Source organism: Zea mays, chromosome 1 (genome assembly GCF_902167145.1).
Source record: "Zea mays cultivar B73 chromosome 1, Zm-B73-REFERENCE-NAM-5.0, whole genome shotgun sequence".
In the NCBI taxonomy this organism is placed as follows: Eukaryota; Viridiplantae; Streptophyta; class Magnoliopsida; order Poales; family Poaceae; genus Zea; species Zea mays.
Genome location: NC_050096.1, coordinates 66,726,328 through 66,798,416, shown reverse-complemented (window position 1 = coordinate 66,798,416; position 72,089 = coordinate 66,726,328). Strand labels below are relative to the sequence as shown.

At 50.3% G+C, this 72,089-nt stretch overlaps 1 pseudogene; it reads left to right on the top strand.

The window, feature by feature from the left end:
* Positions 1–46,393: 46,393 nt before the first annotated feature.
* On the top strand, positions 46,394–46,993 carry LOC103644686 (zinc-finger homeodomain protein 6-like; annotated as a pseudogene).
* The last annotated feature ends 25,096 nt before the right edge of the window (positions 46,994–72,089 follow it).

Below are 72,089 nucleotides of genomic sequence, written 5' to 3'. Positions count from 1 at the left end.
ACCGCCCCCCTTCCCCCGCGCGCCTATAAAAAGCTCGCCCCGAGCCCCTCCTTCCTCACACCAGCCCCGTCCATCCCTCTCCTCCCCTCCCCCGAGCTCAATTCGCAAAGCGTCGGCTTCGTCCTCCTCTCTGGTGAGTCTTTTCCTCCTCCTCCCTCTCCTTCTCTGTTGATCCGGCAAGGAATTGGATGAGCTGAGCAGCTCCCTCGCGTAGCCACGAACCCGGAGCCCCGCCTTCCAGCCCCCGTCCCCCACCCAGCGCCACCGGCGGCGATCTCCGCCGCGGAACTCCACCCCCTCCCCGTGGACAGCCCCCTCCCAACCTCCTCTGGCCAAATTGAGTCTGCCGATAGAGTCGCCAACTGCCGCCCGTGCTAAACCACCCCCCTCGGACCAGGAACCGGGCCACCGGCGGCAAGCCGCCGTCAAGCCTCCCCGGCGACCGGTTTTTCCCCTCCGCGCTCGGCCGGTTCGCCCGCCGTCTGACCACAACGCCGTTTCTCCCCCCCCTCTCGCTGGCAAGTGGGCCCTCAAGCGACGCCGTCACCCCCGCGGCCGCGCCGTTTTCCCCCTCGCTCGTGGGCCGCCGCTGGGCCAAAAGCGCCTCAGCGCGCGCTCGCGCCCGGGGTGGGCCAAAAACCGTGCCCCGGCCCAGCAGAGAGGAATCCCCTTTTTCTTTTTCTTTTTCCACCCTTTTTCCCATTTAAATAGTTTTCTCAATATTTTATGCACCAAAAATTATCAAAAAGGATTTCCAAGGCCACATAAAATAATGTTGTTAGAAAATGGCACACTATGATTGATGAACCACTATTGATGTATTGTTTTACTGTGTGTTTCCTAGAAGAAGCGGGAACCGCAGATCCGGATCCCGTAGCTCCGGAAGAAGGGTCGGAGCCCGAACTTCCGGAAGTAGATCTTCTGTGCCAAGAGAGCTTCAATGAAGGCAAGTCCATCCTTCCCTTGATGCATAAATCACCTATTCTCTCTACCACTGCCTAGGCCGGGAATCATGGGGGAATATTGCATTGTGAGTGAGAGATGGCCCGCATTATCATATTATTTCCGGTTACGAAATGTGGATACTGGAAGTTGGGCAAGGTGTTTCTCCAAATAAAACCTCCTTCTTGAAAAGTTATGCGATGAAGGGTACTCACCCTCATCACCTTGAGAGTGGGATGATCAGGGACTCCCTGGTTTAGGGGAGGGCCTAAGGTGTTGGCTCAGCTGGTTTAGGCGTGAGCAGAAGGATTGTCCCCTCATATAAGGACCGGCTTGTCATTTTCACTACCTGTACTCCTTTATCGTACAACCACTCGAGACTGTGTGGGCAGTCACTCGATCCGAACTCGTGCGGTCCAACCCCAGGGTTAAGAAGGCTGGGGAGCACCAGGAGGATAAGGAGGGGGAAAGTTTTGTCCGGTTTGGGCATGGTGGTGGCCTGACTCCTTCCGGATAACCGTTAAGGTTAGGACGTACGGGTAAGGAAAGAGATCCGGCATTCGGGTCTCACGACGGTGAGATCGCAGAAACCGGACTAGTGGGTAAAGTGTACCCCTCTGCGCAGAGTTGAAACCTATTCGAATAGTCCGTGTCCACTGGTATGGACGAGTCTGGTATGGTATGGCAATTAGAGCTTTTTCACTAAGCTTCTTGACAGGGAAAGGTGTGATTAAATGGGTGTTGAAAAAGAAAATAAGGCCACGGGAGCGGGAAGCTCAGTGGTGGTTGAGTTTTTGGTTACTTTTAAAGACCATGGGAAAACCCTCAAGCAATTGCCTTTCTCTAAGAAAATGATGAGTGACATCAACTCCACCAAATTGAGCATGTACATCATAGGTCTCTTTCTCTCTACGGGAGCGGGGTGGGCTTGCAGAATACCTAGTGTATTCACCCAGATTTATTTATGTTTTTCAGCAGCCGAGGACTTCTTTTCTGCTATGCTTGATTAAGAGGGCTGTGTCTGCACCCAGTTCTGCCTGTGGCTTGGGCTAGTGTATTTTCCTCCTGCGCTTCTCCATTTGGCTCTCTCGAGCTTGTACCCCGGTATTGTAATAAATTTATCTAAACTCTGTACTATTTGAAGTAAGGAATGTGTTTACTAGCCTCCTGGGACTAGTAATTGTTTCACATTTGAGTCCCAAAGGATCGGGACGCTTCAGGTGGTATCGGAGCCCATAGGACTGGCCGTAGGTCGCAGCCCTGACCCTAAAACTTACCTTAAAAAGGAAATACCTCTTACCTCAAGAAAAGTTTTCTCTTCCCTTCCCCGGTTTTAACAAGACCCTTCTTTTCCTATTCCAGATGGAAGACTCTCTAGCCATTAAGTCATCCTACTGCTCAGAAGTGGAAGGGTTCCCACGCCTCTTGCGAAGCTGTGCGCTCCGCATGGGAATCCGCAAGAAGCCGGAATACGTCTGGACGGAGCATATCGAGGGCGGAATGATGAGATGCTCTATGGCGGTCTACCTGGGGAAAGCCAAAGCTATCCAAACCAACGTTCCTTCCAAGTCACTTTTACCGGAGACCATTTCTTAGATGCTTGCCAAAATGTCGCCCGAAAAGCCCTCCGACAACTGTGTCAGAACTACAACAAAGTAATCATTGAAACCCCCCTTCGCTATTTTCCACCCAGCAACAAGAATACCCCCACCTGGAGGAAAAGACTTCAGGCCCTATCAGGAGGAGATCCTATTGAGAATGATCCCACCATTGTCTACATGGCTGGATACCTTCATACCCTTGATAACCAATATGATGACCTCGCCCTCCACTGCACCTCCCTAACCTCCCGGGTGGAAAGCCTGGAGCAAAAAGTCAGGGAACTTTCAGAAGAAAAAGCGTCCCTTCAAGAGAGCCTCTCGATAGCTGAAGGCGAAGAGACCAATACCCGTGAAGCTTACCGCACCCTCAAAATGGACTACGACAAGAAACTGAAGAAGCTCGCCCCCGCAAGAAAAATCCGCAAGAAGACCAAAAGCCAAGGATGTCAGACTGAGCAGAAGGAAGAGAACCCTCCTAGGAACCAGTCCGACACCGAGGACATGTCCCTGGCCAGCCTTGATGACCTCCTCAAGGAATTTGGGGACACTTTAGAGAAAGAGTTCGGGAGTACCCTAGGTAGCACTCGTGTGTGATGAGCTTGTGGTAGCAGTATGCTATGTAATGTAATGGCTTGATGTAATGAATAAAATAACTAGTTAAAAAATGGCATGTGCATAATAGTGACTCTCTTCCCATGGCAGATGGCTTCGGATAGAACCACGCCTACCGCCTCCGGGATTGGAGCAAGACTTCCTCTAGGAGCTGAAGGAGAGGCTGGCGGAGAAGGGGGTGAGACCCACCTCCCCGCACCTCCAGAACTACCACTAGACCTAGCCCAAGTGCTGGCCAATCAAACCAGACTCATTGAAGTCCTCACTCGAAGTCTAGAAAACCAGCGCCCAGGCGGTGGAAGACCGCAGGACAGAATGGGAGAATTTCTGAGACTCAAGCCTCCCACGTTCGCGGGGTCCAGCAATCCCCTCGATGCAGATGACTGGCTTCGCACGATCAAGAGGAAGTTGGAAGCCATCGCTTGTCCTGAGAATCAGCGTGTTCAGCTGGCAGCTCATCAACTTTCAGGAATGGCTTTAGCATGGTGGGACACTTTCAGTGAAGCTGTCAGAGATGCTACATGGGCAGAATTCGAAGCAGCCTTCCGTGAGCACCACGTACCCCAGGGGATAGTTCAACTCAAGGAGGATGAGTTCCAGGAGCTGACTCAAGGCGGGAGAACAGTCAGTGAGTATGTGCACAAGTTCACAGAGCTGGCCCGCTACGCGCCTGAGGATGTCAGCACCGAGTCCAGAAAGATGGCCCGTTTCCTGAGAGGATTAAGACCGAAGCTTAAGACCATCCTCGCCAGCCAAGACTTCCACAGCTTCTCTCACCTCTCCAACAAGGCTATCCAGGTGGAAAGGGCAAAAGAGGAAGAGAAAGGGCACCTCAAGAGGAAATTCCAAGTTCTCCGGGCTCAACAGCAAGAACGTCACCAGAGAGCTCGACCCTTTGGGCTTCCGCCCAGGGGTCCAAGCTTCAATAAACAATCTGGACCCTCTCCATCACGCTACAGTCAGCAGAGTCAGAGCTCCCATCAGGCACCCTCCGTTGCAAGCAACCAACCGCCAGCAAACGCCTGTTGGCACTGTGGGGACCCCAGCCATTTCAAGAACAACTGCCCTCAGTTGAAGGCACCGAGACCAACCTACTCCAACTCGGTGAATGGCCCCAAGATTCCATCGGCACCTACCTCCAAGGCGCTTCCTTCCAACAGTCAGCAGAGCAGGACTCAGTACCAGGGCAGGGCCCGGGTCAACCACGTCGACGCTCAAGAAGCTCAGCAAGCCCCGGGAGTAGTGCTCGGTGAGTTCCTTATTGAATTTACTCCCGCTACTGTGCTTTTTGATTCAGCAGCATCCCATTCTTTCATAGCTGCTAAGTTTGTGGAAAAGCATGGCATCCCCTCTACACCCCTAGCTATCCCTTTGGTCACCCGAACCCCGGGATCAGACCTCCTGTGCAAACTCAGGTGCTCCCAAGTCAGAATTCTTTTAAGTGGGGTAGTGTTCCTGGCAGACTTAACCATCTTGCCATCCCAAGGGATTGATGTAATCCTAGGAATGGATTGGCTAACTAAACACAAGGGTGTCATCAGCTGCGCAAGCAAAACCATTCTTCTCACAGATCACCAAGGAAAGGCAGTTTCCTGTCAAGCCCAACCGCCCGCAAACGACCCAATGATGTTTAATATGGCAGCAGAAAACATGTCTGTAATCGAAGAGTTTGAAGATGTATTTCCAGAAGAATTGCTCGAGATGCCACCAGAAAGAGGAATAGAGTTCTATATAGATCTCATTCCTGGCACTGCACCCATCGCAAAGAGACCATACCGCATGGCCCCCACTGAGTTGGCAGAATTGAAACTCCAGATTTCAGAACTGCAACAAAAAGGATACATCCGTCCCAGTTCGTCTCTCTGGGGAGCACCCGTTCTTTTCGTTACTAAAAAGGATGGGAGTATGAGGATGTGTATTGATTATCGATCCTTGAACGAAGTTACAATCAAGAATAAGTACCCTCTCCCTCGGATCGATGACCTCTTCGACCAACTGCAAGGAGCCAAATACTTCTCCAAGATAGACCTCAGGTCAGGGTATCACCAACTGAGAATCAAAGAAGCAGACATTCAGAAAACTGCATTTGTCACCAGATATGGGCAATATGAGTTCACAGTAATGCCATTTGGACTAACCAACGCACCCGCCTTTTTCATGAACCTCATGAATAAGGTATTTATGGAAGAATTGGATAAGTTTGTCGTGGTCTTCATCGACGACATCCTTATTTATTCCAAGAATCGCAAGGACCATGAGCATCACCTTCGAATCGTCCTCAGAAGACTCAGAGCACATCAACTTTATGCTAAGCTCAGCAAGTGTGAGTTCTGGTTAGAGAAGATAGCTTTCCTAGGGCATATCTTGACTGCAGAAGGGATAGAAGTAGACCCATCCAAGGTAGAAGCTGTTTCAAATTGGAAGCAACCATCCAATGTCAGTGAAGTACGAAGCTTTCTGGGAATGGCAGGGTATTATCGCCGCTTTATCAAGGGATTCTCCAGCATAGCAAAGCCCATGACCGAACTTCTCAAAAAGGACAATAAGTTTGTATGGACTCCCAAACGTGAAGAAAGTTTCCAAATCATCAAGGAGAAACTTACAACCGCACCAGTCTTAACTCTACCAGACATACACCAGGATTTTGTCATCTTTTGTGATGCTTCCAAGCAAGGCTTAGGGTGTGTCTTAATGCAAAATGAGAAAGTCATTGCTTATGCATCCCGATTACTAAAGCCGCACGAACAGAACTACCCTACCCACGATCTGGAATTGGCAGCCATAGTGCACGCCCTAAAAATTTGGAGGCATTATCTGATTGGGAACAAATGCCACATCTTCACTGATCACAAGAGTCTAAAGTACATCTTCACGCAACCAGACCTCAACCTCCGTCAAAGAAGGTGGCTCGAATTGATCAAAGATTACGACCTCGAAATCCACTACCACCCCGGGAAGGCCAACGTAGTAGCAGACGCCCTCAGCCGGAAACCTTTCGGGGTTAAGGGAACGAACTTTCTGGAAGATTGGAAGGAAGAATCAGCTCAGCTAAATGCATGTCTGGGAGACAACGATGACCTGGAAGTCAAGCCAAATCTAGAAGATCTCATATGCAAGGCTCAACGCCTGGACGCAGAAACCACCAAGCTTATGGAAAGAGCACGAAAGGAGCAACTTCCGGACCTCAGGACAGATAAGCAAGGAGCCCTCTGGTTCAAGGACCGCCTATGCGTGCCAGTGGGAGAAGCACGAGAAACCCTGCTCGATGAAGCCCACAACTCAGCTTACTCTATCCACCCAGGGACCACCAAGATGTACCTAGACCTTAAGGCCAGATATTGGTGGAAAGGGATGAAGAGGGAAATAGCACAGTATGTGGCCCGATGTGACACCTGTCAGCGAACAAAGGCCGAACATCAGAAGCCTGCAGGCCTACTTCAACCCCTCCCAATACCCGAATGGAAGTGGGAAGAAATAGGCATGGATTTCGTAACAGGACTGCCCAGATCACCAAGAGGAAATGATTCCATTTGGGTGATAATTGATCGTCTCACCAAGGTAGCCCACTTCGTTCCAGTAAAGACCACTTTTGGAGGAGCAGCCCTTGCCCGATTATACCTTAAAGAGATAGTCAGGCTACATGGCATTCCACGGAAGATAGTATCAGATAGAGGAACGCAGTTCACTTCAAAATTTTGGAAGGGCCTTCAGCAAGCATTGGGCACCAAGCTAGATTTCAGCACTGCTTATCATCCCTAGTCAGATGGCCAAACTGAAAGAGTCAACAAAGTCCTTGAAGATTTACTCAGAGCCTGCGTGTTAGCCTTCGACAGAGATTGGGAGTCTAGTTTGCCGTACGCCGAATTCTCGTACAACAACAGCTATCAGGCCAGCATCAAAATGTCACCATTCGAAGCACTGCATGGAAGAAAATGCCAGACTCCCCTAATGTGGTCCAATGTGGGGGAAAGGACACTAGAAGGACCCGACTTTGTTAAAGAAGCCGAAGAAAAAGTTGCTTTGATCCGCAAGAGGTTACTCGAAGCTCAGAGTCGACAGAAGAGTTACGCAGACAATAGGCGAAGGGAACTTAGATTTGAAGAAGGAGATTTTGTTTATCTCAAGGTTTCCCCAATGCGTGGTGTCAAAAGGTTCTAGATGAGAGGAAAGCTAGCACCCCGATTCGTCGGTCCTTACCCTGTCATTTCCCGAATAGGACCCGTGGCATACCGTCTTGAGCTACCAGAATCCATGTCAGATATCCACAATGTGTTCCATGTGTCTCAACTCCGCAAATGCCTAAAAGTACCAGAAACCCGCATCGAGGCAGAGGAAATTCAGATTCAAAAGGATCTCCAGTACCGGGAAAAGCCAGTGAAGATTCTCGACTCAACAGTCAGAAGAACCCGCAATTCAGAAGTGAAACTCTGTAAGGTTCAGTGGAGCAGAGATGGAGAAGAGGAAGCCACCTGGGAAAGTGAGGACTCTCTGAGGAAGGAATACCCTTACCTTTTCTCGAGCTCTGTCTGAATCTCGAGGGCGAGATTCCTTTATGTGGGGTAGGTTTGTAGCATCCCAAAAATCCTAATCCAGGTTTGAAGCCCTAATCTACCCCTTTCCCCTCCCTTCATCCTTTAATTCCAATACCTCCACTAGTTTTCTTTCATCATATGCATACATTTGTTTGATCACAAAGCACCTCACTTAGATTCTATTTTCTAAACACTTAGAGTATCCACAAAATATTTTGTTCAAAAGAAAAAGGAGCAAAATGGGAAATAGAAATTTAGAAAGTAAAAAGAAAAAGGGAAAAGCTCTCTCTTCCCCTGCTGGACCGAATTCCGGCCCAAGCCCGCGACCTCCCCCTTTCCCACGCGCCCGCACCCCTCCGCTTTCGGCCCAATTCCGGCCTGCTTCCGCGCGCGCGCCAGCCGCTCCACACCCCGCCCTCCCTCTCGCTGACAAAACGTCCCCACCCGTCAGCCACCCGCTCTCTCGCGCGCCCGCTACCACTGACCAAGCGGCCCCGCGAGTCAGCTGCTTCGTCGTCCGTCCGCCGTCCCCTCGTCGAAGTCACCTCCGGCCGTCGCCTCCGTCCTCCCCTCTGCCATCCTGCCGCACAGGGAAGTTTGGCACCGCTCCGTCCTCCTCCCCTTGACCAGCGTCCTCGCCGGTACCGCCCCGCCGTAGCGTCCCCTCGGCGGCGCTGTGCGCCATTTATGGCGGCACTGGGAAGCTCGCCGGAGTCAGGGAGCTCCACCGCCCCCCTTCCCCCACGCGCCTATAAAAAGCTCGCCCCGAGCCCCTCCTTCCTCACACCAGCCCCGGCCATCCCTCTCCTCCCCTCCCCCGAGCTCAATTCGCAAAGCGCCGGCTTCGTCCTCCTCTCCGGTGAGTCTTTTCCTCCTCCTCCCTCTCCTTCTCTGTTGATCCGGCAAGGAATTGGATGAGCTGAGCAGCTCCCTCGCGTAGCCACGAACCCGGAGCCCCGCCTTCCAGCCCCCGTCCCCCACCCAGCGCCACCGGCAGCGATCTCCGTCGCGGAACTCCACCCCCTCCCCGTGGACAGCCCCCTCCCAACCTCCTCTGGCCAAATTGAGCCTGCCGATAGAGTCGCCAACTGCCGCCCGTGCTAAACCACCCCCCTCGGACCAGGAACCGGGCCACCGGCGGCAAGCCGCCGTCAAGCCTCCCCGGCGACCGGTTTTTCCCCTCCGCGCTCGGCCGGTTCGCCCACCGTCTGACCACAACGCCGTTTCTCCCCCCCCTCTCGCTGGCAAGTGGGCCCTCAAGCGACGCTGTCACCCCCGCGGCCGCGCCGTTTTCCCCCTCGCTCGTGGGCCGCCGCTGGGCCAAAAGCGCCTCAGCGCGCGCTCGCGCCCGGGGTGGGCCAAAAACCGTGCCCCGGCCCAGCAGAGAGGAATCCCCTTTTTCTTTTTCTTTTTCCACCCTTTTTCCCATTTAAATAGTTTTCTCAATATTTTATGCACCAAAAATTATCAAAAAGGATTTCCAAGGCCACATAAAATAATGTTGTTAGAAAATGGCACACTATGATTGATGAACCACTATTGATGTATTGTTTTACTGTGTGTTTCCTAGAAGAAGCGGGAACCGCAGATCTGGATCCCGTAGCTCCGGAAGAAGGGTCGGAGCCCAAACTTCCGGAAGTAGATCTTCTGTGCCAAGAGAGCTTCAACGAAGGCAAGTCCATCCTTCCCTTGATGCATAAATCACCTATTCTCTCTACCACTGCCTAGGCCGGGAATCATGGGGGAATATTGCATTGTGAGTGAGAGATGGCCCGCATTATCATATTATTTCCGGTTACGAAATGTGGATACTGGAAGTTGGGCAAGGTGTTTCTCCAAATAAAACCTCCTTCTTGAAAAGTTATGCGATGAAGGGTACTCACCCTCATCACCTTGAGAGTGGGATGATCAGGGACTCCCTGGTTTAGGGGAGGGCCTAAGGTGTTGGCTCAGCTGGTTTAGGCGTGAGCAGAAGGATTGTCCCCTCATATAAGGACCGGCTTGTCATTTTCACTACCTGTACTCCTTTATCGTACAACCACTCGAGACTTTGTGGGCAGTCACTCGATCCGAACTCGTGCGGTCCAACCCCAGGGTTAAGAAGGCTGGGGAGCACCGGGAGGATAACGAGGGGGAAAGTTTTGTCCGGTTTGGGCATGGTGGTGGCCTGACTCCTTCCGGATAACCGTTAAGGTTAGGACGTACGGGTAAGGAAAGAGATCCGGCATTCGGGTCTCACGACGGTGAGATCGCAGAAACCGGACTAGTGGGTAAAGTGTACCCCTCTGCGCAGAGTTGAAACCTATTCGAATAGTCCGTGTCCACTGGTATGGACGAGTCTGGTATGGTATGGCAATTAGAGATTTTTCACTAAGCTTCTTGACAGGGAAAGGTGTGATTAAATGGATGTTGAAAAAGAAAATAAGGCCACGGGAGCGGGAAGCTCAGTGGTGGTTGAGTTTTTGGTTACTTTTAAAGACCATGGGAAAACCCTCAAGCAATTGCCTTTCTCTAAGAAAATGATGAGTGACATCAACTCCACCAAATTGAGCATGTACATCATAGGTCTCTTTCTCTCTACGGGAGCGGGGTGGGCTTGCGGAATACCTAGTGTATTCACCCAGATTTATTTATGTTTTTCAGCAGCCGAGGACTTCTTTTCTGCTATGCTTGATTAAGAGGGCTGTGTCTGCACCCAGTTCTGCCTGTGGCTTGGGCTAGTGTATTTTCCTCCTGCGCTTCTCCATTTGGCTCTCTCGAGCTTGTACCCCGGTATTGTAATAAATTTATCTAAACTCTGTACTATTTGAAGTAAGGAATGTGTTTACTAGCCTCCTGGGACTAGTAATTGTTTCACATTTGAGTCCTAAAGGATCGGGACGCTTCACAAACGGTCTTGGGTCCTTTGACATTAGAAACAAGCACCTTGGGTACCCAAACACAAGTCTTTAGACTCTTGTGTCTGCCCCCAACATATTTGTCAACTACCTTGCCTGATTTGTTAGTTAGCATATAAGAAGCATCAAAAGTCTTAAATGAAACATTATGCTCATTTGATGCAGTAGGAATTTTCTTCTTAGGCATTTTAATATGAGTGGTATACCTAGAACTAGAAGCCTCACTTTTATACATAAATGCATGATGAGAAACAATGTGAGATTTTCTAGTATGAATTTTCCTAATTTTATGCTCAGGATAGTTTGCAGGATATAAAATGTAACCCTCTCTATCCTGAACCATGGGAGCCTTGCCCTTTACAAAATTAGACAATTTCTTAGGGGCATTAAGCTTGACATTGCTTTGGCTCCCTTGTTGGAAGCCAATACCATCTTTAATGCCACGACGTCTCCCATTATAGAGCATGCTTCTAGCAAATTTAAATTTTTCATTTTCAAGTTCATGCTCGGCAATTTTAGCATTTAATGTAGCTATGTGATCATTTTGTTGTTTAATCATAGCAATGTGATCATCAATAGCTTCAACATTAATATCTCTACATCTAGTGCAAATAGTAACATTCTCAACAAAAGATGTAGAGGGTTTGTAAATATTCAATTCATCAACCTTAGCATTTAAACTAGCATTATCATCTCTAAGACATGAAATTGAGTCATTGAAAATGCTAAGCTCCTTAGACAAATTTTCACATTTTTCTACTTCTAAAGCATAAGCATTTTTAACTTATCAAATTATTTATTTTCTTTAACGAGCAAGTCCTCTTGGCATTCCAAGAGATCATCCTTCTCGTTAATGGTTTCAATTAATTCATTCAATTTTTTCTTTTGGTCCATGGTAAGGTTGGCAAAGAGAGAAACTAAATCATCTTCATTATCACTAGAACTACCCTCATCACTAGATGCAGTATATTAGGGGGTACTTCTAGAATGTACCTTCTTCTTTTTGCCATCCTTTGCCATGAGACACTTGTGACCGACGTTGGTGAAGAGGAGGCCCTTGTTGACGGCAATGTTGGTGGTGTCCTCGTCGGAGGAGGAATCAGTGGAGCTTTCGTCGGAGTCCCACTCGCGCCCCATGTGCGCCTTGCCGCCCTTCTTCTTATAGTATCTCTTCTTCTCCTTCTTCTTCCCTGTTGGGACCATGCTTCGTCGCCGAAGGTCCTGCAGAAAGAAACAGCTTCAGCTGAAGCTGTTTGTGCGTGATGCCGAAGGGTGCAGTTCATGAAGCTTCGGAATTACAAACCGACTTAAAGATAGAATGACCTTTTAGTCCATAAGAGTTTGAGTCATTGTTGTAAACTTTTATGAGGGGTATGATTGTAATCGCTCACAGGCTGTGTCTTGTGCCTATAAATAGTGAACAGTATCCCTTTACTGTTCATGCATTCTTGTAATTGCAATCGCATCACTCGAAAATTATTCTTTGCCAAGGCAGAGGTATAAATGTGTCTAAACATTATATTTGAATATCTTAAATTTATATAATATGTAAATGATGTTGTTTATTTCTAATTTACTTGACTTTAATGCTTTATGTCTTGTGTTATTTTATATTATCTTTGAGAGTTCAATTACGAAGGTATAACCTTCGTAATTGTGTCATTATAACCTTCGTCCGAAGTTCATTAAATCCTTGGGGAAATAATGTTTCAGCGGACGAAGGACACTAATATTTAACATTTTATGGTGCCTTGTTCTTAAGGCAGAGAGCATTTGAGAACAAGTCCCCAACATTGGCGCCCACCTCCGGTGAACTCACCTTCACTTTTTTGAGCTGATGGCTTCGTTCAACGATCAAGCTGGAGCTGCTTCGGCTCCGAAGCTGGTACTCCCGATAACAGGCGGTTCAAGCTCAGAACCAGCCAATAAGAGGCAGAAGAAGGAAGCACAGAGAAGGGTACAACATGTCGGGGTGCAAGGACCCTTCATCAAGTCAAGATGGTCTCACATTCCAATCACCTTCTCTCAAGAGGATCTCCAACTCAAGGATTACCCACACAATGATGCTATGGTTATCTCTTGTGTGATCAAAGGATTTCTGGTCCACAATGTTTTGGTTGATACAGGCAGCGCAGCTGACATCATATTTGCTAAGGCCTTCAGGCAGATGCAAGAGCCCGAAGACAAAATTCATGATGCCACACATCCCCTTTGTGGCTTCGGTGGAAGGCAGATCGTAGCGCTTGGAAAAATCACAATGCCAATAACCTTCGGATTCATTAACAACACAAGGACTGAACAAGTTGTATTTGATATTGTTGATATGGAATACCCTTACAATGCAATCATTGGTCGTGGTACTCTCAATGCCTTCGAAGCAATTCTTCACCCAGCTTATCTTTGCATGAAGATACCTTCGGATCAAGGGCCCATTGCTATTCATGGAAGTCAGGAAGCTGCCAGAAGGGCCGAAGGAAATTGGACAGACTCGAAAGCAATCCATAACATAGATGGAGCTGAAGCTTGTGAGCAATACAAGTTCAGAAGGGAAAAAGCTGCTTCGGCTGATCAGCCGAAGCCCATGCTCTTATGTGAGGATATAGCAGAACAGAAGGTGCTACTGGGATCTCAACTGTCCGAAGAGCAGGAGAAAACCTTGATAAGGTTTTTGTTCAACAACAAAGATGTTTTTGCTTGGTCAGCTAATAATCTTTGCGGAGTAAACAGGGATGTCATTGAGCACTCGCTCAATGTTGATCCATCCTTCAGACCAAGAAAGCAAAGGCTTCGGAAGATGTCTGATGACAAGGCCGAAGGGGCTCGCAACGAAGTGAAAAGACTTCTCAGTGCTGGAGTTATCAGAGAGGTAAAATATCCAGAATGGCTGGCTAACACTGTTATGGTAAAGAAGGCCAATGGTAAATGGAGAATGTGTATCGATTTTACTGATCTCAACAAGGCCTGTCCGAAGGACGAGTTTCCATTGCCAAGGATAGATTCCTTAGTCGATGCAGCAGCTTCATCAGAGCTAATGAGTCTGCTGGATTGCTATTCAGGCTATCATCAAATCTGGATGAAGAAGGAGGATGAACCAAAAACCAGCTTCATAACCCCAGTGGAACATATTGTTACCTTCGGATGCCTGAGGGGCTTAAGAATGCCAGAGGAAGTTTCAGCAGAATGACAGCGAAGGTCCTCCATTCTCAGATAGGCAGGAATGTGCTAACTTATGTTGATGATATCATTGTCAAAAGCACGAAGCAAGATAATCACATTGCTGATTTGCAGGAGACCTTCGCTAATTTTAGACAGGCTGGTTTAAAGCTAAATCCAGAAAAATGTGTCTTCGGAGTAAAGAAGGGGAAATTTCTTGGTTGCCTAGTTTTGACAAAGGGAATTGAGGCTAATCCAAGCAAAATCGAAGCTATACTTCGAATGGAACCACCAAGTACAAAAAAGGGGGCTCAAAGATTGACAGGAAGGCTGGCATCTCTCAACAGATTCATATCCAGATCAGCAGAGAGAAACTTACCATTCTTCGAAGTGCTGAAGTCAGCCAAAGTCTTTCAATGGGGACCAGTCCAGCAGAAAGCCTTCGAAGAGCTAAAGCAATATTTGATAGATCTAACAACATTAACTCCACCAACGCTAGGGGCTCCTTTGTTATTATATGTGGCAGCTTCGCACTCAGCGGTAAGTGCAGCACTTGTCCAGGAGAAGCTTGAAGGCCAAGTCAAGAAACAGGCCCCAATATATTTCGTATCTGAAGTTCTTAGTTTATCAAAGAAAAATTATACAGAATTGGAGAAAGTACTGTATGCTGTTTTGATGGCCTCCAGGAAGCTTCGGCATTATTTTCAAGCTTATAACATAATTGTTCCTTCTTCACAACTTTTGAAGGATATTATGAGAAATCGAGAAGCTACTGGAAGGATTGGAAAATGGGCTGCAGAGCTCAATGAATTTTGTATTGATTATGTTCATAGATCTTCGATTCAGTCTCAAGCGTTGGCAGACTTCATTGCTGACTGGACGCTAGGGGCTCAGGAGGAAGAAACGAATAAAGATACCGAAGCATGGACGGTGTTTTGCGATGGGTCATGGGGAACCTTCGGAGCAGGAGCAACTACTGTGTTGGTTTCACCTTCCAAAGTTAAAACCTGTTATGCGGCAAGACTCGACTTCAGTTGCACAAATAATATTGCTGAGTACGAAGCTCTGCTCTTGGGTCTTCGGAAGTTAAAGGCAATGGGAATCAGAAGGGCCATTCTTAAAACTGATTCCCAAGTTATTTCTGGTCATATTGACAAGAGCTATAAAGCAAGAGACCCGAAGCTTGAAAAATATCTAGATACAGTCCGAAGGATTGAGGCTTCCTTCGAAGGATTCTCTGTCAAAAATATTCCTCGTGGAGAAAATGAATATGCTGCTCTATTGGCCAAGTCAGCAGCTCAGGGGCTGCCTATACCTTCGGAAGTATTTTTCGAAACAATAAAAGCACCTTCGGTCGAGCTTCTTGAAAGAGCAATCCTCAATATATCCCCTGTTTATAGCGAAGATTGGAGAACTGAGATCATCTCTTTCCTTCAGGGTAATTTTCTTTCAGACGACGAAGCTTATAACAGGAGAATAGAAGCAAGAGCTCGACCATATGTCATAATAGAAGGGGAGTTATACAAGCGTGGGGTCTGTTCCCCGTTGCTCAAGTGTTTATCAAGATCCGAAGGTATAGAATTAATGAAGGAAATACATGCAGGCCTGTGTGGATCTCACATTGGATCTAGGCCCTTGCTTGGGAAAGTTTTTCGCCAAGGATTTTATTGGCCAAAGGCAGCTTCGGATGCAGCGGATCTGGTCCAAAAGTGCGAAGGTTGTCAGAAATGTGCAAAAGATCAAAAACAACCTTCGTCTTTAACCCAATTAATACAACCCACTTGGCCGTTGCAAAGGTGGGGCCTCGATTTACTAGGCCCATTACCACCAGCACAGGGGAACCTAAGATATGTAGTAGTGGCAGTGGAATATTTTTCCAAGTGGATTGAGGCAAAGCCCTTAGCCACAATAACTTCATTTACTATTCAAAAGTTTTTCTGGCAAAACATTGTTTGTCGCTTCGGAGTGCCGAAGGCTATTACTGTGGACAATGGGACACAGTTTGATTCTGAAGCCTTCAGAGAATTTTGTGATCAAATTGGCACGAAGATCCATTTTGCATCAGTCCGACACCCAGAGTCAAATGGACTTGTCGAAAGAGCTAATGGGATCATAGTGACAGGAATAATGAAGTCAATCTTCAATCAACCCAGGGGAAAGTGGCCAGACGAGTTAATCAAAGTGGTGTGGAGCCATAACACAACCATGTCAAGGTCAACAGGCTTTACGCCCTTTAAACTATTGTTTGGTGACGAAGCAATAACCCCGGAAGAGGCCAAAGCAGGATCAATAAGGACAGTAGCTTCGGCAGAAGGCGAAGACGAAGCTGATTGCTCTGTAGAAAAAGATGCTATTGAAGGGTTCAGACTTCAAGCCATGGAAAACATTAATAAGTGTCAAGCCGAAACAATAAAATGGCGTGACAGAAAAGTTAAGCTGAAAAACATTGAACCAGGACATTTGGTGCTTCGAAGAGTAGTCAACCCTGAGACAGTAGGCAAATTACAGCTGAAGTGGGAAGGCCCCTTTTTGGTAGTATCTTCGTCAAGACCCGGTTCCTACAGATTGAAGGATATGGACGGCAACGACATTCCTAGATCATGGAATGCGGATGAGCTTCGGCGATATTATGTTTAGCTTGATGTAATTTTTTCTATTCTTTTTTGTGGCACCCTTTTCCTTTCCAAAGGGGGAGAAAGGTTTTTAATGGGGCCATAACATGTAATTTTCTTTATTTCAATCCTATGAGAGTGATACCCCCCAAAAATGTAAATGTAAATGCTAAGGGAAAAAAGAAAAGAAAACAGGAAGAAGCTCAAAAGTCGTTCCTAAGGGAATGCAGAGCTTATAGCGAAAAATAAACGCTGATTCCGCCGAAAGTAAAAGGCGAAGAAGCTCCTAAGGGAGGCTTACAGCGAAAAATAAGCGCCGATTCCGCCGAAAGTAAAAGGCGAAGAAGCTCCTAAGGGAGGCTTACAACGAAAAATAAGCGCTGATTCCGCTGAAAGTAAAAGGCGAAGAAGCTCCTAAGGGAGGCTTACAGCGAAAAGTCAACGCTGAAGGGCTATGATTATGGTTTTTTTTGAATATGTGTTTTGATATTCATTTGCACAATACATTTCATCATGTCATTTGCATTCATAAACATGCATTTAGACATATATAGAATCATCATTATACCGCACAAAAAACACAGGTGCTTCGGCATTGAGGAAAAACTTCGAAGGAAAATTTTTTTATGCTTCGTTATGAACGAAAAGAAGGGAAGGTGTTTTTCCGCCTCCGGCTCAAAAGAGAAGTTTTGTCCACAACAAAGCAGATTGTGCACGTATAGCAGAAACAAAATATATTACAAGGTATGTACAAATTTACATGAGTTGTTCCATAGCTATACTACAAAAGTTTCTTCAGAATTTTTGCAGGAAATTATATTACAGCAACTGTCAAGCTTCAGGCTAGGCTTTGTCAAACTTCAGCTTCGTCATTCTTCAGCTTCGTCATCCTACGAATATCAAAGAGCAGAATAAGAAAAATACAAATTTCAAGGGGAAGGTGAAAGTAACAAATATAAGCTTCTTACCGGTTTAAGATGACTTCGAGCTTCGTCACCCGCCATTTTTTGCCCACCATTTACCCAGATTTGAGTCATGAACCTATTTCCAATGCTTCGGGCCAGGCTTGGGATATCTATCAGATCTGATGCTGACAAGCTGAAGTTTGGTCTATTCACAATATTTCCGTGCGTGCAGCCAGCCTTCAGAAAAGCAATAGCTGTGCCCCGAGAAGCTACCAGGGCGCAGAAGTCGGCGTGCCCACCAATAACTTCGTCAAGAGAATCAACTTCGCCTTCAATATGTTCTAATGTACTGGGCAAGTTGTCAGCTGAAGGTGTAAACTTTTCAGAGCTAGCTCCGATAGAATGAAACACATCCTTCAGCCGCTGCACGCATCGGCTACCGAAGCTTAGGCATTTCTCTTGAAGTTCTTTAAAGGATTTCTGCAAATATGAATTTTTATCCACCTCACTTTTCAGGCTTGCTTCAAGATATTTCTTTTCTTGCTCAAATTTTTCTGACTGTGGGAGCAATTCATTCTTTAAGCTGTTATTCTCAGTTTGGACTTCAGCCAAAGAACCCTCCATAGTCTGAATAACAAAATCTTTCTTTTCTAATGCACCCTCGTGCTCTTTAACCATGATTTCAAGGTCCTGGATGGTGAAGTCTTTCTTTTTCAGATTAGCTTCGTAATTTTCAACTTTTTCAGCCAAATCTTGGATGACGGCTTTGTTCTTCTCTTCTTCGAGATCTTGTTGCATTTTTAGAACCTTACTTAATAATATGCTCTGTCAAAACGATCTTCGTTAGAAAACGACCTAAAAGATAATAATAATAATAATAATAATAAAATAAAAAATATTTGTTACCTAAAATAACAAAAATATTTGTTACCTTAAAGTTAGCATAAAGCAAGCTTCCGGCGATATGGTGTCGTTGGTAGCGGCAGAGGTCCGCTTCTAGCTTCGGCAAGCCAATGTTTTTGCAGAGAGTTCTAACAATTTTAGCTTCGCTGCGGTTTCGAAGGCACCTCAGCTTTCCTTCGTTAACCCCACCGAACAGTGTAGCCCCTGGCTTATATCCACAGGCTATGGCACATTTTTTAAGCTTTGCTTTTTCAGCGTCTGTCAATTCTTGCCCAAGTAAATCTTGAAATTCAAAATCTTCTTCTTCCAAAATGTCTTCAGCTTGCTTTTTCCCCTTTTCAGTAGCTGTGCTCGCCGCGGCCACAACAGATTCTTCCTCAGTCATTTTTAGGAGTATGTTATCAATAACTTCAAGTGTGTCTTCTAGGTTCGGATCTTCTGTGGCCCCGGTTTCAGCCCCGGCAGCTTCAACTGCGCCAGTTTCAGCTTCGAAGGTTTCCGCTCTGGTGGCTTCGGCTGCGGCGCCTTTAGTTTCGGCAGTCTGGTCAATAGCAATTCTTGATGCCGGTGTCGGTGACGGTGTCCCATGAATTACATCTGCTATTTGAATAATCCTTCGTTTTTTCGGCAGTGCAGGACCTTCTTCTGCCGAAGCTGCCTTGTCCTTCTGAAAAAACTTCGTCAGTTCTAGCGCCAGCGGACTTAGCTTGACAGGCAAGGGTTCAGTCATTACCTTCATAATCTCTTCTACTTCAACAGTAGAAGGCGTTGCAGGAGTACCTTCTTCTCGAACCAACGTTTTTGGTTCTGGAGATGCAGTTTTCCTCTTTCTTGCAGTGGCCACCTTCGGCTCAGGGTTCAACTTTTCAGGGCTAGGTTTTTCAGAATCTTCCCTTTTCTTTTTCGCAACCTTGGCGACCTCTTCGTCAGCAGCGCTGGCAATTCTTTTTCGCTTCGGGCCTCCAGCATCTCCGCCCAGTCGACCATAATCAGCATATTCAAATCCTATAGCATCAAGCACCCTGTTCAGCCTTCGCTTCGGCCGAGTGCCGAAGGCTGCTGTCATCAGCTGGTCCTCTTTTTTGGAGTAATTTCCAAGAATTTCATTACTCATTACTTCAATTGTATTGAGCCATTCTTGGCAGGGTGCTTTAAAATATTTCTTAAACTTATAATAATAAGGTAGTCGGACAAGCTCCCCCTCTTTCTTTTCTCCTTTAAGCTTCGGCATGGTCCACTCCTTCATAGTTGGAAATACTCTGAAGGCCAGAAATTCCTGCACTAAATCTCTAGTGCCAATGTGCTCTGCAATAATTTTGAATTCAGCTAGTGCGGTCCAAGTTGGACCTTCTGCTGTCATATTGCATCGGGGTCTGGTTTCTCCGAAGATCAGTTCAAGAGGGCTCTGTACCAGCTTCTCTTTATCATCGTCAACTCTGACATAAAACCATTCTGACTTCCAGCCTGCCGGCCATTTGCTTCGGTAGCTAATCACAGGAAATTTTGTGGTCTTCCGATAGGCAAAATTATAACAACCAAAAATTTCATGCAACCCATCCTTTCTGGCCTTAGTCTGGTAATGCAGCTCATGTACTCGGCAGAAGCTGTCGGCAAACGGCTCCACCGCCTGGCTTCGGAGAGCCCAGATATAAACGCTAAGCCTGACAATGGCGTTAGGAGTCAGTTGGTGAAAATAGATCCCAAACTTTTGCAGCACATCAGCAATCATTCTATTCAAAGGAAATCTCAACCCAGCTTTTAGAAAACTCTTGAAAATAACTATTTTATCCTTTTCTGGCTTCGGGGTAGTTTCTTCTCCCCCGAAGCGAATCAACTTCTTCTCATCTTCACTGAAATAGCCCGACTTCACCATTTTGGAAAAATCAGCCTTGGAGATAGTCGACTTTCCGAAGTCCAAATGGCTAGGCTTGCTCGGTACTGCGATATGGTAATCACCGTCAGAATCAGCTTCCTCAATATCTCCTTGTTCCGCTTCGGCAGTAGCTTGTTTTGTTTCTGCAGTGGGGATTCTTTCCGAGGTCACCAATCTGGATCGCTGCATTGCTTCGGAGATAGGAACAGTCTCCGCACCTTCGGCTTTGTCTCCCTCACGCTCAACTCTAGCAGTAGAGCGCACTCTGGCCATTTAATTTTGAGTTTCTTGAAAGATTTCTTGGGAATTAAATAACCTTTTCTTCCGAAGCTTTTCTTCTGACGAAGTAGGCACCAAACTGGAGCTTCGTCTGAATGCGAGAGTCAAGCTTCGGCTATGGTTAAAATTTTTTGCAGCAAAACAGTGCAATAGCAATGAATGCTGTGGTAACTTCACACCTACATGTCTGTTTATATAGTGCTCCAGGTAAGAAGGTGAATCGTCAGGATTTTTACACCAGGTAAACAGCTGCTCGCACTGCTTGCACCCGCTGCGCGGTGGGCCGCAAAGACCAAAATAGTGAACCTGCATGGTGGGACCGCTACGCGCTCGGAAACTGTATCGTTTCTCAACAACGAGCTTAGGGAAGGTGTTTTTCGGACCTTCGGCTTCCCGAAACCTAAGAGATTTTTTTCACGGATCAAGCTCGTTACGAAGAAACGATCTAGCACCGCGAAGGGGCTACTGTTGGGACCATGCTTCGTCGCCGAAGGTCCTGCAGAAAGAAACAGCTTCGGCTGAAGCTGTTTGTGCGTGATGCCGAAGGGTGCAGTTCATGAAGCTTCGGAATTACAAACCGACTTAAAGATACAATGACATTTTAGTCCATAAGAGTTTGAGTCATTGTTGTAAACTTTTATGAGGGGTATGATTGTAATCGCTCACAGGCTGTGTCTTGTGCCTATAAATAGTGAACAATATCCCTTTACTGTTCACGCATTCTTGTAATTGCAATCGCATCACTCGGAAATTATTCTTTGTCAAGGCAGAGGTATAAATGTGTCTAAACATTATATTTGAATATCTTAAATTTATATAATATGTAAATGATGTTGTTTATTTCTAATTTACTTGACTTTAATGCTTTATGTCTCATGTTATTTTATATTATCTTTGAGAGTTCAATTACGAAGGTATAACCTTCGTAATTGTGTCATTATAACCTTCGTCCGAAGTTCATTAAATCCTTGGGGAAATAATGTTTCAGCGGACGAAGGACACTAATATTTAACGTTTTATGTTGCATTGTTCTTAAGGCAGAGAGCATTTGAGAACAAGTCCCCAACATTCCCCTTCTTGTCTTCGTCCCTATCACTTTCACTAGAATGTGGACATTTAGCGATCAAGTGACCAGACTTACCACACCGGTAGCACACCTTTTTGGAGCAGGGTTTGTAGTCCTTCCCCTCCTTTGCTTGAGGATTTAGCGAAAGCTCTTGATGATGAGCGCCATCTCCTCGTTGTCGAGCTTGGAGGCGTCAATTGGAAGCCTACTTGGTGTAGACTCCTCCTTCTTTTCTTCCGTTGCTTTGAATGCAACGGTTTGTACCTCGGGTGTAGAAGTTGTGCCTTGCTCCAAGTTGACAATGTGTTTGGAGTCTGTGATCATTAGTTCAAATCTCACAAACTTGCCAATAACCTCCTCGGGAGACATCTGTTTATATCTAGGTCTCCACGGATTAGTTGCACTTGAGTGGGATTACGAAAAACAAGTGATCTAAGAATAACCTTGACCATCTCATGGTCATCCCACTTGGTGCTCCCGAGGTTGCACACTTGGTTCACCATTGCCTTGAGCCGGTTGTACAAGCTTGCGGCTCTTCCCCTTTGTTGAGGACGAATCGACCGAGTTCTCCCTCGATCGTCTCGTGCTTGGTGATCTTGGTCACCTCGTCCCCTTCGTGCGCGGTTTTGAGGAGATCCCAAATTTATTTGGCGTTCTTCAATCTTTGCACCTTATTATACTCCTCTCGACACAAGGAGGCGAGGAGTACAGAAGTTGCTTGGGAGTTGAAGTGCCTAATTTGGGCGGCCTTGTCCGAGTCGTAGTCCTCGTCCCCCACTTGAGGTGCCTGCACTCCAAACTCAACAATATCCCAAATACTTTCGTGGAGTGAGGTTAGATGGTGCCTCATTTTATCACTCCACATACAATAATCTTCACCATCAAAATATGGTGGTTTGCCTAGGGGTACGGAAAGTAATGGAGCGCGTTTTGAAATACGGGGATAGCGTAGGGGCATCTTACTATACTTCTTGCGCTCATGGCGCTTAGAAGTAGTGGACGACTCGGTGCCAGACATGGAGGGTGATGAAGAGTCGGTCTCGTAGTAGACCACCTTTTTCATCATCATCTTATTCTTCTTGTCACCCCTCCTATGTGACTTGATGGAGGAAGATGATTCCTCCTTGTATTTGTTGCCGGACTCCCTTGAGAGAGTCTTCCCCGAGCCCGCGGTCTTGTCGCCAGTCATGATCTCCCTCTTGGCGTGATCTCCAGACATCACTTCGAGTTGGTTATACTCTCAATGAAACATTGGCTCGGATACCAATTGAAAGTCGCCTAGAGGGGGTGAATAGGCGAAACCTGAAATTTATAATCTTAAACACACACTAAGGTCGGGGGTTAGCGTTAGAATTAAATCCAAGTCCGAAAGATTGTTTCTCTTGCTAAGAGTTGCTCAAAGAATGCAGATGATGTATGGGAGCAAACTCAAATCAATACTAGCAAGGAAACGTTAGAGAGAGGAAAGGGGGCAAACAAATCAAGAGAGAAACAAAGAGAGTAGACACGGCGATTTGTTTTACCGAGGTTCGGTTCCAAAGAAAATAATCCCCGTTGAGGAGGCCACAAAGGCCGGGTCTATTTCAAACCTTTCCCTCTCTCTCAAACGGTCACTAAGACCGAGTGGGCCTTCTCCTTAATCAAACGGGTCAGTAAGACCCCACAAGGACCACCACACTCTTGGTGTCTCTTGCTTAGCTTTACAAGCACTTAGAAAAAGAGTGAGGAAGGAAGAAAGGCAATCCAAGCAACAAGAGCACAAATAAACACAAAACTCTCTCTCTCTCTCTCAAGTCACTAAGTGGTTGAGTTGAATTTGGGACTTGGAGAGGATTTAATCTTTGGAATTGTGTCTTGGAGTGAATGGTATAGCTCTTGTATTGAATGTGAACTTCAAAAAGCTTGGATCGCTTTGAATGAGGTGGTTGGGGGGTATTTATAGCCCCCAACCACTTCCTAGCAATTGCTAGCGATGGGCGCACCGAACAGTCACTATTCACTGTCCGGTGTGCGCCACGTCAGCACGTTTGTTAGGGTTTGGACAGTTGACCGTTGGAGAGCCTTGTCTTTTTGCTGCACTGGACAGTCTGGTGCCACACCGGACAGTCCGGTGACTTCTGACTTCTGCAGTCTGACTTCTGTCGTGGCACTGTTCATCACCGACATCTCCGTAGTCGACCGTTGGCGTGCAGGGAGCCGTTGCTCCGCTAGCTCACCGGACAGTCTGGTGGCACACCGGACAGTCCGGTGAATTATAGCGGAGCGCACCTTTGAATTCTCGAGTGGCCTGTTCGAAGGGCGCCTGGCCTGGTGCACCGGACACTGTCTGGTGCGCCAAAAATCAGCACACCCAAAGTCTTGCTCTAATTTTTGATTGAGTCCCTAACTGAATTTCTTTCTTGGTTTGTATTGAACCTTATGGACCTGAGATAAATGATATCTAGACAAACTAGTTAGTCCATGTGGTTTGTGTTGTACGTCAACCACCAAAATCGATTATTGGAAATGGTTAACCCTATTTCCCTTCCAGGTTCTATTTGTGCAACCACGGGGTTCCATTAATCACCGGTCATGGCCTTCTGGCCTTCCTTCCTGAGGTGCCCCTGGAGGCCCCTAAAAGCTGGGTATGGGCATCCCAAAGGATGGGGAGAAACTGAGGATCGGGGCCATTGTTGCGATGCCATTTCTTTGTGATCGTGGGGTCATGTTGACGGGTGTCATTGGGAATTACAATCGTCGGGTGGTGGATCCTCTCATGGCCAGGCGGCTACCACTGTTCAAGGCGACCATCGAGGCTCTGCCAGAGGGCACTCGGCTGAGCGCTCTGCCCCCCAGTGACGCGGAGATCGCTCGCTGGCTCACAAAGGCCATGGAAATTCGCAAAGGCGTGGATGGGGCTATCATCCCATATGTTTCCCAATTCTAGGTTGCCCTCTGATGCGTCCTGAGCCAGGCTTCGCAGCGTTTATGAGTTTGCCTAGTTCCACTTCCCATTCTTCTTGTTCCTTGTTGGTTCTGCACCCTTCGATCCCCTCCTTCTTCCAGCCCTCCTCTCCTGTGTTGTGGGACGACCCCGCTCCCTTGATGAAAAGCGTGGTAGAGAAGGAGGCGGCTTGCACACAGGCGAAGTAGCAGCAGAGGGACAAAAAGATAGGGTGGAGAAGAAACAACAGAGGGTCGAGCGCCAGATGTGTAGAGACCGCGGCGCCGAGACTGATTCGACCGACGAGGGTGAAGACGACGATGATGATGCAAGCGCGGGTCCAAGCTTTGGGCCATTCCTAATGCCCCTTGGATGTGTCAATGACTAATTTTGTTTCAACTTTTCCTGGCATGGTGGGGGGTGTCTTTCCTGTCGTGGAGGAGGCTGACTTCCCGGAACTCTTCGCCTTGTTCCTCGGGGTGATGGCTTTGGTGGCACTCACCCTCCATCCACCAAGCCCCCAGCCAGATGGCCGCTGGGGGCTACTTGTGTGGGAAGCTCTTCTACCTCGGGCTCATTAGGGATCCCGGATAGCATACCTTCGGGGTTGCCCGTGCTCACCTCTAAAGTGGGTGGTGGGGCTAGCGCTCCACCCCGGTGCCACAGAGGCGAGGTGCCTCTCGAAGGGCAAAGGTCTGTTAGGGCGCGACTAGTCGGGCAGGGGCCTTGTCGGTCCCCACCATGTGATTCCCCCCTTTGTTTTTAGTGTGCCACAACTCCTGATCCCTTCTGTCTTTTCCCCAGCAGCTCCTCTCAACTTGTTGCTTTCATGTCGCGCGTTTGGAAAGTGGTTTCGAAGAAGAGGAGGAGGATGCCTACCATCAGCGAGGTGGAGGAGCGGTTGCACTGTCAAGTTCTTCCTTAACGATGCTTTCATAGGGTGACACCGGGGGCCGATGTCCTAGGTTTGTTTCTCTTGACGTTTTCGAGTAACCCTTTCACAGATCTAGTGAGGGCGGATGATGCTCTCCCTTTTTCTTTTTTGTAGTGAGCTCGGGGGCTACCTTCATCGAGACAGTGGAGGTCACGGCTCCAAGGGGATAGCGTTCCTCCTTGTTCGTGGGGAGCCCCAAACCATGCTACCGGCCCTCGGTGGGCGGGTGGGTGTCCAGCTCACTCCATACTGCTCTGTAGACGGTGATGACCCCCTAACCCTATGCAGGGAGCTAAACAAAGAGAATGATGCGACTGAGAAGGCGTTGCAGGGCGACCTTGATCGGCTTTCAACCACGTGCCAAAAGCTAACGGTGAGCCCCACTCGGATGGCTTGGTGAGGGAAATGCTCCTCTTTCTAATTGACTCGCTGTCTAACTTTTGTGTTTTAAGTCCCTCGTAGGGACGCTGACGGGAAGGTCTCGCCTTCTTATTGACCAAAGGGAAGCATGGGAGTGTTCTGCTAGTGATCTTCTAACGACGAAAAGCGAGGTCGTTGAAGCCCGCGGACGCGTCGTGTTGATTCAAAACACCTATGATGCCTTGGTCGGGGTAGCAAGGAGGGATGCAGAATCGACGACTGTTGCACGACTCAAGAATGTGAAAAGGGACTCCTTCCTCCACATCATAGAGCGAGGGAAGGAGGTAGCTGAGGCCCATGTCATGACCTTAGAGGAGGAGCTAGGCGGTCGGACCAAGAAGGAGGAGAAACCCATGGCCTCTCTGCAAGGTAACACCTTTCGATAATTTTCCCTAGAGCTTGGCGTCCGCCGCGCGCTCCCCCTCCTCTCATGGCTATGTTTCGTCCGGTCAGCCATTTAGGGTAAATTCAACATTGTCGAGGGGAAATTCATCAAGGTGCAAAGCCGTCTGGAGGAGTTGAAGAAGTAGAAACATCTCCTATCGGAGGTGGTGAGCGCCATGCGTGGGCGCTTCGGAGCACCTCCTTCGCCCGAGTCTGAGTCACTCGTCTCCCGCCTTCAGGGCCTCGTTGACCGGTTCCAAGAGCTTGAGAAGGAGTCCTTCTACCAAGGGATCTGAAAGTCGCCAAGAGGGGGGGTGAATAGGGCGAATCTGAAATTTATAAACTTAAGCACAACTACAAGCCGGGTTAGCGTTAGAAATATAAATGAGTCCGAGAGAGAGGGCAAAAAACAAATCGTGAGCGAATAAAGAGTGAGACACGATGATTTGTTTTACCGAGGTTCGGTTCTTGCAAACCTACTCCCCGTTGAGGTGGTCACGAAGACCGGGTCTCTTTCAAACCTTTCCCTCTCTCAAACGGTCACTTAGACCGAGTGAGCTTCTCTTCTCAATCAAACGGAACACAATGTTCCCGCAAGGACCACCACACAATTGGTGTCTCTTGCCTTGGTTACAATTGAGTTTGATTACAAGAAGAATGTAAAATAAAAGAAGCAATCCAAGCGCAAGAGCTCAAATGAACACAACAAATCTCTCTCTCTAATCACTAAAGCTTTGTGTGGTGTTGGGAGAGGATTTGATCTCTTTGGTGTGTCTTGTATTGAATGATATAGCTCTTGTAAGGTGTAGAAGTGTACAAACTTGGATGCCATTGAAAGTGGGGTGGTTGGGGTATTTATAGCCCCAACCACCAAAAATGGTCGTTGGAAGGCTGCTGTCGCATGGCGCACCGGACAGTCCGGTGCGCCACCGGACACTGTCCGGTGCGCCAGCCACGTCAGCAAGCCATTGTGGGGCCTCTGACTTGTGGGGCCTCTGGGCTGTCCGGTGGTGCACCGGACAGGTCCTGTAGACTATCCGGTGCGCCTCCCGCGCGTGCTCTAACTCTGCCGCGCACTGTAGCGCATTTAATGCGGTTGTAGTCGATCGTTGCGCGCGAAGTAGCCGTTGCTCCGCTGGCACACCGGACAGTCCGGTGAATTATAGCGGAGCGCCCTCTGAGTTTCCCGAAGGTAGCGAGTTCAGCGTCGAGTGCCCTGGTGCACCGGACACTGTCCGGTGGCACACCGGACAGTCCGGTGCGCCAGACCAGGGTGCCTATGGGTTGTCTTTTGCTCTCTTTGTTTGAACCCTTTCTTGGTATTTATATTGGCTTATTGTGAACCTTTGGCACCTGTAAAACTAATAGACTAGAGCAAACTAGTTAGTCCAATTATTTGTGTTAGGCAATTCAACCACCAAAATTAATTAGGGAAAAAGGTGTAAGCCTAATTCCCTTTCAATCTCCCCCTTTTTGGTGATTGATGCCAACACAAACCAAAGCAAGTATAGAAATGTATAATTGAACTAGTTTGCATGATTGTAAGTGCAAAGGTTACTAAGAATTGAACCAATAAATATTTTCATAGGATATGCATGGATTGTTTCTTAATATTCTCAACATTTTGGACCACGCTTGCACCACATGTTTTGTTTTTGCAAATACTTTTGCAAATTCTTTTCAAAGTTCTTTTGCAAATAGTCAAAGGTAAATGAGTAAGATTTTGAGAAGCATTTTCAAGATTTGAAATTTTCTCCCCCCTGTTTCAAATGCTTTTCCTTTGACTAAATAAAACTCCCCCTATATAAGATCCTCCTCTTAGTGTTCAAGAGGGTTTTAAGACACTATTTTTTGAAAATACTACTTTCTCCCCCTTTTAATAAGATACCAATTTGAAAATCGTTATTTTAAATTAGGTGGTGGTGCGGTGATAGGTGGTGCGGTCCTTTTGCTTTGGGCTAATACTTTCTCCCCCTTTGGCATGAATCGCCAAAAACGGATACTTGAGTGAAATATAAGCCCTCTCAAACTACTTTCTCCCCCTTTGGCAAACAAAATATGAGTGAAGATTATACCATAGTTGGAGAGTTGCTCGGAGCGACGGCGAAGGATGAGTGATTTGATGGAGTGGAGTGGATGCCTTTGTCTTCGCCGAAGACTCCAATTCCCTTTCAATCTATGACTTGGTTTGAAATATACTTGAAAATACATTAGTCATAGCATATAAAAGAGACATGATCAAAGGTATAATAATGAGCTATGTGTGCAAAACATCAAAAGAAATTCCTAGAATCAAGAATATTTAGCTCATGCCTAAGTTTGTTAAAAGTTTGTTCATCTAGTGGCTTGGTGAAGATATCGGCTAATTGTTCCTTGGTGTTAATATATGCAATCTCGATATCTCCCTTTTGTTGGTGATCCCTTAGAAAATGATACTGAATGGCTATGTGTTTAGTGCGGCTATGTTCAACGGGATTATCCGCCATGCGGATTGCACTCTCATTATCACATAGAAGAGGAACTTTGGTTAATTTGTAACCATAGTCCCTAAGGGTTTGCCTCATCCAAAGCAATTGCGCGCAACAATGGCCTGCGGCAATGTACTCGGCTTCGGCGGTAGAAAGAGCTACGGAATTTTGCTTCTTTGAAGCCCAAGACACCAAGGATCTTCCCAAGAACTGGCAAGTCCCCAATGTGCTCTTTCTATTGATTTTACACCCCGCCCAATCGGCATCCGAATAACCAATTAAATCGAATGTGGATCCCCGAGGGTACCAAAGCCCAAACTTAGGAGTATAAACTAAATATCTCAAGATTCGTTTTACGACCGTAAGGTGAGCCTCCTTAGGGTCGGCTTGGAATCTTGCACACATGCATACGGAAAGCATAATATCCGGTCGAGATGCACATAAATAGAGTAAAGAGCCTATCATCGACCGGTATACCTTTTGATCTACGAATTTACCTCCCGTGTCGAGGTCGAGATGCCCATTAGTTCCCATGGGTGTCTTGATGGGCTTGGCGTCCTTCATCCCAAACTTGTTTAGAATGTCTTGAATATACTTCGTTTGGCTAATGAAGGTGCCCTCTTGGAGTTGCTTTACTTGAAATCCCAAGAAGTACTTCAACTCCCCCATCATCGACATCTCAAATTTTTGTGTCATGATCCTACTAAATTCCTCACATGTAGATTCGTTAGTAGACCCAAATATAATATCATCAACATAAATTTGGCATACAAACAAATCATTGTCAATAGTTTTAGTAAATAAAGTAGGATCGGCCTTTCCGACTTTGAAGCCATTAGTGATAAGAAAATCTCTTAGGCATTCATACCATGCTCTTAGGGCTTACTTTAGCCCATAAAGCGCCTTAGAGAGTTTATACACATGGTTAGGATACTCACTATCTTCAAAGCCGGGAGGTTGCTCAACATAGACCTCCTCTTTGATTGGTCCATTGAGGAAGGCACTTTTCACGTCCATTTGATAAAGCTTAAAGCCATGGTAAGTAGCATAGGCAAGAAAAATGTGAATTGATTCTAGCCTAGCTACGGGTGCATAGGTTTCACCGAATTCCAAACCTTCGACTTGTGAATACCCCTTGGCCACAAGTCAAGCTTTGCTCCTTGTCACCACACCATGCTCGTCTTGCTTGTTGCGGAAGACCCACTTGGTTCCTACAACATTTTGATTAGGACGTGGAACTAAATGCCATACCTCATTCCTTATGAAATTGTTGAGCTCCTCTTGCATCGCCACCACCCAATCCAAATCTTGTAGTGCTTCCTCTACCCTGTGTGGCTCAATAGAGGAAACAAAAGAGTAATGTTCACAAAAATGAGCAACCCGAGATCTAGTAGTTACCCCCTTTTGAATGTCGCCGAGGATGGTGTTCACGCGGTGATCTCGTTGGATTGCTTGGTGGACTCTTGGGTGTGGCGGTCTTGGAACTTGTTCATCTTCCTTATCTTGATCATGGGCATCTCCCCCTTGATCATTGCTCTTTTCTTGAGGTGGCTCAACTTCTTGATCTTCTACTTCATCATTTTGAGCCTTATCCTCATCTTGAGTTGGTGGAAATGCTTGCATGGAGGAAGATGGTTGATCTTGTGTTTGTGGTGGCTCTTCGGATTCCTTAGGACACACATCCCCAATGGACATGTTCCTTAGCTCGACGCACGGAGCCTCTTCATCACCTAGCTCATCAAGATCAATTTGCTCTACTTGAGAGCCGTTAGTCTCATCAAACACAATGTCACAAGAGACTTCAACTAATCCAGAGGACTTGTTAAAGACTCTATATGCCCTTGTGTTTGAATCATAACCTAATAAAAAGCCTTCTACAGCCTTAGGAGTAAATTTGGATTTTCTACCTCTTTTAACAAGAATAAAACATTTGCTACCAAAGACTCTAAAATATGAGACATTGGGCTTTTTACCGGTGAGGAGTTCGTATGATGTCTTCTTGAGGATTCGGTGTAGATATAACCAGTTGATGGCGTAGCAGGCGGTGTTGACCGCCTCGGCCCAAAACCGATCCGAAGTCTTGTACTCATCAAGCATGGTCCTTGCCATGTCCGATAGAGTTCTATTCTTTCTCTCCACTACACCATTTTGTTGTGACGTGTAGGGAGAGGAGAACTCATGCTTGATGCCCTCCTCCTCAAGAAAGCCTTCAATTTGAGAGTCCTTGAACTCCGTCCCGTTGTCGCTTCGAATTTTCTTGATCCTTAAGCCGAACTCGTTTTGAGCCTGTCTCAAGAATCCCTTTAAGGTCTCTTGGGTATGAGATTTTTCCTGCAAAAGGAACACCCAAGTGAAGCGAGAATAGTCATCCACAATAACTAGACAGTACTTACTCCCGCCGATGCTTATGTAAGCTATCGGGCCGAATAGGTCCATGTGTAGGAGCTCGAGTGACCTGTCTGTCGTCATGATGTTCTTGTGTGGATGATGAACACCAACTTGCTTCCCTGCCTAACATGCGCTACAAATCCTGTCTTTCTCAAAATGAATATTTGTTAGTCCCAAAATGTGTTCTCCCTTTAGAAGTTTGTGAAGATTCTTCATCCCAACATGTGCTAGTCGGCGATGCCAGAGCCAGCCCATGTTAGTCTTAGCAATTAAGCAAGTGTCGAGTTCAGCTCTATCAAAATCTACTAAGTATAGCTAACCCTCTAACACTCCCTTAAATGCTATTGAATCATCACTTCTTCTAAAGACAGTGACACCTACATCCGTAAAAAGACAGTTGTAACCCATTGAAAGTGGGGTGGTTGGGGTATTTAAAGCCCCAACCACCAAAAATGGTTGTTGGAAGGCTGCTGTCGCATGGCGCACCGGACAGTCTGGTGCGCCACCGGACACTGTCCGGTGCGCCAGCCACGTCAGCAAGCCGTTGGGGTTCGACCGTTGGAGCTCTGACTTGTGGGGCCTCTGGGCTGTCCGGTGGTGCACCGGACAGGTCCTGTAGACTGTCCGGTGCGCCTCCCGCGCGTGCTCTGACTCTGCCGCGCATTGTAGCGCATTTAATGCGGTTGCAGTCGACCGTTTCGCGCGAAGTAGTCGTTGCTCCGCTGGCACACCGGACTGTCCGGTGCTTCACCGGACAGTCCGGTGAATTATAGCGGAGCGCCCTCTGAGTTTTCCGAAGGTAGCGAGTTCAGCGTCGAGTGCCCTGGTGCACCGGACAGTCCGGTGCGCCAGACCAGGGTGCCTATGGGTTGTCTTTTGCTCTCTTTGTTTGAACCCTTTCTTGGTCTTTATATTGGCTTATTGTGAACTTTTGGCACCTGTAGAACTAATAGACTAGAGCAAACTAGTTAGTCCAATTATTTGTGTTAGGCAATTCAACCACCAAAATTAATTAGGGAAAAAGGTGTTAGCCTAATTCCCTTTCAGGATCTGTCAAGTCTTTGACATCATAATGTCTCAGTATGAAGGGGGGTCGAGCTGGAATACCTAAGCGAAGGCTAATGCGACGCTTGGAGCGATTCAAACTTAGCTGGCATGGTGAAGGCCACGAAGCCCTTCGCCCGGAAGCTAGGCGCCGCTCTGCTCGGTAACACCCCGCCTGAGGGGGTCAAGGTGGGCCCGCACCTTTGTGACGACTATGGGGAATGAGAGGGCCTTCCTTTCTGCTAGCACCCCATCCAGCTTCTTGTGAACACCTGTGCTCACCGGTGCCTCGAGGGAGATTTTCGTTTCAAACAAACTTGTGGTTAAAATATGATTCGCTATTCGAACAACGTTTGCTGATGACGAGGTGCACGAGGCAATCATCGTCATTTGGCTTCGATGAGCTTTTCTAGCTGTTATCCTGCACTCGTCTCTTAAGAAGGATTTTGCAAATACATTTTATTCGTTGTTTGCTTGAAGGGTTCATAGACGGGGCACAAATCCGCTCTGGCCGGGCATCTACCGTGGACTCTCGTCAGAATCATTACATTCGACGATCCCCCCATGTCCTACCACGCGTAGTGCCCTACTTTGCTCGTCTTGTGGATCGGGGCGCAGTAGCCAAGCGGTCTTTGTTCTCTTTGTCGCCGGAGGGTTCTTCCTTGCTGCTCTCAGGGGGACTCAGATCTGAGTCTGAGTCCATGCACAGTGCGTCGAAGATGAGGTCCCCACCATCGGCGACCATCCCTACGAACTCCAAGTCATCAGAGGTGGGGGATGGTCGTGAGCCACTAGGGCAGCGATCACCGTCGGGGCATGGCACATTAGAGGTGGGAAGGCGCTGGGGCTGTTGCTAGAACCACCGTAGTAGGACACCGCTTCCTCGTCGTACAACGTGGAAAGCTCCGCGTTCTTATTTTGTTAGCCTCAGAATGCGGGGCCGGCCTACGCCTCTCACGTCGCCCGTGTAGGGCGAGGCCACCAAGGGCCCCCGAGACGCGCGTCGGGGTTCTCTAGTAGAGGAGGCCAGGCGGGCAACACTCCGACCGTATCTGCGTCCTGGTTATTGATGAAATCGAGGTTCTCAGAGCAGATGGCCGCTTCGGGGGTGTAGTCGATGCGGGGGCCGCAGCTGGCCCAGCAGCCCTCGCACTCACGCCGAGGTTGCTCAGCAAGTTAGTTTCAGTTATCTGATGCCTCTTTCTAGAGATGTCAATGGGGACCCAATACCCGCCAACCCGTGGGAATTCCCCTATTAGGGTACGAGTATGGGACGAAAATTGTCCCCATGGGTATAGATATAGGACAAAATCTCCACCCATTAGGTAAACGGGTATGGGTTTGGGAAGCAATAATCCGAACCCGATTACCCATGGGTCTTTCATACGTGTACACCTGTCGTGTTTGTATGAATGAGTTGAGGCCGAGCCGACCACCAAGCCCAGCACGGCAGCGCACCAGGTCCTAGCCCAACAAGGCAACATGACAAGACAACTAGCAGACTAGCAAAAAACAAAACCCTAAAATAAACCAGCCATATGCTACGCCCTGCCAGACGACGGTGACGACCATGATTCTCAAGCACCAACGAACTCAGATGGTGACCAAGAAATGTGAGCAAACTCCATTTCTTCTATTGGTCCTGAAGTACTTATTTATTTTTTGATGGATGGATGAATGGATCATGGTTCATGGATGAGTGCTTGCCGATGCAGTGATGTCTGAAATCTAGATTGTTTGTGCTACATGTTAGTACCTAGTTATCCCTTAATTGGGGATGAGGACTCATTGGGGACCCGAAACCTGAATGAGAATGGGTATGAGATGAGTTTTGTACCCATGATGGGTATAGAGATGGGTATGGGGATGAATCAAACATGATAGGGATGGGTATGAGATGTTATAACCCGGTGGAGAATTCTCCATTGACATCTCTACCTCTTTCCCACGTCACACGCCTGATGGTACAAATATGGTTCCCCTTCCCACTCAGGGCTTGTTCGGTTATTTTCAATCCATATGGATTGGAGGGGATTGATACGGATTGGAGGGGATTTTGACTTACTGGGGATTGAAACCCCCTCAATCCCCCTCAATCCATATGGATTGGGGTAGAACCGAACAAGCCCTCAGAGAATGCCATGGCACACCTCAAACACACCCAGTCCACGCCACGGACACGCACATTGGCTCGACGGATACGACGGGAGCGGGTCGGTGCCTCACACTATGGCTGATCCGGCACTTGTGGCAGTTCTTCAAGTTCGTCTCTCTCTGCAGGGCTAACATCCCCCTGAAGATCGACTTGTCCTCAAGCCGGAGCACTGGGAAAGCACTGTTGCAGGTCACTAGGACTTGCTGGACGAGATGATTTCCCTTGGACAATCCACTAGTTTGTAGAATTCGAGAAGGCACACCGTGTTCAGGCAGATCTGTTGGAAGTGAGGGGCCGGGGACGCCACACCTTTGAAACCAGTGGCTAACTTCATTTGCGACACATGGCTAACGGGGTGAATGCGACTTAAGGCCAGAAGGTCCAAGTGATAAGCAAGGACACCCACATATGTTCAAGCACACGATATGGTCCAAAATACTTAAAACTGAGCTTCTGGTGAGCACGCGGCATCACGGAATCACTGCCAACAAAGCCATATTTCTTCACCATAAATGCAGAATGAGCTAATTAATTAGTAGGTAATTTTAAGATATATAAGAAACACATATTACAAGACTTTCATAAGAAAAGGACTATGGCAAGTGCAACAGGTTATTCAACTACTTCAAACCAGCAACAATATGGGACCATTGAGACGGACCGAGGTCATGACTGCATCTATAAGAAAATAACTTCCACTCTCCCCTTGAGTAGGCATACTCCACAGAATCATCAGAATCAGATTTATCCTCATCCACATATTGTTGCCTACTCAAGTTTAAATAATTTTATACTCATCCACCTGATTCTGATGAAATATGGCAAGTTATTCCCTTCAGCAAGTTTAAATCTTAACTTCAAGTTATCCACATACTGTTAATTTTATCCTCATCCACATTAAGTTTCTACAACAAGTTATTCCCTTCAGCAAGTTTAAGGGCTAGTTTGGAAACCCTATTTTCCCAAGAGTTTTTCGTTTTCCCAAGGGAAATTAGTTTATTTTCCCTTGGGAAATTGGAAATCCCATGGGAAAATAGTGTTGCCAAACTAGCTCTAAATCTTAACTTTTTCCCTGTAGTTCAATTCAATAAAATAATTTTAAACTTGTTGATGGGAAAAAGTTAAGATGAGTATGTCGCATACAATGGAAAACCTTTTCCAATACCTTGCTTTTATATCCAAGGGTTACGAATAAAACTCATGTCTAGTTTCTATACCAGCCATTCAAAACTCATTATGACACTGAATATTTAGGGTTATTGTAGGAACTTAATGTTACCGTGACACTAAAAAATATGTCTCACAGCAGCAAGTATGCATCAATGGATTGTCATATCCATGCATAAACAATATTATAAGTAACACTAACAATTGGACCAAGAACAAAGATTACGGAGGCCTGTAATTTAAAAGGACATCCGATTGATTTGTATCTTACCTTGTTACTCTCTGTTTTTATTTAAATGGCATTAAGACAACACATTTTAATCTTTCTCCAGTTCAAACAGCTTGTTGGAAGTGTCAAATATTAAGGAATAGAGGTAGTAGTTATGAATGAGTTAATTATTTCGACCATCTAACTACAATTCTTTACATAGTAATTATATAGGACAGTGCCCCAAGCTTAATATATAGCAACACGCATCAGGATACCAACCTGTTTAACCTACATGCGTCATTCCAATTCATTTTCCAGAAAGGCCTAGCAGACGGGTGGCTGCAAGCATGCCATTAAATAGCTAATGCTTCACTCAACCTGGTTCGGCAAGCTTCTTAAAATGTTTAGACAAATAGCTTGTGATATGCACTTGAATACATCTTAGACGATTTTAAAATCAAGAAAATGTCCGGCATTGACAGGAAAGGGGTTCCTATTTTCTTATCATAGAAGTTCATGTCGAGAACATTCCCATCTAGCTAGAGTAACACTGATCCCAGCCTAGCAAGGCGACATGGAGCAAATGTGATTTCTATTCCAAATAAGTATTTCTAGCCAACTCACAATGAAAAAACAGGCAATAAAAATAGTTAGGGCTAGTTTGGGAGCCATAAAACCGGAGAGAATTGAAGGGACTAAAATCCTCATTTTTATTTAATTTTGAATAAGCAGGGAATTTTAGCCCCTTCCATCTACTCCGGTTTTTGGACTCCCAAACTAGTATCTATCTTAATGATTTTACACGAGGAACGTATGAGGCAGTCACAATCAAGTGTGACTGAATAGGGAACCAGCTCACCACTCGTAGCCATTTATTTGGTTTGAGGTTAAAGTAGTATGAGGTGGGACGACACTGTTCTTTCGATTTTTTGGGACTACACCGTCTCAAAAAATTGCTCCGGTGTTCATCTTGTCTCCATGTGACTTTCATCCAAACACTATAAAAAATATGATCACTCACTTACATCACTCCTTGTACGTCCAACCAAACATATTCTAACGCGCCTGATTCGAAGCAGTGTCCTATAGCTGTTACTTGAGATTGAGAACTGACAAGAGCAACATTATAATCTTTACTACTCTATAAGAGTCCAGTGTAGGCGTCCACAATTTCACATGGTGCACGCTCTGCCCTCCTCCGCGACCCCCTTCCCCTGCTCCGCCTAACCGTGATTCTCGCCGGCGAAGTCATCCTCCTCCCCCCGCCTCCCTTCCATCTTCGGCCGCCCTTCCATACTCCTCCCCGCGCTCCTTCCATGCCTCCGCCTCCCGCCCCCGTCCTCCCTGTCCGAGATCCCCGCCCCAACAGAGCAGGCGGGGTCAATCTCGAATCCGTCAATCCGTCAATCCAGCGCACAACAGAGAGGGAGGAGAGAGCGCGGCACGGGGCACCCACCTCCGATCGCAGACGTGCGGGGGAGCGGGCAGAGAGCCTCGGAGAACCCACCCACCCTCCTCGACGCTGTGCAGCAGTCAACATAGAGGGAGCAGAGAGCGCGGCACGGGGCACCCACCTCCGATCGCAGACGACGAGGTTGCCCCCGTCGAAACAGATGAAGCAAACGACCTCCTCCTCGTCCTCCCTCCGCCTGGCGGGCCGGGCCGGTACCACCACGCCCGCGCCGTCTTTCCTCTTGGGCGGCATCTGAGAGCACCTAGAGGGGGAGGGTGAATAGGTGATCCTGTAAAAACATAAAACTTAACACCACAAACTTGATTAGTAGTTAGAGCAATGGAATCAAGTGAGTAGAGAGGAGAGCTCTTGTGAAACACAATAGACACAGTGAGACAAGCACAAGAGACACGAGGATTTATCCCGTGGTTCGGCCAAGTACAAGACTTGCCTACTCCACGTTGTGGCGTCCCAACGGACGACAGTTGCACTCAACTCCTCTCAAGTGATCCAATGATCAACTTGAATACCACGGTGTTCTTCTTTTCTTTACTCTTTTCCCGTTTGCGAGGAATCTCCACAAATTGGAGTCTCTCGCCCTTACAACAAGAATCAATATGAAGCACAAGAGTAAGGGAGGGAAGCAACACACTCAAAACCACAGCAAATACGCACACACAAGATCAAGACTTGAGCTCAAGATAGTTTCTCGAGGTTCTCACTAGAACGGAGCTCAAATCACTAAGAATGTCGAACAAGTGCGCAAGAATGAAGTGTGAGTGATCAACAATGCTCAAGGAATGTTTGGTGTACTCCTCCATGCGCCTAGGGGTCCCTTTTATAGCCCCAAGGCAGCTAGGAGCTGTTGAGAACATTTCAAGAAGGCAATTCTTGCCTTCTGTCGCCTGGCGCACCGGACACTGTCCGGTGCGGATTTCTTTCCTTCTTTGGCGAAGCCGACCGTTGGCGCTTTGGAGCCGTTGGCGCACCGGACAGTCCGGTGCCCCTTCTGACCGTTGGCTCTTGCCACGCGTCGCGCACGGATTATGCGGCCGACCGTTGGCCCGGCCGACTGTTGGCTCACCGGACAGTCCGGTGATTTATAGCCGTACGCCGTTAATTACTTCCCAAGAGCAGCCAGTTGACAGACTCCGGCCTGGCGCACCGGACACTGTCCGGTGCACCACCGGACAGTCCGGTGCACCCAGACCGAGTTGTCTTTGGCTGAACAAAGCCATCTCTTTCCAACTTGATTTCTCCTGTTTCCAGCACTTAGACACAATACATTAGTCTCTAAAACAATGTACTAAGTCATAGAAACATACCTTTACTCTTGATTTGCACTTTGTCCATCACTTTGTATAAGTCCACTTGTGTTGACACTTAATCACCAAAATACTTAGAAATGGCCCAAGGGCACATTTCCCTTTCAATCTCCCCCTTTTTGGTGATTTATGCCAACACAACAAAAAGCAACTAAAAGAAGTGCAACATCACTACAAATGAGAACTCAAAAATTGTTTTGATTCATATTTGGCATATATGGATCATTCTTTGCCACCACTTGGTTTGTTTTTGCAAATCAAACTCAATTTCCTATCTCTAAGTCAAACACACTTGTTGAAACATAAAGAGAGATATTTTACGAGAAATTGATCAAGAATTCAAAAACTCCCCCTTTTCCCATAATCAAGCCTTCTCCCCACAAGAGACCAACTTTTGACAATAAGAGACAAACAAGAGTATTTTGACAAACAAAAGCTCTAACTCTACTATTTTCAAAATTCTCAAGTGGTAGCTGATCCATTTCTTGCTTTGGCCTTATTTTCTCCCCCTTTGGCATCAAGCACCAAAACGGGATCAATTTTAGCCCTTTAACCCCATTGCCTCACCAAAATCTTCAACTAAGAGTAAAAAGGCAATAAGAGTACATAGATGAACTTGGAGTGAGTTACTCTCTCATCGGAGTGCAGTGGAAGTCTTGCATGGTCCAAGTCCACCTTTTCCCTTTCAATCCATCTTTGAGACTAAATCAAGCAAACTCAAGCACATGGTTAGTCTCAAAGGGTCAAGTTGTAGCACATCTCCCCCTAAATGAGTGCATCACTTGCAAAAGGACTTGTGAGGTCCGGGGAGTGTTTGTACAACATGAGCACCATAAATAAACAACAAAATGCATAAGGAACATGATCAAAGGCATAAACACATGTATGCTATAAATCAATCCAAGTTATGCGAATCTAAGACATTTAGCTCACTACGCAACTTGCAAAAGGTCGACTCATCTAGAGGCTTGGTAAAGATATCGGCTAGTTGGTTCTCGGTGCTAACATAAAACACTTCGATATCTCCCTTTTGCTGGTGGTCTCTCAAAAAGTGATGTCGGATGTCAATGTGCTTTGTGCGGCTGTGTTCAACAGGATTATCCGCCATGCGAATAGCACTCTCATTATCACATAAGAGTGGGACTTTGCTCAGATTGTAGCCAAAGTCCCTGAGGGTTTGCCTCATCCAAAGTAGTTGCGCGCAACACTGTCCTGCGGCAACGTACTCGGCCTCAGCGGTGGATAGGGCAACGGAGGTTTGTTTCTTAGAACTCCATGACACCAGGGACCTTCCTAAGAATTGGCACGTCCCCGATGTACTCTTCCTATCGACCTTACATCCAGCATAATCGGAGTCTGAATATCCAATCAAGTCAAAGGTAGACCCCTTTGGATACCAGATCCCGAAGCAAGGCGTAGCGACTAAATATCTAAGAATTCGCTTCACGGCCACTAAGTGACACTCCCTTGGATCAGATTGAAATCTAGCACACATGCATACGCTAAGCATAATATCCGGTCTACTAGCACATAAATAAAGTAAAGACCCTATCATAGATCGGTATGCCTTTTGATCAACAGACTTACCTCCTTTGTTGAGATCAGTGTGTCCGTCGGTTCCCATTGGAGTCTTTGCGGGTTGGCGTCCTTCATCCCAAACCACTTGATCAAGTCTTGCGTGTACTTCGTTTGAGAGATGAAGGTGCCGTCCTTGAGTTGCTTCACTTGGAACCCAAGGAAATAGCTTAACTCGCCCATCATCGACATCTCGAACTTTTGAGTCATCACCCTGCTAAACTCTTCACAAGACTTTTGGTTAGTAGAACCAAATATTATGTCATCGACATAAATTTGGCACACATATAAATCGCCATCACATGTCTTAGTGAAAAGAGTTGGGTCGGCTTTCCCAACCTTGAAAGCATTAGCAATTAAAAAGTCTCTAAGGCATTCATACCATGCTCTTGGGGCTTGCTTAAGTCCATAGAGCGCCTTAGAGAGCTTACACACGTGGTCGGGGTACCGTTCATCCTCGAAGCCAGGGGGTTGCTCCACGTACACCTCCTCCTTGATTGGCCCGTTGAGGAAAGCGCTCTTCACATCCATTTGGAACAACCTGAAAGAATGGTGAGTAGCATAGGCTAACAATATGCGAATTGACTCTAGCCTAGCCACAGGAGCAAAAGTCTCCTCAAAGTCCAAACCTGCGACTTGGGCATAACCTTTTGCCACAAGTCTAGCCTTGTTCCTTGTTACCACCCCGTGCTCGTCTTGTTTGTTGCGGAACACCCACTTGGTTCCCACAACATTTTGCTTGGGACGAGGCACCAGTGTCCAAACTTCATTTCTTTTGAAGTTGTTGAGCTCTTCCTGCATGGCCAACACCGAGTCCGGATCTAGCAAGGCCTCTTCTACCCTGAAAGGCTCAATAGAAGAGACAAAAGAGTAATGCTCACAAAAATTAACTAATCTAGAACGAGTAGTTACTCCCTTGCTAATGTCACTCAAAATCTGGTCGACGGGATGATCCCTTTGAATCATCACTCGAACTTGGGTTGGAGGTGCCGGTTGCGCTTCTTCCTCCATTACATTATCATCTTGTGCTCCCCCTTGATCACACGCCTCCTCTTGATGAACCTGTTCATCGTATTGAGTTGGGGGACGCACCATTGTTGAGGAAGAAGGTTGATTTCGCTCATTTTGTTCCTGTGGCCGCACATCTCCAATCGCCATGGTGCGTATTGCAGCCGTTGGAACGTCTTCTTCATCTACATCATCAAGATCACAAACTTGCTCTCTTGGAGAGCCATTAGTCTCATCAAATACAACATCGCTAGAGACTTCAACCAAACCTCATGATTTGTTGAAGACCCTATACACCTTTGTATTTGAGTCATAACCTAACAAAAACCCTTCTACAGCTTTGGGAGCAAACTTAGAATTTCTACCTTTCTTCACTAGAATATAACATTTGCTCCCAAATACACGAAAGTAAGACACATTGGGTTTGTTATCGGTTAGAAGCTCATATGAGGTCTTCTTGAGGAGGCGATGAAGGTAGACCCGGTTTATGGCATGGCAAGCCGTGCTCACGGCTTCCGTCCAAAACCGTTCGGGCGTCTTGAATTCACCAAGCATCATCCTCGCCATGTCTAGTAGCGTCCTGTTCTTCCTCTCTACCACACCATTTTGCTGTGGTGTGTAGGGAGCGGAGAATTCGTGCTTGATTCCTTCCTCCTCAAGATACTCCTCCACTTGAAGGTTCTTGAACTCGGACCCATTGTCGCTCCTTATCTTCTTCACTTTGAGCTCAAACTCGTTTTGGGCTCTCCTTAGGAAGCGCTTGAGGGTCCCTTGGGTTTCAGATTTATCCTGCAAAAAGAATACCCAAGTGAGGCAGGAAAAATCATCAACTATAACAAGACCATACTTACTTCCTCCTATGCTTAGATAGGCGACGGGTCCGAAGAGGTCCATATGAAGTAACTCCAGGGGTCTTGATGTTGTCATCACATTTTTGGCATGATGAGAGCTTCCCACCTGTTTACCTGCTTGACAAGCTGCACAAGGTCTATCTTTTTCGAAAGTAACATTTGTTAGACCTATTACGTGTTCTCCCTTTAGAAGCTTGTGAAGGTTCTTCATCCCCACATGTGCTAAACGGCGATGCCACAGCCAGCCCATGCTAGTCTTAGCAATTAAACATGCATCTAGACCGGCCTCCTCTTTTGCAAAATCAACTAAATAAAGTTTGTCGTCTAGTACACCTTTAAAAGCTAATGAACCATCACTTCTTCTAAAGACAGACACATCTACATTTGTGAATAAACAGTTATATCCCATATTACAAAGTTGACTCACAGACAACAAGTTATATCCAAGCGACTCAACTAAAAACACATTAGAAATAGAGTGCTCGGATGAAATAGCAATTTTTCCTAACCCTTTCACCTTGCCTTGGTTCCCATCACCGAATATGATTGAATCTTGGGGATCCTTGTTCTTGACGTAGGAAGAGAACATCCTCTTTTCCCCCGTCATGTGGTTTGTGCATCCGCTGTCGATAATCCAGCTTGAGCCCCCGGATGCATAAACCTGCAAGGCAAATTTAGGCTTGGGTCTTAGATACCCAACTTATGTTGGGTCCTACAAGGTTAGTTACAATAGTCTTAGGGACCCAAATGCAAGTCTTGTCTCCCTTACATTTGGCCCCTAATTTTCTAGCAATTACCTTCTTATCCTTTCTACAAATAGCAAAGGAAGCATCGCAAGCATAATAAATTGTAGAAGGTTCATTCATTACTTTCCTAGGAACATGAACAATATTTCTTCTAGGCATAGCATTTTTCCTAGCCAAATTTCTATCATGCATAGAAGAACTGGAGGCAATCATGGCATGAGAATCAAAAGCATCATAACTTCTATAAACATTCCTAGAATGTCTCCTATCATGATACATGAAAGCATGGTTCTTTTGAGCGCTACTAGCCATAGGGGCCTTCCCTTTCTCCTTGGCGAAGTTGGAAACCTTATGGCTTGTTAAGTTCTTGACTTCTCTTTTGAAGCCAAGACCATCCTTAATTGAGGGGTGTCTACCAATCGTGTAGGCATCCCTTGCAAATCTTAGTTTGTCAAAATCATTTTTGCTAGTCTTAAGTTGAGCATTAAGACTAGCCACTTCATCATTTTGTTTAGAAATGCAAACTAGGTGTTCACTACAAGCATCAATATTGAAATCTTTACACCTATTGCAAATTGCAACATGTTCTACACAAGATGTTGATTTAGTAGCTATTTCTAACTTAGCATTCAAATCATCATTTATGCTCTTTAAGCTAGAAATAGAGTCATGGCATGAAGACAATTCACAAGAAAGTATTTCATTCCTTTTAGTTTCTAAAGCAAGAGATTTTTGTGCCTCTACAAATTTATCATGTTCTTCATACAAAAGATCCTCTTGCTTCTCTAATAACCTATTCTTATCATTCAATGCATCAATTAATTCATTAATTTTATCAACCTTAGTTCTATCTAGGCCCTTGAATAAACATGAATAGTCTATTTCATCATCGCTAGATTCTTCATCACTTGAGGAAGCGTAAGTACTAGTATCACGAGTGCTTACCTTCTTTTCCCTTGCCATGAGGCAGGTGTGATGCTCATTGGGGAAGAGGGCCGACTAGTTGAAGGCGGTGGTGGCGAGTCCTTCGTTGTCGGAGTCGGACGACGAACAATCCGAGTCCCACTCCTTTCCAAGGTGTGCTTCGCCCTTAGCCTTCTTGTAAGCCTTCTTCTTTTCCCTCTTGTTCCCTTGTTCCTGGTCACTATCATTATCGGGACAGTTAGCGATAAAGTGACCAATCTTACCACATTTGAAGCATGAGCGCTTCCCCTTTGTCTTGGTCTTGTTGGGATGCTCCTTGCGTCCCCTTAGCGTCGTCTTGAAGCGCTTGATGATGAGGGCCATTTCTTCATTATTAAGTCCGGCCGCCTCAACTTGTGCCACCTTGCTAGGTAGCGCCTCTTTGCTCCTCGTTGCTTTGAGAGCAATGGTTTGAGGCTCTTGGATTGGGGCATTCAATGCATCATCAACATATCTAGCCTCCTTAATCATCATCTGCCCGCTTACGAACTTTCCAAGTATCTCCTCGGGCGTCATCTTGGTGTACCTAGGATTCTCACGAATATTGTTCACAAGATGTGGATCAAGGACAGTAAAAGACCTTAGCATTAGGCGGACGATGTCGTGGTCCATCCATCGCGTGCTTCCATAGCTCCTTATTTTGTTGACGAGGGTCTTGAGCCGGTTGTACGTTTGGGTTGGCTCCTCGCCCCTAATCATTGCGAATCTCCCAAGTTCGCCTTCCACCAACTCCATCTTGGTGAGCATGGTGACGTCGTTCCCCTCATGTGAGATTTTGAGGGTGACCCAAATCTGCTTGGCGTTGTCCAAGCCGCTCACCTTATGGTATTCATCCCTACACAATGAAGCTAGAAGAACAGTAGTAGCTTGTGCATTTTTGTGAATTTGCTCATTAATGAACATGGGACTATCCGTACTATCAAAGTGCATTCCATTTTCTACTATCTCCCATATACTTGGATGGAGAGAGAACAAGTGGCTACGCATTTTGTGACTCCAAAATCCGTAGTCCTCTCCATCAAAGTGGGGGGGGGGGTTCCGAGGGGAATGGAAAGAAAATGAGCATTGGAACTTTGCGGAATACGAGAATAATCAAAGGAAAAGTTTGAATTAACCGTCTTCTTTTTCTCGTAGTCGATGTCGTCATCCTTTTGGGAAGAGGAAGATTCGTCGCTGTCGTAGTAGACTATCTCCTTGATGCGCCTTGTTTTCTTCTTCCTCCCGTCTTTTCTTTTGTGGGCCGAGCCTGAGTCAGTAGGCTTGTCATCCTTTGGATCATTGACGAAGGACTCCTTCTCCTTATCATTGACCACCATCCCCTTGCTCCTAGGATCCATCTCTTCGGGCGATTAATCCCTTTCTTGAAGAGAACGGCTCTGATACCAATTGAGAGCACCTAGAAAGGGGGGTGAATAGGTGATCCTGTAAAAACTTAAAACTTAACACCACAAACTTAATTAGTAGTTAGAGCAATGGAATCAAGTGAGTAGAGAGGAGAGCTCTTGTGAAACACAATAGACACAGTGAGACAAGCACAAGAGACACGAGGATTTATCCCGTGGTTCGGCCAAGTACAAGACTTGCCTACTCCACGTTGTGGCGTCCCAACGGACGAGAGTTGCACTCAACTCCTCTCAAGTGATCCAATGATCAACTTGAATACCACGGTGTTCTTCTTTTCTTTACTCTTTTCCCGTTTGCGAGGAATCTCCACAAATTGGAGTCTCTCGCCCTTACAACAAGAATCAATATGAAGCACAAGAGTAAGGGAGGGAAGCAACACACTCAAAACCACAGCAAATACACACATAAGATCAAGACTTGAGCTCAAGACAGTTTCTCGAGGTTCTCACTAGAACGGAGCTCAAATCACTAAGAATGTCGAACAAGTAAGCAAAAATGAAGTGTGAGTGATCAACAATGCTCAAGGAATGCTTGGTGTACTCCTCCATGCGCCTAGGGTCCCTTTTATAGCCCCAAGGCAGCTAGGAGCCGTTGAGAACATTTCAAGAAGGCAATTCTTGTCTTCTGTCGCCTAGCGCACCGGACAGTTTGGTGCACCACCGGACACTGTCCGGTGCGGATTTCTTTCCTTCTTTGGCGAAGCCGACCGTTGGCGCTTTGGAGCCGTTGGCGCACCGAACAGTCCGGTGCCCCTTCTGACCGTTGGCTCTTGCCATGCGTCGCGCGCGGATTATGCGGCCGACCGTTGGCTCGGCCGACTGTTGGCTCACCGGACAGTCCGGTGCACCACCGGACAGTCCGGTGCACCACCGGACAGTCCGGTGATTCATAGCCGTACACCGTTAATTACTTCCCGAGAGCAGCCAGTTGACAGACTCTGGCCTGTGCACCGGACACTGTCCGGTGCACCACCGGACAATCCGGTGCACCCAGACCGAGCTGTCTTTGGCTGAACAAAGCCATCTCTTTCCAACTTGATTTCTCCTGTTTCCAGCACTTAGACACAATACATTAGTCTCTAAAAAAATGTACTAAGTCATAGAAACATACCTTTACTCTTGATTTGCACTTTGTCCATCACTTTGTATAAGTCCACTTGTGTTGACACTTAATCACCAAAATACTTAGAAATGGCCCAAGGGCACATTTCCCTTTCAGCATCCCCCTTCCGCGTTTGCGCGAGCGGCGGCATCGGCGGGGGCGGGGGAGAGGCGGCCGCGTCCTCGATGACATCCTCCCCCTCTGCTAGGCTCCCCATGGCGCCCTCCTCAGCCTCAACCACTCCCAGATCCCGGCATCCACCGCCATCAACGCCCTCCTCCCAGATCCAGTCCACCGCTGCGACGCTTCGCTTAGCTCCCCCTCGCGCTTTCGTCGCCGCCGTGATTCACTGCCGCAAAATCCATCAACGCTCTCCTCTAACTCGCAGATCCTATCAGCCGTTGCGAATCTCTGCTCCGTGACCCCCCGCCATCAACGTCGTCCTCCCCCTCCTAGATCTCATCGCGGTGGCAGGGAGCTAGGGACAAGCGTGCGCTGATGGAATTCAGGCGTCAGGAGGAGGAGGAGCAGCCCGTCTTAGAGGAGATGGGCGCCAGCTCCGCGCCGTCGTCCGCCCCCACCCCCGCCCCCGTCCCGGGGAACTAGAACCACGCCGCTGAGGCGAGGTACCACGAGTGCCTGCGGAACCACGTGGCGGCGCTGGGCGGCCACATCGTCGACGGCTGCGGGGAGTTCTTGCCCAGGGACGGCGACAGTCTCAAGTGTGCTGCATGCGGCTGCCACCGCAGCTTCCACCGCAAAGACGACGCGCGCTGCCACCACCACCAACTTATGCTCCCAGCGACCGCGACGGCCTCTCGCATCCCGCTGCTCCTGCCTCTGCCCAACCCGCACTATGCGTCGCCGCCGTCGTTCCTGTACCACGGCACGCCCAGCGGCGGCGGCGGCACCGCCACCGATTCGTCCAGCGAGGAGCGCGGCCCGCCGTCCGGGGCCGCCGTCGTGCATCAACGCTCTCCTCATCATCATACGCTCCCCGCCATCAACGCTCTCCTCGTCATCATCCGCTCCCCGCCATCAATGCCCTCCTCCCTATGCTACGCTCAGCTCCCCCTCACGCTTTCGTCGCCGCCGTGATCCGCTGCCGCAAAAGCCATCAACGCCCGTGTGGACGCTGCCGTGACCCGCTCCATCATCCGCCGCCATCAACACCCTCCTCCCACTCCCAGATCACGTGCTCATCATTCGCTTCTCACCATCAACGCCCTCCTCCCCACGCTCTGCTTCGCTCCGTCGATGGAAGGTGGCCGATGCAGTGATGGGTTGTGGACGCCCCCGCCATCAACGCCCCTTTCCCCGCAATCCCCTTCCATCGTTGTCGCTCACCTTCCATCGATGACGCTGCACTTCCTCGGCGCCCTCTGCCCACCTACGACTATTAAAGAAATCCAAAGGGATGACAGATGCGAGGCTGCCACCCGACACCCATCCTCCTCGCATATTTCCTGTTTCAGATTCAGATTCGCGCAGTTGAGTTTCCCAATCCTCTGTTCTCTTGTGTTCATGTTCAGTTTCCTGTTCATATTTTCATAACTGCATATGTTCACCTTATTATACAGTTTGGAGCCTTGGACCACTGAATCCCTACAACTCTCCCCCGTAAGGTGTGTGAACTCATATGATTTAGAGTTGTTTTGTATTTTAAGTACCTCTGTTGTGAATAATATGATAATTGGACTGCCTATGTTGAACAATTAGATTTATTTTAGATAATATGATTTCTTGTAGATAAATCGTGTTGTTTACTAAGTATAAAGCAGTTTTCCCTATTATTTCTCTCACAATTAGGTGTGTGTCCTATACTACTGATCTAGAAATATGATACCTCTCTAGGAATTGCCTACATGTATGTTCCCCACAACTCATTTATATAAACAACTCTGAAGTTTCTAATAGGAATGCACTTGTCTGCTAAACACAATAGAGGGATGTTGTCCCTGATACACGATTATGTTTTGGTTGAGAATAAACTCGGTTGTAAAGAAAAAATGTGTATTGTCTGACTCGCATGGTGCGAGGGTTTCGTATACCAAACATAACATAATAGCTTTTAGATAAATAGCTCTTTTATGTTTTAAAAAGATTATATGCATTGCTATTTTGGTTGAGAAATACCTCTGCTGTGAATACACATGGTGCCTCTGTTGCATGAAAAATGAGAAGCGATGTTGCTTTGGTTGAGAAACCCCTCTGTTGTGAATAATAAGCTGGGTTGATGGCTTGAGATAACTGCAATTAGATATGCGGTGAAATATTGTTCTCTTGTGTTCATGTTCATATAATATTCAGTTTCATGTTTATATTTTTATAACTGCATATGTTCACATTATTAAACCCCTCTATTGTGAATAATAAGCTGGGTTGATGTTTTGGTACAGATTTACCTCTTTTTGTAATAGCTTCTAAGAGTATAACTCTTTTTAGTTTTAATACTTGTTCTTGTTCTTTTTCAGATTGTAAAGCAGCTCGTCACTGTTCCTGCTCGTGAAGATTGCCTTTCTCATCAAGCGCGACGCCGATAGTGAGTTCTCTGCTTCGTCGAGTCACACACTCATACTATCACATGCGTGAATGATGTAAAAAAACATCTGCTCTACAAAAGGTTCTTTGGTGCATGTAGTGTATCATGTTTCGTTTACCATCTCTATTGTCAAGATTAGAGCTCTGGATATCTTTTCAAGACCATGCTGAGTGTACAGGTAATCCAGTCCAGAAAATTGTGTTTATTTTTAAAATTGTTATAGTTGGCGGCAATGTTATTATACCAAGAAAACTTTATTTATGTGTGTTCTATATATTTTTTACCTATCTTCATACACTATTGATAGGCAAATCATAATCATAAATTGAAAAACATGCTTGTAGTATGTTTCAGTTTCTATTTATCCTTACCACCCCTCAAGTGCAGACACCACTTGTAATTAGCATGTTAGTGTTTCCCTTGGTAGACCTATAGCCTAACTTTTAATGTTAGTGTTTCAGTTTCCATTTATCCACTGAAATCTATCTTCTGGAGGACCGAGGCCATTCAAGTAGAGGTACCCTTGCTCTGTCTATATCTTACATTTGGGTTACTTAATCGGTGACTGTGATCTTGTAGTTATGGTCCAAAATTTTATAAGGCACAAAGATGAATATGTTAGTTCCTAAGTTCTTTTGATGTCACAGATCTTGCTAGACAATTTCATAGTGTGTTATTGTGTTAGTGCTCTAATATTCGGACCTGTCATGCTCTATAGTGTGTTAGCCAATTTTATAGTAGGTTACCAGCTAGCAGCAGCACTCAAAAAAGGACCCCGTGGGTCAGTCATCCTTTGTTGCTTGAGGTGGCTATTTTTTCTTAATGGTTTAATTCTTTGTTTATTTCAGTATTCTGACTATCATAATATAAGCCATATGGCTTCATTTGTTGGTTTCCAACCCTTCACCAGGGAAAAAGAATGTGAGGGTGATTAATTATTTTATTGGATAATCCTTATAAAACAATCTCTTACCCCACTCTTGTGTCCATTTATGAATTAGTTATATAACAAGCTACAACAACCATACTTCATAGTTGATGGTACAAAATGCAATGAGAATCAATAATGGAAAACAAAAATCCAACTAACAAATGAACCTGTTAAATGTGTCATCGAGGTCCAGTATGCATTTTCAAAGTTCATGGACCTTGATAGCATTGCACAATAAATTTGTTGTCACGTATGTATGTTTTACTCTGAAGTTATTTTGTTTACCACTCCAAATAAGATAGGTCAGTGTTCACAGTTTCTTTGAATATTGATAGTTCTGTAGAAAACATCTGAAGTTTGATCCTGAATATCTGTACTAAACTAATGGTGAATAAAATTTCCTGAGTAACATGTGGGTTTGATCCTAGCTGTACTGACAAAGGCTTATTGTAGCATCAAGCATGTGCATCCGTCATGGTTTTGTACTTACAGTAAACACATCTCATTCTTTTGTTTGCATCTTAGGTGGAAGTATGATGGTCCATCCGATTCTTTCAAAGCTCTTATTGACATGGCAGCGGTTCATTCATCTTGTCGTCTTTGTATACATATTGCTACCAAGATCCATTTAAAGGAGGAAAGGACTCCAAAATTTACAAATCATCCTTGTAGCTGTTCCACCAAAAAGGGAACAGTTTACCACTTATTTATCCGAGAGAGAGGGTGGTTTAAGTTAGAGAGCATTTACATGAGGTATGGAAGCTTTACTATTGTTATCACCCTTCAATCCAAAGATATAGAAAGGTTAGATTGGTGAGGTTAAATTATAACGACATAAATTAGAAGAGCAAATAAAACTGCGTTTCAATCATAGGTCTTACGGGTAATAAAGGAATCTTCTGCTTTGTAGTCCCATCTCTTTTGTTATGTTGCTCAATGACTGACAAGTTGTGTTGAGTGACTATCTTTTATCTTTCATTTGATCTCGCTGCCTGTACATGTTTAAACATATTGCAATCTATGTTGTGCAGATCGGGCCAGTTAACTCTGGGAGCCTTGGAATCCGCAGTGCTCGGTAAATTTAGGTCCCTCAACCACGTTCCTGTATGGAAGGATGAAAGGCCACCGAGCATTAGAGGTGGGGATGACCTAAAATTATACAGAATTTACCCAGTCGGTCTAACGCAACATCAGGCTTTTGTACGGTTTTAGATTTAGGGATGATTCTGAACTCGAGCAATATATCAAAGACCATCCCTGTGCAAAGCTTGAAGAAATTTTTGTGTAACTACTATGCCCTAGGGTTATCAAATCCAGCTAACAAATGAACCTGCAATAATTTCCTCCCTTTCTAAGGATTAGAGATTGATCTACCTATAACACATTTCCCCCTTATTCATCATCCTCCCTTTTATATTTCAATGACTGCCTATAATCCTTTTCTGTCTCTACTCTTTATTATCCTTTCTTAGCTATTGATATTGTGAATACTCAGTTACTGTACAACATCTTCTTTGTTGATAAAAACATATGTGTAGTCAGTTCTTTATGTAGAACATCTCTTAAGTAATTGCTTTCCTGCAGATTTTTCATCACCAGCTCAATAGGATTTTACCTGAGGAACATTTTGCTTTAATTGGTTTGATCTGCTGTGGTTCCTGGTAATTTGATATGAGCAGGAGACAACTAATCAACAATGTTCAGGGTTTGATCTGTTGTGGTTCCTTGTATTAGGAACCACTTCATCAGTATGCTCTTGTATTAGGAACCACTTCATCTGTATGTTACTGTCATATAGCCTGAAGCCCTTTAGGAACCACTTCATCAGTAGTTGCCCATGAACTATCTCGTGTACATGCAACCTATAGAGCATAATGGAATTAAATAGTTGTGACCTCACCACATAAGAATCTAACTAGGTATATGCTCGTGTGTTGATATGATAAAATACATTAATATACAAAAAATATTGTGTTTTATAATATTAACTCCATAGCAACGCACGGGCATATACCTATAACACACATGTACATAATTTATCGTGTTATTATACGGTTCCGTTGCAACGCACGGGCACTCACCTAGTGTAGATTATAATGCTCTAACATACCTTCTCTGATTTTGCCATCGCATGGCGACACTTCAATCTGAAAATGATACATTGATTAGACTTAAACAGCAACTCAAAAGAATAAGCAATCAAGGGGCAAGGGGAGGGTCTCCTGTACCGATGAGGATGAGGCGCTTGTCAGGCTTGGAGCTACACTTCGACATCGTTCGTTTGTCCTGGATTCGTTAAGCGATCATTTCAGTTGATCAAAAATTATATAAATTAGGCAAATAATTCAGCTAGAAATCATTCTAGTCGACGGTTCCGTAAGAACCGACGGGCCCTTCATGAGGTGGAGCAGCTCGTGCATCAGATCCAGTGACGGGCTGACGACACGTCCTCCAGATTCGCCACTGTCTCCACCGCAGTCGGGAAAGAGCTCCACTCGAGGCTTGCATGTGCACATTTGCAGCACACGATGAGGTGCTAGGGGTCGTCGTTGTCGACCTCAACGAGGAGATCGAACTGGTTCTTCATGCCCATGGCGTACTTCTTATTGAGTAACTAAGTTTTAATCTACTCTTTCTAGTTAAAATATTGTCGGGTACCGTAATTAGGGGTACCCACAATACTCCTTAACATGGCTGGAAAACATCTTCAGAAAAAACCGTAAAGACTGATAGGCACGGTTCAAGTCAAGGCCTCGTCTACCAAGGGCCGCAATCTCATCCGAGCCCAGCCTCGGGCAAGAACAGTAGTCCCGGACGGATTCACGCCTCGCCCGAGGGCATCCTCAGGCAGTGGGCGCACCCTCGGCTCGCCCGAAGCCCAGCTCGGGCAAGCTTTGTCGTACAGCGACCTCGGCCAAATCGCCTTACCAACCGACCGTATCGCATGCGCATTTAATGCGGGGATCGCCTGACACCTTATCCTGACACACGCGCCTCAGTCAGCAAGGTCAAAGTGACTGCAGTCACTTCGCCCCTTTACTGATCGTTCTGACAGGAAAACAGCGCTATTCACCCCGTTCCGACTACTGTGCCAACCACCAGGGTAAAACTGAGTCATGACCTCCCCCGAGTTCAACTTCGGGCGCAACAGGGAGCTCCGCCTCGCCCGGCCCTAGGCCTTGGCCCCAGCCTCAGCCTCGGGGAAGGTCTCTGCCTCGCTCGACCCTAGGCCTTGGCCTCAGCCTCGGCCTCGGGGGAAGGTCCCCGTCTCGCCCGACCTCAGTCTCGGCCTCAGGAGGAGTCACATCCTCGCCCGACCTCGGCCTCGGGAGAAGTCACCACCTCACCCAACCTCGGCCTCGGAATCGACTACACTACAGGGGATACATCATTACCCTACTGCTAGCTAGCCACTCCTTGCTATGAAGGAACAAGACCGGAGTCACATCAAACTACTCCGATAGCAGGTAATGATGGTTCCCTGCATGCGTCCATGACGTCGATGGTTCTCAGCTCCCTACGGAAGCAAGGAAACGTCAGTAGGATCCATGCCGCACAGCCAGCTGCGCTTCTACAGGGCTCGAGCACTTCTCCGACGGCCACGTTAGCACGTACACAGGGCTCAAGCACTTCTCCACCGGCCATGTTAGCGCATAGCTACACCCCCATTGTACATCTGGACCATCTCCTTGTATCTATAAAAGAGGATATCCAGGGCCTTCCTGAAGGGAGGCGGGAGCAGGAGCAATGCGAGCAGAGGCAGGCAGAGTGGGGGAAACGCGGAGGAGGCTAACTCAGACAGCTCACCTCAGGGCTAGACCCTCTCTCTCTCTCTCTCTCTCTCTCTCTCTCTCTCTCTCTCTCGCGCGCGCGCGCGCGCGCGCGACGCTTGTAACCCCTACTACGAGCACCCCGGTGCAAGATAATATAAGCCTCATCCGCCCTCTTGTGTTTCATCTTGCATCAACCCATCTGGGCAGGGACACGCAGCGACAAATTCACTAGTCGGTTGAGGGTCCTCGCGGGTCCAAAACGCTGACAGTTGGCGCGCCAGGTAGGGGACTGCTGCGTGTTAACAAACACTTTCCCGTTGAGTTCCAGATGGGTAGCCTTCAGCAGCCTCTTCAGCCGGGGACGGTGCTCCGCTTTGGGACTCTCGAGTTCATGTCCCGTGACGGTAGCTACGACATGGTACTCCTCCCCTTGTAGCACGACAACAACGACGGTCGTCGGCTCGCCAGGTGGCGAACTCGACGATGGCATCCCCCGCGGCAGAAGAGGAACATTCGGGTTTGCCCCGCCACCCTCCTCGCTGGAGGAGGAGACGGGGCAACCGTGGCTAGGCAGGAGGTGGCACCTCGTCGGCTATCGGACCAGAGCGAGTCGACGACGCCGGCACCCCTGCGGGGGACATGTCAGGTGTTGTCCTCGCACCTGAGACAATGACGGGTGTCGCTTCCCAGCAATGTGCCAACCCCAAGCGGACTGATGACGCCAGCACCCTCGCAAAGGACTTGTTGGGCGTTAGCCATGTACCTGAGATAACGGTGCATTCCGTCCCCGATGCGACTTCACCACCGTCCATCAACCAGGAGGTAACATCAGTTTCCACCCTGTTCCCTTTAGATTAAGCTTCGATCCACCAAGCGACTCCGCTTCGGTGAGCGCTTTCGCGAGGGCATATCCTGACCTTCCAGGGTGCCATATGTGGTCAACCTGGGACCGGCTGACGGCCGTCTCAACCTACGGACCCGAGGGTTCCGAGGAAGAGGACGACCTCGACTTCGGTTGGGATTTCTCCGGGCTCCATGATCCTAGTGCCATGCGAGACTTCATGTCCACATGTGACTACTGCCTCTCCGGCTGCTCTGACGATGACCACAGCCTCGACGATGAGGGTTATGGCCCAAGTTGTGAGTGTTTCCACATCGATCAGGGGGATCATGACGAAGACAACCACCTCGGCATGCCAGAAGATGACGACGCCCCTGTGCCTGCGTCTCGTGTTGAGATCCCGCGGGAGCTACCTGTGGTCCGAGTCCCTGCGGGGGGTCAGGACACACAGCTCGAGCAACTCCACGAGATGCAGGCCAAGCTCGACGAAGAAACGAGGTGACTTGTGCAGCTCCGACAAAACATCGAGCAGGAGTGGGCAGGCCGAGCACTCGTCGGAGGAGCGCATCATCGGGCCCAAGACATCCAGCGTCGTATCGTTGACGATGCTAGGGCAGGGCTGCCCCCGGCTTTCAGTGGGGCCAGCCAAAACCTAGCTGCAGCAGCGATGCTACTTCGAACAATGCCGGAGCCATCCACCACAGAGGGCGACGTATCCAGGGCGAACTCAAGGTTCTCCTGGAAGATGTCGCAGTCCGACAAGCCGAAAGCTCTGCTTCCCGAAGGTGAGGGTGCCCCTCGGAGCATCACACAACGTCCTCCCGACGCATGCGGGAGGCCTCGGTCCACACCGAGCGCACACGGGATGGGACGCCTGCAGCCCCAGACCGCCTCGGCAGCGAACAACACCACCACGACCGTCGAGCCCGCCTCGAGGAAAGGGTGTGCCGAGGCTACCACCCCAGGCGCAGAGGACGCTACGACAGTGAGGAGGATCAGAGCCCCTCGCCCGAACCACTAGGTCCGCGAGTCTTCAGCCGGGCCATACGACGGGCGACGTTCCCGGCCCGGTTCCGAGCCCCGACTACCATCACCAAGTACTCAGGGGAGACAAGGCAGAGTTGTGGCTTGCGGATTACCGGCTGGCATGCTAGTTGGGAGGGACGGACGATGACAACCTCATCATCCGCAACCTCCCCCTTTTCCTCTCCGACGCTGCCCGGGCATGGCTGGAGCATCTGCCTCCTGCGCAGATCTCTGACTAGGACGACTGGTCAAGGCCTTTGCTGGAAATTTCCAAGGTACGTACGTGCGCCCTGGGAACTCATGGGATCTCCGAAGCTGCCGCCAGCAGCCAGGGGAATCCCTGCGAGAGTACATCCGGTGGTTTTCCAAGCAGCGCACCGAGTTGCCCAACATCACCGACTCGGACGTCATCGGGGCATTCCTCGCTGGCACCACTTGCCGGTACCTGGTGAGCAAACTGGGACGCAAGACTCTCACCAAGGCGAGCGAATTGATGGACATAGCCACCAATTTCGCCTCTGGTCAGGAGGCGGTTGAAGCCATCTTCCGGAAGGACAAGCAGCCTCAGGGAAGACAGAAGGAAGACGCCCCCGAGGCGTCCGTCCAGCGTGGCACGAAGAAGGCCAAGAAGAAGGCGCAAGCAAAACACGACGCCATTGACGCGGATCTCGTCGCTGCTGCCGAGCACAGGAATCCTCGAAAGCCTCCCGGAGGGGCCAACATGTTCGACAAGATGCTCAAGGAGTCGTGCCCCTATCACAGGGGTCCCGTCAAGCACACCCTTGAAGAATGCGACATGCTCCGGCGTTACTTCAACAAGGCTGGACCCTCGGCAGAAGGTGGCAAGGACCAAGGCAACAACAAGAAGGGGGCGACAAGGAAGAGGAGTTCCCGGAGGTCCACAACTGCTTCATGATCTACGGTGGGCAAGTGGCGAACGCCTTGGCTCGACACCGCAAGCAGGAGCGTCGGGAGGTCTGCTCGGTGAAGGTAGCGACGCCGGTCTACCTAAACTGGTCTGACAAGCCCATCACCTTCGACCAAGGTGTCGGGGACCATAATTAGGGGTACCCTCAAGACTCCTAATCTCAGCTGGTAACCCCCATCAGCACAAAGCTGCAATGGCCTGATGGGTACAATTAAGTCAAGGCTCGGTCCACTCAAGGGACACGATCTCGCCTCGCCCGAGCCCAGCCTCGGGCAAGGGCAGCCGACCCCGGAGGATTCACGTCTCGCCCGAGGACCCCCTCAAGCAACGGGCGCACCTTCGGCTCGCCCGAGGCCCAGTCTTCGCCAAGAAGCAACCTTGGCCAAGTCGCCACGCCGACCGACCGTATCGCAGGAGCATTTAACGCAAACATTTAATGCAAAGGTGGCCTGACACCTTATCCTGACGCGCGCCCTTCAGTCGACAGAGCCGAAGTGACCGCAGTCACTTCGCCGCTCCACTGACCGGCCTGACAAGAGGACAGCGCCGCCTGCGCCGCTCCGACTGCTGTGCCACTCGACAGAGCGAGGCTGACAGCAGCCAAGTCCGGCCTCAGGCGCCATAGGAAACTCCGCATCGCCCGACCCCAGGGCTCAGACTCGGGCTCAGCCCCGGAAGACGACGAACTCCGCTTCGCCCGACCCCAGGGCTCGGACTCGGGCTCAGCCCCGGAAGACGATGAACTCCGCTTAGCCTGACCCCAAGGCTCGGATTCGGGCTCAGCCCCGGACGACGACGAACTCCGCTTCGCCCGACCCCAGGGCTCAGACTCGGGCTCAGCCCTGGAAGACGTCAGACTCGGGCTCAGCCCTGGAAGACGACGAACTCCGCTTCGCCCGACCCCAGGGCTCGGACTCGGGCTCAGCCCCGGAAGACGACGAACTCCGCATCACCCGACCCAGGGCTCGGACTCAGCCCTGGCCTCAGCCGACGGTCTCCGCCTCGCCCGACCCAGGGGCTCGGACTCGACCTCGGCCTCGGAAGACAGACTCGACCTCAACCTCAGAGGGGCCTCCACCTCGCCCAACCCAGGGCTCGGACCGACCACGTCACAGGAGGCGCCATCATTACCCTACCCCAAGCTAACTTAGGCTACGGGGAACAAGACCGGCGTCCCATCTGGCTCGTCCCGGTAAACAAGTAATGATGGCGCCTCGCATGCTCTATGACGACGGCGGCTCTCAGTCCCCTTACGGAAGCAAGGAGACGTCAGCAAGGACTCGACAGCCCCGACAGCTGTCCTTCCACCAGGCTCCAGCGCTCCTCCGACGGCCACGACACCACACGAACCGGGTGCCAAAACCTCTCCGGCTGCCACGATGGCATGTACTTAGGGTACTAGCTCTCCTCCGCTAGACACGTTAGCACACTGCTACACCCCCCATTGTACACCTGGATCCTTTCCTTACGCCTATAAAAGGAAGGTCCAAGGCCCTCTTACATAGGGTTGGCCGCGCGGGGAAGGACGGGACGGCGCTCGCGTAAGCCGCTCTCTCCCTCCCGCGTGGACGCTTGTAATCCCCTACTGCAAGCGCACCCGACCTGGGCGCGGGACAAACACGAAGGCCGCGGGTTTCCCCTTTTACGCCTGTCTCCCTCCGGCTTCTTCCCCCCTTCGCGCTCCGTCTCGCGCCGACCCATCTGGGCTAGGGCACGCGGCGACAATTTACTCGTCCGTCCAGGGACCCCCCGGGTTCGAAACGCCGACAGTTGGCGCGCCAGGTAGGGGCCTGCTGCGTGTTGACGAATAGCTTCCTGTCAAGCTCCAGATGGGCAGTCTCCAGCAACCTTTCCAGCCCGGGACGGTGCTCCGTTTCGGGAGTCTTGAGTTCATGTCCCTCGACGGCAGCTACGACATGATACTCCTTCCCCCGCCGCGCGACAGCGACAATGGCGGCCGACAACCTGCCCGCCGGCGGCGGAATCGACGACGTCTTCCCCACGTGGTAGAAGAACAACATTCGGGCTTGTCCCGTCCCCTCCCCCGCCGACGGAGGAGGAGGCGGGGCAACCAAGGCCAAGCAGGAGGCGGCACCTCGTCGGCTGTCGAGCGAGTCGACGGCGCCGGCGCCCCAACGGGGGGCACGTCGGGCATCGACCTCGCGTCTGAGATGAAGACGAGCGCTGTCTCCCCACAACACGCCAACCCCAAGCAAACGGATGACGCCAGCACGCTCGCAAAGGACTTGCTGGGCGTCACCCTCGTACCTGAGACGACGGTGCAGCCTGCCCCTGACGTGACTTCGTCACCGCCCGTCGACCAAGAGGTACCGACCGATTCCCATCTCGTGCCTTTTGGATTCAGCCTCGACCCACCAAGCGACTTCACTTTGGTGGACGCTCTCATAGAGGCGAGTCCAAACCCTCTGGGGTATCGTATGCGGTCACCCTGGGACCGGCTAACGGCCGTCTCGACCTATGGGCCCTCGGGTTTCGAGGAAGATGACGAGCCCAACTTTAGTTGGGATTTCTCCGGACTTGGTAACCCCAGTGCCATGCGGGACTTCATGACCGCATGCGACTACTGCCTTTCCGACTGTTCCGACGGTAGCCGCAGCCTCGGCGACGAGGACTGCGGCCCAAGTCGTGAATGTTTCCACGTCGATCTAGGGGGTCCCGATGAAGGCAACCATCTTGGTATGCCGGAAAACGGTGATCCCCCTAGGCCTGTGCCTCGCGTTGACATCCTTCGGGAGCTAGTTGTGGTCCCCGTCCCGACGGGGGGTCATGACCCACAGCTCGAGCAAATCCGCGAGATGCAGGCCAGGCTCGACGAGGGAGCAGGAACACTTGAGCCGTTCCGCCGGGACATTGGGCAGGAATGGGCGGGCCAACCTCCGGCCGGAGAAGTGCGTCATCTACCCCAGGGCATCCAGCACCGCATCGCCGACGATGTCAGGGTAAGGCCACCACCGGTTTCCAGTGGGGTCGGCCAAAACCTCGCTGCAGCGGCAATACTTCTCCACGCGATGCCGGAGCCATCTACCACCGAGGGGCGGCGTATCCAGGGAGAGCTCAAGAATCTCCTGGAGGATGTCGCGGTCCGACGGGCCAAAAGCTCTGCCTCCCGAAGGCAGGGGTACCCCTCGGAACATCGTGTCGCGACTTCCCGATTCATGCGGGAAGCCTCGGTCCACACCGGGCGCATGCGCAACACAGCGCCTGCTGCCCCGGGTCGCCTCGGCAACGAGCACCATCACCGCAACCGTCGAGCCCACCTTGACGAGAAGGTACGCCGAGGCTACCACCCTAGGCATGGGGGACGCTATGACAGCGGGGAGGGTCGGAGTCCCTCGCCCAAACCACCCGGTCCGCAGGCTTTCAGCCGGGCCATACGACGGGCGCCGTTCCCGACCCGGTTCTGAACCCCGACTACTATCACAAAGTACTCGGGGGAGACGAGACCGGAACTGTGGCTCGCGGACTATCGGCTGGCCTGCCACCTAGGTGGAACGGACGATGACAACCTCATCATCCGCAACCTCCCCCTGTTCCTCTCCGACACCGCTCGAGCCTGGCTGGAGCACCTGCCTCCGGGGCAGATCTCCAACTGGGACGACCTGGTCCAAGCCTTCGCCGGCAATTTCCAGGGCACGTACGTGTGCCCAGGGAACTCCTGGGATCTCCGAAGCTGCCGCCAGCAGCCAGGAGAGTCCCTCCGGGACTACATCCGACGATTCTCGATGCAGCGCACCGAGCTGCCCAACGTCACTGATTCGGATGTCATCGGCGCGTTCCTCGCCGGCACCACCTGCCGCGACCTGGTGAGCAAGCTGGGTCGCAAGACCCCCACCAGGGCGAGCGAGCTGATGGACATCGCCACCAAGTTCGCCTCTGGCCAGGAGGCAGTTGAGGCCGTCTTCCGGAAGGACAAGCAGCCCCAGGGCCGCCTACCGGAAGATGTCCCCAAGGCGTCAACTCAGCGCGGCACCAAAAAGAAAGGCAAGAAGAAGTCGCAAGCGAAACGCGACGCCGCCGACGCGGACCTTGTCGCTGCCGCCGAGTACAAGAACCCTCGGAAACCTCCCGGAGGTGCCAATCTCTTCGACAAGATGCTCAAGGAGCCGTGCCCCTATCATCAGGGGCCCGTCAAGCACACCCTTGAGGAGTACGCCATGCTTCGGTGCCACTTTCACAAGGTGGGGCCACCTGCGGAAGGTGGTAGGGCCCACGATGATGATAAGAAGGAAGATCACAAGGCAGGAGAGTTCCCCGAGGTCCACGACTGCTTCATGATCTACGGTGGGCAAGTGGCGAACGCCTCGGCTTGGCACTGCAAGCAAGAGCGTTGGGAGGTCTGCTCGGTAAAGGTGGCGGCGCTAGTCTACCTAGACTGGTCCGACAAGCCCATCACCTTCGACGAGGGCGACCATCCCGACCGCGTGTCGAGCCCGGGGAAATACTCGCTCGTTGTCGACCCCGTCATCGTCAACGTCAGGCTCACCAAGGTCCTCATGGACGGGGGCAGCAGCCTCAACATCATCTACGCCGAGACCCTCGGGCTCCTGCGGATCGATCTGTCCTCGGTCCGGGCAGGCGCTGCGCCTTTTCACGGGATCATCCCCGGGAAACGCGTCCAGCCCCTCGGACAACTCGATCTACCCGTCTGCTTTGGGACACCCTCAACCTTTCGAAGGGAGACCCTCACGTTCGAAGTGGTCGGGTTTCGAGGAACCTACCACACAGTGCTGGGGAGGCCATGCTACGCCAAGTTCATGGCCGTCCCTAACTACACCTACCTCAAGCTCAAGATGCCGGGCCCCAACGGGGTCATCACCGTCGGCCCCACGTACCGACACGCGTACGAATGCGACATGGAGTGCGTGGAGTACGCTGAGGCCCTCGCCGAATCCGAGGCCCTCATCGCCGACCTGGAGAGCCTCTCTAAGGAGGCGCCAGACGTGAAGCGCCACACCGGCAACTTCAAGCCAGCGGAGACGGTTAAATCCGTCCCTCTCGACCCCAGCAACGACGCCTCCAAGCAGATCCGGATCGGCTCTGAGCTCGATCCCAAATAGGAAGCAGTGCTCGTCGACTTTCTCCGCGCAAACGCCGACGTCTTCACGTGGAGTCCCTCGGACATGCCCGGCATACCGAGGGATGTCGCCAAGCACTCGCTAGATATCCGAGCTGGAGCCCGACCCGTGAAGCAGCCTCTTCGCCGATTCGACGAAGAAAAGCGCAGAGCCATAGGTGAGGAGATCCACAAGCTAATGGCGGCAGGGTTCATCAAAGAGGTATTCCATCCCGAATGGCTTGCCAACCCTGTGCTTGTGAGAAAGAAAGGAGGGAAATGGCGGATGTGTGTAGACTACACTGGTCTAAACAAAGCATGTCCGAAAGTTCCCTACCCTCTGCCTCGCATCGATCAGATCGTGGATTCCACTTCTGGGTGCGAAACCCTGTCTTTCCTCGATGCCTACTCAGGGTATCACCAAATTAGGATGAAAGAGTCCGACCAGCTCACGACTTCTTTCATCACACCTTTCGGCATGTACTGCTATGTTACCATGCCGTTCGGTTTGAGGAATGCGGGTGCGACATACCAAAGGTGCATGAACCACGTGTTCGACGAACACATTGGCCGAACGATCGAGGCCTACGTCGATGACATCGTAGTCAAGACGAGGAAGGCCTCCGACCTCCTTTCTGACCTTGGAGCGACATTCCGATGTCTCAAGGCGAAAGGCGTAAAACTCAATCCCGAGAAGTGTGTCTTCGGGGTCCCCCGAGGCATGCTCTTGGGGTTCATCGTCTCCGAGCGGGGCATCGAGGCCAACCCGGAGAAGATCGCAGCCATCACCAGCATGGGGCCCATCAAGGACTTGAAAGGCGTACAGAGGGTCACGGGATGCCTTGCGGATCTGAGCCGTTTTATCTCGCGCCTCGGCGAAAGAGGCCTGCCTCTGTACCGCCTCTTAAGGAAGGCCGAGTGCTTCACTTGGACCCCTGAGGCCGAGGAAGCCCTCGGGAACCTGAAGGCGCTCCTCACGAACGCGCCCATCTTGGTGCCCCCGCTGCCGGAGAAGCCCTCTTGATCTACGTCGCCGCTACCATTCAGGTGGTTAGTGCCACGATCGTGGTTGAGAGACGAGAAGAGGGGCATGCATTGCCCGTCCAGAGACCAGTCTACTTCATCAGTGAAGTACTGTCTGAAACCAAGATCCGCTACCCATAAATTCAGAAGTTGTTGTACGCGGTGATCCTGACGCGGCAGAAGTTGCGACACTACTTCGAGTCTCATCCGGTAACTGTGGTGTCATCCTTCCCCCTGGGGGAGATCATCCAGTGCCGAGAGGCCTCGGGTAGAATTGCAAAGTGGGCGGTGGAAATCATGGGCGAGACGATCTCGTTTGCCCCTCGGAAGGCCATCAAGTCCTAGGTCTTGGCGGACTTTGTGGCTGAATGGGTCGACACCTAGCTCCCAACAACTCCGATCCAACCGGAACTCTGGACCATGTTTTTCGATGGGTCACTGATGAAGACAGGAGCAGGCGCGGGCCTGCTCTTCATCTCGCCCCTCGGGAAGCACCTACGCTACGTGCTACACCTCCATTTCCCAGCGTCCAACAATGTGGCCGAGTACGAGGCTCTGGTCAACGGGTTGCGCATCGCCATCGAGCTAGGGGTCTGACGCCTCGACGCTCGCGGTGACTCGCAGCTCGTCATTGACCAAGTCATGAAGAACTCCCACTGCCGCGACCCGAAGATGGAAGCCTACTGCGATGAGGTTCGGCGCCTGGAAGACAAGTTCTACGGGCCCGAGCTCAACCACATCGCCCGACGCTACAACGAGACTGCGGACGAGCTGGCTAAAATAGCCTCGGGGCGAACAACGGTTCCCCCGGACGTGTTCTCCCGAGACCTGCATCAACCCTCCGTCAAGGCCGACGACACACCCGAGCCCGAGAAGGCCTCGGCCCAGCCCGAGGCACCCTCGGCTCAGTCCGAGGCACCCTCGGCTCAGCCCGAGGCACCCTCGACTCGGCCCGAGGCACCCTCGGCCCCCGAGGGTGAGGCTCTGTGCGTCGAGGAGGAGCGGAGCGGGGTCACGCCTAATCGAAACTGGCAGACCCCGTACCTGCAATATCTCCACTGAGGAGAGCTACCCCTCGACCGAGCCGAAGCTCGGCGGTTGGCGCGGCGCGCCAAATCGTTCGTCTTGGTGGGAGACGGGAAGGAGCTCTACCACCGCAGCCCCTCAGGCATCCTCCAGCGATGCATTTCCATCGCCGAAGGCCAGGAGCTCTTACAAAAGATACACTCGGGGGCTTGCGGCCATCACGCAGCGCCTCGAGCCCTTGTTGGAAATGCTTTCCGACAAGGCTTCTACTGGCCGACTGCGGTGGCCTACGCCACTAGAATTGTCCGCACCTGCCAAGGGTGTCAATTCTATGCAAGGCAGACCCACCTGCCCGCTCAGGCTCTGCAGACCATACCCATCACCTGGCTGTTTGTTGTGTGGGGTCTGGACCTCATCGGCCCCTTGCAGAAGGCACCCGGGGGCTACACGCACCTGTTGGTCGCCATCGACAAATTCTCCAAGTGGATCGAGGTCCGACCCCTAAACAACATCAGGTTCGAACAGGCGGTGGCGTTCTTCACCAACATCATCCATCGCTTTGGGGTCCCGAACTCCATCATCACCGACAACAGCACCCAGTTCACCGGCAGGAAGTTCCTGGACTTCTGCGAGGATCACCACATCCGGGTGGACTGGGCCGCCGTGGCTCACCCCATGACGAATGGGCAAGTAGAGCGTGCCAACGGCATGATCCTGCAAGGGCTCAAGCCGCGGATCTACGACGACCTCAACAAGTTCGGCAAGCGATGGATGAAGGAGCTCCCCTCGGTGGTCTGGAGTCTAAGGACAACGCCGAGCCGAGCCACGGGCTTCACACCGTTCTTTCTAGTCTATGGGGCCGAGGCCATCTTGCCCACAGACTTAGAATACGGTTCCCAGAGGACGAGGGCCTACGCCGACCAAAGCAATCGATCTCATCGAGAAGACTCACTGGACCAGATGGAAGAGGCTCGGGACATGGCCTTACTACACTCGACGCGGTACCAGCAGTCCCTGTGACGCTACCACGCCCGAGGGGTTCGGTCCCGAGACCTCCAGGTGGGCGACCTGGTGCTTCGGCTGCGACAAGACGCCCGAGGGCGGCACAAGCTCACGCCTCCCTGGGAAGGGCCGTTCGTCGTCGCCAAGGTTCTGAAGCCCGGAACGTACAAGCTGGCCAACAGTCAAGGCGAGGTCTACAGCAACGCTTGGAACATCCGACAGCTACATCGCTTCTACCCTTAAGATGCTTTCAAGTCGTTCATACACCTCGGTCACATACAAAGTCTAGTCATCAAGGAAGGGTCAGCCTTGCCTCGGCAAAGCCCGACCCTCCCTCGGGGGCTAAAAGGGGGTAACCCCCTCTGCGTCAAAATTTTCCTCAGAAAAAGATCTTTTCTGCCAGAGTGTCTTTCGTGCTTTTCGACTACTTCGAAAGTGGATCCTGAAAACGACGGAGAACATGTAAGCAGCCAAGGCTGACCGAGCCGAGGGACTCCTACGCCTCTGGGATACGGATACCTCACTCATCACCTTCTGCGATAAGTAACTCACGCTCGGATAAGTGATTCCGCGGACCGAACAAGTCTTCATGCTCAAAAACTCCTCTGCCGAAACGATTTTTCGGGCCTTCTCGACTACGTCGGTGACAGAACCCTATGGACGAGTAAGAGTGCATGTAAGCGGCAAGGTCGACCGAGCCGAGGGATTCCTACGCCTCCAGGATACGAATACCTCACTCGTCACCTTCCGTGAAAAGTAACTCTCGCTCGAACAAGCAATTCTATTACCAACAAATAAGTCCAGATACTCGAAACAACAGGAAAAGGAACGCAGCCTTACAACACGGCGACAGTATGTTTGGGCCTCGGCGGCCGCAGAAAACATACGCACACTACAAGATAACCCGATCCTGCAGGCTCGGATCTTGACAGTTGAAGGGAGCAGCAGCACCCTCGGCGTCAACTACACCTTCGGCAAAGTCCGGCATAGCCTCGGACGGCGACGCGGTCGGAGGATCTCCACCCCGAAGGACGACATCAGCACCACGCCCGGACCATCACCGGCGGGGTCTTCTCTAGGAATCCGGCTCGAGCAGACAGCTCGGCCGGCCACCCCGAAGCCTCAGACAGCTGTCCCCCGAGGACATCAGCCCGGCCCGTGGCCTCGGCAACTCAGCTCCGGCGTCGGTCCCGCCAATGGACGACCCGGCCAGGTTCCGGCCGATCAAGTCTTCTTTTCGAGCCAACTCCGCCTCTGTCCGTGCTGACACCGCTACCTCCGGCTTTGGCTCATCGAAGAGCGGCCGAGGGTTCCTTTAGCTAGGCAAGAGAAGCCTCGGACAGCAAGGCCGACCGAGCCGAGGGACTCCTACGCCTCCGGGATACGGATACCTCACTCGTCACCTTCGCACGAGGCGACTCACGCTTGGTGAAGCGGTTCAGATAGCCGACATGCGAGTCTTAGTGCTCGAAATGAGGGAAAAACACGGCTCCGTGCCGAAAATACATACATGTTCAGGCCCCGACAGCCACAATGAACAAGACACCAGCACTCAAGGTGCCATTACAAACAGAACTCCGGTTCCACCTCCGCAGTTACGAACAACCCCACACGATTGGGGGGCCTGCGGAGCAACAGAAGGCCGACGGGTCGCCCACCGTCGCCCGCTCCAACAACGACGACGACGACTTCTGCTCCGAGGGGCCGAACAGCAGCAGCGATGACCTCAGGGCGAATGCTGCTGCCATAGGGCCCTCGCCCACTTCCTCACTCGAGAGGCAAGGATGAGCAGAAGGCCGTAGAGTTGGAGGTCAGTCCGTGGGCGGCACCGGCTATCTCGTCGACGGAGAAACCTCTTCCGGCTGCCGTGGCGGAAGGCGGCGCCGGAAGCGGCTCCGAAGCCGCTTGGGTCAGAGAGCCGGGCACGCGGCAGCTACCAGCGCCACGAACGGCGAACGCCCTTCCCCCCGATCACTGAGGGAAGGAGTGGGTCGCTGCCCGCGCAGAGACCGACCCCAACTCGGCGCACTCCCCTCCCCAGCACTGATGATGAACATCCTTGAAGCTGAGGGAGGGGCAGAGGCCGCAACCCGGCTTGCTTCTCCCCACCCAGGGGCTGGTAGTCACCGTCTTGGGTGACCACCGGCGAGGGGATACGGCCGGGCTGCCTGATGAAAATCCTTGAAGCCGAACGATGGCTGAAAGGTACCAACTTCCACAAAGTTGTGTTCCTCCAACGACAAGGCGGAAGGATTGCGGGTGTTCCCCATCCAGGGGCTCGGAAGGTGGAAAGACGCGATGCATAGGGGAGCGCGAAGACATGGTCGCCTTTCAAGGGGGTCACCCTCATTTTAAAGGCAACTCTCCCCACTTGCGCCCTCAGCCATCGTGGGCTGAGTCTTCTCCAACACGCTCCAAGGTCCTCCCCCTACGACACGGGGGCTGGGTCCCACGCGTCATGCAAGCTGGCCCAAGGCAGAAGAAGCCAAATCGCCGCGCGCGGTGCATGCAACTGCCCAGCGGTTACAAGCATTCCTCCACTTTCGCCCAGACCAGCGGGTGAAAGGGCGGATAGCCATGCAGTCGGCATGCAACCGCGCCAAGTGGGCGCACCCCTTCGACTCCAACGCACCCAGCATGGAGGCCCAGGCCCACATGTCATGCAACCGGCGCGCCGGTTGCTACGTGCGAGCAACTACACCGCCCCTCGCGCCACTACCGCGCCTCCTCGACTACGGAACCAGTACCGCGACTCGAGGCAACCCTGCGTATGGCCCAACAGTGCCAGTCAGGCGCATCGGTCACGGGCCAGTCAGCCGCGGGAGAAGGCGCGACGGTCGATGCGGCCAAAAATGGGCCGGCAGTAATGGCGGTGGCAGGCGGGCGGAAGCAGCGGTCACGTCGTCAGCCAAGCTCATGTCCCCTCATGGGACAGCGAGAGAACCCTCTCCCACGGCGTGAAGACGGCGCGCCCGTGATCCGTTCCTTGAACGGCTCGCGCACGCGCAACGGCTGCCCCGCGAACCACTCGCCCCGTCGCATTAACTCTGCGGCGGGACAGGCGGCACCTTTGGCAGGAGAAGCGGGCGACGCTTCGCCTTCGCCATAACGACCGAGTCAAAAAAGGTGCACCACGTCGTTTCGATTTCGTATCCTTTTCCTCTTTCTCTCTCTTACAACAGGGACCGGGAAAGGGGATACCCTGAAAGGGATCCTTCTCCGCGAAGGAAACGGGCCCTGAGCCCCCCTACTGATCAGAGGTTCGAAGGCCGACCCCTCGGAGGGGTTCAACAGCCGCCTCAGAGCGCTCGGGCTCCGCGCCCACTACTGGTCAGAGGTTCGAAGGCCGGCCCCTCGGAAGGGTACAACGGCCGCCTCAGGCCACTCGGGCTCCGCGCCCACTACTGATCAGGGGTTCGTAGGCTGGCCCTCGAAGGGTTCACAGCCGCCTCAGACACAGAGCGAGGGATGACCCTGGGTACGTTCGATACATAACCAAGGCTCGGGCTACGCTCCCGAGGTACCCTAGGACATTTTCGGGACCAGCGGGAACGATCTTGTAACGGAATCCCATCAGAGGGAGGCATCGAGCCCTCGGACCCCGTCAAAAGGGGATCGGGTCCGGCAGATCACCCGCAGGTACTTTTGGAGCGCGCCTTCGGGCCTCTAGCCGACCCCTAACAAATGAGGCATGGGCGTCCACTCGGATTACCCGTTAGCAGCTCACTGGAGACTCCATGTTCGGCGTTCTCCAAGGGCAACATGGCGCTTTTTCCCCCCTCCTCCTTGCGGAAAGGCGACGCAGGGGCGTATGTAAAAAAAGTCGAGTCTGTCCTTGACCGTCCTCTCGCTCTGTGCGGAGGCTCGGGGGCTGCTCTCGCAAACCCGGCTCCGGCCAAACCGTTGACAGCGTCAACATACCAGCCCGAGAACTTGGGACCCGACCGTGCACCCGGGCTATGGCCAGCTCGCATGAGGGAACAACCAGGCCGGCCGAAGCATCGCGAAACGCATTAAGACCTCGAAGGAGTCTAACCACTCCTCCGAGGCCTCGGGGGCTACACCCGGCGGGTGCGCTCGCGCGCACCCACCGGAACAAAACGCAACCGAGAAAGGCCGATCCCCTTGCAAAAAAGTGCGACAAAAGCCTCCAAGCGAGTATTAACACTCCCTTCGAGGCTCGGGGGCTACTGTCGGGGACCATAATTAGGGGTACCCTCAAGACTCTTAATCTCAGCTGGTAACCCCCATCAGCACAAAGCTGCAAAGGCCTGATGGGTACAATTAAGTCAAGGCTCGGTCCAGTCAAGGGACACGATCTCGCCTCGCCAGAGCCCAGCCTCGGGCAAGGGCAGCCAACCCCGGAGGATTCACGTCTCGCTCGAGGACCCCCTCAAGCAACGGGCGCACCTTCGGCTTGCCCGAGGCCCAGTCTTCGCCAAGAACCAACCTTGGCCAAGCCGCCACGCCGACCGACCGTATCGCAGGAGCATTTAACGCAAACATTTAATGCAAAGGTGGCCTGACACCTTATCCTGACGCGCACCCTTCAGTCGACAGAGCCGAAGTGACCACAGTCACTTCGCCGCTCCACTGACCGGCCTGACAAGAGGACAGCGCCGCCTGCGCCGCTCCGACTGTTGTGCCACTCGACAGAGCGAGGCTGACAGCAGCCAAGTCCGGCCTCAGGCGCCATAGGAAATTCCGCATCGCCCGACCCCAGGGCTCGGACTCGGGCTCAGCCCCGGAAGACGACGAACTCCGCTTCGCCCGACCCTAGGGCTCGGACTCGGGCTCAGCCCCGGAAGACGACGAACTCCGCTTCGCCCGACCCCAGGGCTCGGGTTCGGGCTCAGCCCCGGAAGACGACGAACTCCCTTCGCCCGACCCCAGGGCTCGGACTCGGGCACAGCCCCGGAAGATGACGAACTCCGCTTCGCCCGACCTCAGGGCTCGGACTTGGGCTCAGTCCCGGAAGACGACGAACTCCGCATCGCCCGACCCAGGGCTCAGACTCAGCCCTGGCCTCAGCCGATGGTCTCCGCCTCGCCCGACCCAGGGGCTCGGACTCGACCTCGGCCTCGGAAGACAGACTCGACCTCGACCTCGGAGGGGCCTCCACCTCCCCAACCCAGGGCTCGGACCGACCACGTCACAGGAGGCGCCATCATTACCCTACCCCAAGCTAACTCAGGCTACGGGGAACAAGACCAGCGTCCCATCTGGCTCGTCCCGGTAAACAAGTAATGATGGCGCCCCGCATGCTCTATGATGACGGCGGCTCTCGGCCCCCTTACGGAAGCAAGGAGACGTCAGCAAGGACTCGACAGCCCCGACAGCTGTCCTTCCGCCAGGCTCCAGCGCTCCTCCGACGGCCACGACACCACACGAACCGGGTGCCAAAACCTCTCCGGCTGCCACGATGGCATGTACTTAGGGCACTAGCTCTCCTCCGCTAGACACGTTAGCACACTGCTACACCCCCCCCCATTGTACACCTGGATCCTTTCCTTACGCCTATAAAAGGAAGGTCCAGGGCCCTCTTACAGAGGGTTGGCCGCGCGGGGAAGGACGGGACGGCGCTCGCGTAAGCCGCTCGCTCCCTCCCGCGTGGACGCTTGTAACCCCTACTGCAAGCGCACCCGACCTGGGCGCGGGACAAACACAAAGGCCGCGGGTTTCCCGTTTTACGCCTGTCTCCCTCCGGCTTCTTCCCCCCTTCGCGCTCTATCTCGCGCCGACCCATCTGGGCTGGGGCACGCGACGACAATTTACTCGTCGGTCCAGGGACCCCCCGGGTTCGAAACGCCGACACAAGGCGACCACCCCGACTGTGTACCGAGCCCAGGAAGGTACCCGCTTGTCGTCCACCCTGTCGTCGGCAACGCTAGGCTCACCAAGGTCCTCGTGGACGGAGGCAGCAGCCTCAACATCATCTACGCCGAGACCCTAGGGCTCTTGGGGGTCGATCTGTCCACGATCCGGGCCGGTGCAGCACCTTTTCATGGGATCGTCCCCGGTAAGCGCATCCTGCCCCTTGGGCAACTTGATTTGCCCGTCTGCTTCGGAACTCCCTCCAACTTCCGAAAGGAAACCCTCACTTTCGAGGTGGTTGGGTTCCGAGGGACCTACCACGCGGTGCTGGGAAGACCGTGCTACGCCAAGTTCATGGTCGTCCCCAACTACACGTACCTCAAGCTCAAGATGCCAGGCCCCAAGGGAACCATCACCATCGGATCCGCGTACCGCCACGCTTACGAGTGCGACATGGAATGCATGGAGTACGCTGAGGCCATCGCCGAGTCCGAGGCCCTCATCGTTGACCTAGATTGCCTCTCCAAGGAGGCGCCAGATGCGAAGCGCCACGCCGGCAACTTCGAACCGACCGAGGCGGTTAAGTCCGTCCCTCTCGACCCCAGCAACGACGCCGACAAGAAAGTCAGGATCGGCTCCGAGCTCGACCCCAAATAGGAAGCAGTGCTCGTCGACTTTCTCTGCGCAAACGCCGAAATTTTTGCGTGGAGTCCCTTGGACATGCCCGGCATACCGAGGGATGTCGCCGAGCACTCACTGGACATCCGAGCCGGTGCTCGACCCGTAAAGCAGCATCTGCACCGTTTTGATGAAGAAAAGCGTAGCGCCATAGGCGAGGAGGTCCACAAGCTAATGGCTGCATGGTTCATCAAAGAGGTATTCCATCCAGAATGGTTAGGTAACCCTATGCTTGTAAATAAGAAAGGTGGGAAATGGAGGATGTGCGTAGACTACACTGGGTTGAATAAAGCATGTCCGAAGGTTCCCTACCCTCTGCATCGCATCGATCCAATTGTGGACTCCACTGCTGGGTGCGAAACCCTGTCTTTCCTCGACGCCTATTCAGGCTATCACCAAATCAAGATGAAAGAGTCCGACCAGCTCGCGACTTCTTTTGTCACACCTTTTGGCATGTATTGTTATACTACTATGCCATTTGGCTTGAGGAATGCAGGTGCAACATACCAAAGGTGCATGAACCATGTGTTCGGGGAGCACATCGGCAGAACAGTCGAGGCTTATGTCGATGACTTCATTGTCAAAACATGGAAAGCTTCTGACCTCCTTTCCGACCTCGAAGTAACTTTCAGGTGCCTGCGTGCAAAGGGTGTAAAAGTCAATCCCGAGAAGTGTGTCTTCGGAGTCCCCCGAGTCATGCTCCTCGGGTTCATCATCTCTGAACGAGGCATCGAGGCCAACCCAGAGAAAATAACAGCCATCACCAACATGGGACCCATCAAAGATTTAAAGGGAGTACAAAGGGTCATGGGATGCCTTGCGGCTCTGAGCCGCTTCATCTCACGCCTCGGCGAGAAAGGATTGCCCTTGTACTGCCTCTTAAGGAAGGCCGAGCGCTTCACTTGGACTCCCGAGGCCGAAGAAGCCCTTGGAAACCTTAAAGCACTCCTTACTAATGCGCCCATCTTGGTGCCCCCCGCTGAGGGAGAATCCCTCTTGATTTACGTAGCCGCAACCACTCATGTGGTCAGCGTCGCGATCGTAGTCGAGAGACGAGAAGAGGGGCATGCACTGCTCATCCAGAGGCCGGTCTACTTTATCAACGAGGTGCTATCCGAGACCAAGATCCGCTACCCACAAATCCAGAAGCTACTATACGCAGTGATTCTGACACGGCAAAAGTTGTGAAACTACTTCGAGTCTCATCCGGTGACTGTGGTGTCATCCTTCCCCTGGGAGAGATCATCTAGTGCCGAGAGGCCTCGGGTAGGATAGCAAAATGGGCAGTGGAGCTCATGGGCGAAACACTTTCATTCGCCCCTCGGAAGGCCATAAAATCTCAAGTCTTGGCAGATTTCCTGGCTGAATGGGTCGACACCCAATTGCCGACAGCTCCAATCCAGGCCGAACTTTGGACCATGTACTTCGATGGGTCGCTTATGAAAACCGGAGCAGGCGCTGGCTTGCTCTTCATTTCACCCCTCGGAAAACACGTGCGCTACGTGATACGCCTCCATTTTCCGGCGTCAAACAACG